The 72,089-nt window shown below is 37.1% G+C and overlaps 5 protein-coding genes and 1 long non-coding RNA gene across 7 annotated transcripts in view; 3 read left to right on the top strand and 3 right to left on the bottom strand.

Moving 5' to 3' along the window:
- The window catches only part of b4galt7 (xylosylprotein beta 1,4-galactosyltransferase, polypeptide 7 (galactosyltransferase I)), a 6,230-nt gene extending 6,223 nt beyond the window's left edge, over window positions 1-7 (top strand). For both annotated transcript variants that reach the window (XM_060885729.1, XM_060885728.1), the window contains exon 6: window positions 1-7. This exon is cut by the window's left edge and continues 914 nt beyond it. The gene's annotated coding sequence lies outside the window, so the exon portion shown is untranslated.
- A 4,238-nt stretch (window positions 8-4,245) lies between these two features.
- Window positions 4,246-5,175, top strand: LOC132856014 (homeobox protein EMX1-like). The gene is made up of 2 exons (XM_060885359.1): window positions 4,246-4,564; window positions 4,678-5,175. Exons 1-2 carry the CDS (start codon window positions 4,285-4,287, stop codon window positions 5,004-5,006), a joined length of 609 nt encoding a protein of 202 aa, XP_060741342.1. The 5' UTR covers window positions 4,246-4,284; the 3' UTR covers window positions 5,007-5,175.
- A 3,226-nt stretch (window positions 5,176-8,401) lies between these two features.
- Window positions 8,402-16,850, top strand: LOC132855947 (homeobox protein EMX1-like). The gene is made up of 3 exons (XM_060885239.1): window positions 8,402-9,155; window positions 14,199-14,383; window positions 15,277-16,850. The coding sequence occupies exons 1-3, from the start codon at window positions 8,810-8,812 to the stop codon at window positions 15,442-15,444; spliced, it is 699 nt and encodes a 232-aa protein (XP_060741222.1). The 5' UTR covers window positions 8,402-8,809; the 3' UTR covers window positions 15,445-16,850.
- An 11,383-nt stretch (window positions 16,851-28,233) lies between these two features.
- LOC132855555 (uncharacterized) lies at window positions 28,234-43,484 on the bottom strand. The gene is made up of 4 exons (XR_009649347.1): window positions 43,325-43,484; window positions 29,938-30,143; window positions 29,429-29,561; window positions 28,234-28,497 (listed from the first exon to the last, which is right to left on the bottom strand). It is a non-coding gene; the product is annotated as an uncharacterized LOC132855555 (long non-coding RNA).
- A 5,477-nt stretch (window positions 43,485-48,961) lies between these two features.
- Window positions 48,962-62,691, bottom strand: ccdc69 (coiled-coil domain containing 69). The gene is made up of 9 exons (XM_060885790.1): window positions 62,416-62,691; window positions 56,037-56,097; window positions 55,049-55,227; window positions 52,816-52,903; window positions 52,658-52,731; window positions 52,393-52,494; window positions 52,159-52,278; window positions 50,642-50,739; window positions 48,962-50,258 (listed from the first exon to the last, which is right to left on the bottom strand). Exons 1-9 carry the CDS (start codon window positions 62,461-62,463, stop codon window positions 50,084-50,086), a joined length of 945 nt encoding a protein of 314 aa, XP_060741773.1. The 5' UTR covers window positions 62,464-62,691; the 3' UTR covers window positions 48,962-50,083.
- Window positions 62,692-66,902: 4,211 nt separating this feature from the next.
- On the bottom strand, window positions 66,903-71,717 carry gm2a (ganglioside GM2 activator). Its single transcript, XM_060885734.1, has 4 exons — window positions 71,431-71,717; window positions 71,205-71,357; window positions 68,302-68,484; window positions 66,903-67,689 (listed from the first exon to the last, which is right to left on the bottom strand). The coding sequence occupies exons 1-4, from the start codon at window positions 71,530-71,532 to the stop codon at window positions 67,534-67,536; spliced, it is 594 nt and encodes a 197-aa protein (XP_060741717.1). The 5' UTR covers window positions 71,533-71,717; the 3' UTR covers window positions 66,903-67,533.
- Between the last annotated feature and the right edge of the window lie 372 nt (window positions 71,718-72,089).

The following is a 72,089-nucleotide window of genomic DNA, read 5'->3' as shown; positions in this document are numbered from 1 at the left end:
TACTTAATATGTTTATGTATGTCTTACTATTTCACCAACCCCCAACCAACATTGGTTCTCTTGCCAATTCATACGCCAGCTCTTCCCTATAATCTTACAGCTACCAAAAGGGGATGTGATGGCTGACAAGTGCTTCTGCCATGAGGTGCTCCACATCTTTTCAAGCTGCTGTACCTGGGGAATTTTCCCCAATTTCTCCTGTTGTTTTTGGCATTTCACTCTGACGTATTCATTCAAATTGACTTGCAACAGGAAATAAGCTTTAAATTGTACAAGTTTACATGAGATTTGAGCTCAACCTTGCAGCCAGAGTAAATTTAGCTGATTGTTGGCTTTTTTTTCTTCTTCTTTCAACTGACTCCGTGTCCTACTGAACAATTGTTGGTTAACGCAAAGATACCAAATCAAGGCACTGCGTATGCAGTTTGAAGCCATATGTGCTAGTTGGCAACTCCTAATTAGACTTGCCTTAAGTGTGACAAAGGGAACCTCTTTTTTAAAGCTGATATCATGAATACTGCCAACAGTCCCATTTGACATGAATTCTAATGTATAAAAGTGACAGCAAACTAACAGTATTTGTGCACAGTTCTCAAGATGAGATGAATCTGTTTGCCATGAAAATATCCAGGAACACGCCTCAACTTGTCTTAATGCTCCTGTAAAATTATTCTGGAAATGCATAGCTGTTTTGTGTGGCTAGTATTTGTGTCTGACTTCCAACTCCATATGGGGTATGAGTTTCTTCTGTTCAAAGACCAATTGCATTAAATCATGCTAATGATATGGTTAGAAAATGATAATTGCAGCGAATATTTCTGTTATTGGTAACCTGTTTCAAGAACACTTATAGACTTGTGACAAATGAACAGTGTCTTACTAATGTGTTCGGTCACCAGAACAATTTATGCATTTTATGGCATTTGAGAGATGCCCTTATCCAGAGCGACATACAAAGGTGCTTTGAAGTCTAAATCAATCAATACATCAACAATGGTTCACCAGGTTACAGACTTAGGATACCATCAGCCTAAAACTCTGTTGGGAGCACTTATTTTTAATACATATTCAAATAGGAAAAATAATTTTAGTGCTAGTTTAAGTGTTTCATGAAGAGGTAGATATTCACCTGTCATTTCAAGCCAGTGACTCAGCTGTTCGGACCTCTAGGGGAAGTTCGTTCCACCACCTCGGTGCCAGAACACAGAAGAGTCTTGATGTATACCTACCTCTTACCCTGAGAGATGTTGGGACCAGTCAAGCAGTGCTAATATGTCTGAGGGAACGAGGCGTAGTGTGAGTAGTAATAAGCGCTTTGAGGTACGAGGGAGCTGGTCCATGTTTTTCTTTGTAGGCAAGGATCAATGTTTTGGATCTGATGTGTGCAGCTACCAGAAGCCAGTGGAGAGAGTGCAGCAGTGGGGTGGGATGTGAGGACTTAGGCAGGTTGAAAACAAGTTGTGCAGCTACATTTTGGATAATTTGCAAAGGGTGAAATGACAAGAAACTGAACAAACACCTGAGCAGCCTGTGTGGATTAAATGGCAGAATGCTTCTGATGTTGTAGAGAAGAAACCGACATGAGCGTATGACACTAGCAACATGTGAGGAAAAGGACAGTTGATTGTCCATGGTTACCCCAAGGTTGCGAGGAGTGGTCAAAGGGGAGATCCTTTGTCCTGCATTGACTACATTTCCGGGAAAAAACACTTGCTTTTGTGTTATTTATTACATAATAAAATAATACACAAGCACCAAGGTCACTGATAGTATGCTTTGGCTAAAATTTACAATCCTATTTGCTATCTAAATGCAGATCTAAACGAAGGTCACTTCTTTCACTTTTCTTAGTGATGATTAGCACCACTACTAGCTGGATAATTAGTACCATGGCTGAAGTTGCTGTCCTATTTCCAAGCCATTTAGATCTTTTCCTCTTTTTATCTGGATCCAAAATTAAGATACCCCTAACCCTAACTCCATGGTCTATGGTTTGGTCCGGAGATCAGGTCTGTTAGGGGTTTCTGTGCATGTCCTCTCTCTGATTGTGTTGGTTACCTTCAGGCTTTGGATCATTAAAGTTCTAAAAACATGCTGATGGGTGAATTGTTTATGCTTAATTGTCACAGGTATGGATCTTCCAGAACCGGATACCCTAAATTGCCCCTAGTAAATATGTGTGTGTGTGTGTGTGTGTGTGTGTGTGTGTGTGTGTGTGTGTGTTTGTGTGTGTGTGTTCTGGGTGTACATCTTAATTGTATTTCTAACTCATGATCTACAACAATCCTTATCAGGATAAAGCTGGTATTTCAGATGAATGTGGGTAGACCTGCACTTGTTATGCTTCTATCATTTCTTTAGGGTTTTTCAATTTAAAGTTTTTAGGATGTTTTAATGATTCATTTTGACTCATCTGAGTGAGGCAAAATCAGGTTTTACTGTTCGGTGTTCGATTCTCTTTCGAGTTTGTTTTAATAACTCACTCTCTTGGTGAAGTTATTTCCTCACATGGGTTCTCTTACCACTGCTATGCTGATGATACACAACTTATCTTCTCTTTCCCACCCGCAGATGCCACAGCTTCTGACCGGATCTCTGCATGTCTGGCAGAAATTTCATCATGGATGACTGCTCATCAGTTAAAGCTTAATCCTAGCAAAACTGAGCTGCTCTTCATCCCAGGTGATTCATCCCCAGGTCATGATCTTGCTATATCCTTACACAACGATCTGATCTCCCCGTCAGCCACAGCTCGCAACCTTGGGGTAACCATGGACAATCAACTGTCCTTTTCCTCTCATGTTGCTAATGTGACTCGCTCATGTCGGTTTCTTCTCTACAACATTAGAAGGATTCGACCATTTCTGTCCACACAGGCTGCTCAGGTACTTGTTCAGTCTCTTGTCATTTCTAGACTGGATTACTGCAATGCACTGCTGGCAGGTCTACATATGAACGCAATCCGTCCTCTGCAAATGATCCAAAATGCAGCTGCCCGGCTTGTTTTCAACCTGCCAAAGTTCTCTCATACCACCCCGCTGCTGCGATCCCTCCACTGGCTTCCGGTAGCTGCACGCATCAGATTCAAAACACTGATGCTGGCCTACAAAGCCAAAAATGGACCAGCTCCCTCTTACCTCAAAGCCCTCATCACTCCTCGCACTGCACCCCGCACCCTCCGATCTACCAGCACTGCTCGACTGGTTCCACCATCTCTCAGGGTAAGAGGCAAGTATACTACAAGACTCTTCTCTGTACTGGCACCAAGGTGGTGGAACGAACTTCCCCTAGAGGTCCGGACAGCTGAGTCACTGGCTATTTTCAAGCGGCGGTTGAAGACCTACTTATTCAGGAAACACTTCAACTAGCACTTCTTTCATTATCTTTTGCATTTTTAAAAAAAAAAAAAAAAAAAAAACACACCTTTGACACTTTCATTGTAACTTTGAATAAATGTTTTAAACTCATGGTATCTTAAGTATGTAACTTAGTGATCCAGCATTAATGTATTCAATGTTAGAGATTTAAGCACTTATGTACGTCGCTCTGGATAAGGGCGTCTGCCAAATGCTGTAAATGTAAATGTAAATAACTCAATTTTAACTGATGTGTAGCATGATGCTAATTATAACATCCTTTGGTATTTTTGTAGGCTAGACTATTTAAAATGTATAAACACACATCATGTCATTTAAAAAAAGGAATTTAAGATAATATAAAGTAATATAAATCATTGCAGTGGACACAGAAATGTACCTTTTTTAATGACTGAAATATAACTGTTTGTAAGCTTGTAGGTTGTTTTGTGCAAATGGTTCGTTAATGTTACTTTGATTGGCTAATCAACAAAACAACAATTTAAAACCTTTTACCATTTAATACCACAATACCATTTAATAATCTTTTAAGTACCATTAACCTTCACGACTTTTCACACCAATAGTGAGAATACTTTTCACACCAGTGGTGAGAATCTTTAAATATCGAGGTGGATTAAGTGATTAATGTAAGGTGTTAAACTCGTCATGCTGTGGCGAGTGAGTGTATTGTAACGCGTGTAGCTACATGCGTTAACAATTCGCTTTAAATCTACGAGAAATTATTAAAACACAGCTTGTAATTGGTGTTAGCATTTAATCAGCCCTTATGACAAATCACCCGTAATGTAATCCCTTCAAAACCCCGTCTCTGAGAATGGAAACGAAACTCACTGATGCTCCCATTTAAAAGCCCGAGCTTTTCCGCCCTTCCTTCATTCTGCTCAGAAGCTTGTCAAGACGCAACATGGACACGACGTGTTTCAGAGCAACAGCACATTTTCCACCAAGAGCGCAACCGAAGAGCTTCAGCATTGACTGGATCCTTTCTTCTGGACACCGAAAGCCAGCTCTCGATAGGCATATGGCTTTTACACAACCTAAAGTTTTCATGCGCGGAGCTTTTTTCCCAGCGTTAACGAACAGGCCTTTTGTTGCTGCGTTCTCATCCGGGTGCGTCTTCACCCCGGACTTTTACCATCGCCAGAATCCCGCATTCGGATACGCAGAGACGCGGCTCCATGATGGTAAGACTACCGTACCGTATACTACAGGTCTGACCGCGTGCCAGCATATCAGACCTTTTGTTGATTATTCCTGAACTGCCAGCGAGTTAACTTTAATTCACTTCTGTTTTTAGGTCAGCAGTCGGTTGGAGATTTTAGTCTGAAAACCTGTCGGCGGATCCGGACGGTTTTTAGCTCAGAGCAGCTGCAAAAACTGGAGGAGGTTTTCGCTAAGCAGCGATACATGACAGGATCAGAGAAAGTGCTGCTCGCCTCGGCGCTGCGTCTCACTGAAACACAGGTGAAAGTATGGTTTCAGAACCGAAGGACCAAATGGAGGAAGAACAGAGAAGTCGAGGGAGAACGACCAAAGGACCAGTGCAGTGACTTGAAGCATGAAACGTCTATGACAGACGACGGAGATTTCAAATCTGTGGACAGTGACGAATCCTCTGAAACGTGAACAAGTCCAATACACAGACCAATGAATCTTTTCTAATTCTTGTTAAACAAGAACTTAATGCAACATGTCACTGTGTGGCTTAATAGCTATTTGTTTTTTTCTTTTACAAAAAAAAAACCGTTTATAGCATTTTTTTCTTTTCTTGAATACATTTATGTGATGAAATGTAGACTTATTCTGGTGAAAATAAGGGTTTTTCATTGTTTTTATTTTTAAAATGTATTTTATTTGTTACTATGATATTTTGAATGGTACTGAGGCTGTTTTTTGTGTTCCTAAGGCCAAATAAAATTTTATTAAAACATTATTATTATTATTATTATTATTATTATTATTAATGATTTTATTAGTAGTAGAATAACACTGCTGAATTTTAATTGACCAATCCATTCATAATTAAATAACTGAATATTAACGTTTGGATAAAATATAGATTTATATATAGTTTTAGAAATACATGAAAATATAATAGGCGTAATTGGGTTTTCTAATAAAAGAGGCTGTGGTCGGCAAGATGCATGTCTTTATTAAAAAAAAAAAAACAGATGTTACAGTTGCATTAGTGTTATATATCTGTTATATTTGTATCCTAACCACTGCAACCTACACATTGATTAGGCTTACTGGCGATTTCTTGTAGTCTACAGATTTAATAAAACTAGCTGAAGATCTGTCCCGACTCCCACGTCCCTACATTGTTGAACACCAGAGGGCAGTGTGTATAAAAAGAAACAGCTTTCAGGCTCAGCATCCAGATTCCCACAATCAGATCAGATGAACTGTGATGAAGTAATGCGAGTCTTTATATAATGTTTGCAGGCTGCGCCACAACGCTTCATAGGAATGTGGCCTAGAACAAATGACCAACAATTAAGCTTTTGAAATGGACCCGACATTTACTCCACTTATTAGCAAGGTATCATGGAATCAAGCTTGTTTTTTGTTGAATGCATTTTTTAGCAATCGAAACAAAAACAAAATTAACCCCCTAAAATTATAGACCAATAATGATTTATTTCTGTCTTTTATGTTCGCAAATTGTTTTTCTATCAAGTCCAACGAGGACAACATTTCACAGGCTTTCCAATGTTATACTTTAGGCCTGAGAGGCGCGATTTCTGTAAAACATCATTAAAGATTATTCGTTTAAATATGTTAAATATGTTTTTTAAATTAATCTATGGTATGGTGTATTTAATTTTATGCACACTGAATATAATACAAAAAATAAATACATAAAATTATAATAATAATAACAATTATTATTATTATTATTATTATTATTATTATTATTATTATTATTATTATTATTATTATTATTATTGTTATTATTATTGCATTACCAACGTAATAATACTGAATAAAAAATATGTCGTAAATGCAGAATTATTAACATATAACTTCTGTTCATCTAAAGCTCTCTGCTTTGTCAGGAAAAGCTAGACATGGGTTTTAGAAAATCGCCCTTCTTCCTCTTCTTCCTATTTATTCCTCTTCTTCTTCTTCTTCTTCTTCTTCTTCTTCTTCTTCTTCTTCTTCTTATTATTATTATTATTATTATTATTATTATCATCATTTTTATTAATAATAAAATAATATTAATATCAGTAGTAGTGCTATTTACACATAAATGGGATTAACATTCAGAAATGTACAACACAATACAGTTCTATCATCTGCTCTCACGAAACTGTTTTAATTGCCTACTTCAGCAGTCTAGACTCAAATTCACTCTATAGTACTTTGAGAAATTGCTTCAGTCTCAGACTTTTCTACTTTCAGAGTTTTAATGCGTCTGTATTTAAATGTTGTAAAGTTATAAGAATAGATGGCGCTTCATGTCTTCTTAAATCTGCTACCAGTAAAAGAGCCAACATGAGCTTCGGGATTTTCAAAGGAGGCTTAACTTCAGTTAGTAGCAGGCAGGGGAACAATAATCACATTTTCGCCTTCACACCCGGAGAGCTTACAAAAACTCCAACTGTTATAGCCTTTCAGTGGCGCTCAATCTGTAATCAATGGCCAGAGGCAAAATTAATAGATGTTAATGACCATTTGAGTCGGAGGCAAAGGGGGCCAAAATTGGCCAGAGAAAGCTATTAATTATATGCTGCAGGATTGAGCGGGCAGGGAGGAGAGAAGGATTTTCGGAGCCAGCGGAAGGGTCTGTGGCCTGCGTGCTTCACACGGCTTTCCCGAGCAGGGGGCTTTTGTGCACTGCATAAGCCGCGATTGTTCGTCCTGAAAAGGGTGACATCTGTCCGGGGATTCCGGGACTCTGATCTAGCCCATTAGCCTCCATCCTCTCTCAACAACTTCGAACGATTGTAACTGACAAATGAGACAAGGAGAGGCACTTGAGACACGCTGAGCTGAGAGATCAATGGAGCGCTCCCATTGATCTGAAACCGCTTCATTAAGACGCGTTCATAAACTCCGTATGCTGAACTTCCTCCTAATTCCGCCCATGCGTTATAACCGGCTAGGGGCGAGTGTACAGGCTCGCATCAAGCAAAGGGTCTATTAAGATTCTCTATATTAAACCACATGGATGATGTAAAGTAAATATCTTTAATAAGTTAATGATTTGAAATGATGCTGAGTTTCACCTAATAAATAAAAGTCTCATTTGCTAAATCAAACACAGCTTTGATTTAGGTTTTTTTTATTAAAAAAATCATGTTCTGTAGGCTATATTAAACTAACACACTGCATATTTTACATCAAACAAACTACAAATAAATGATGAGCCACAATATAAGCGTCTGATATAAAGATTTCCTTTAACAGAAACATTTGGTTCAATGTGGTTTGCTAACTTGCCCTTTGTCCAGTCATTTGTTTTTTATTCAAATATTGAAGTTTTAAATGCATTCTATATTTAAAATGACATTTATTTAACTCAAATGATTCAGATATGATTTCATGTTTGTTTATATCTAAATTTAGATCAAACGGAATTGAGTCAAAGTATCCTTTAATCTGCAAATAACATTGCTTACATGCAATAGCCTATAAAACATAGTAAACATGTTTCATAATGAATGATAACTTTATTATATGGTTAATAAAATAATGAATTGAAACGTAAAACTTTTGGATTTAAATGCTAGACTTAGAGATGTGACAAACCCTGACAGACTCCCCTTCTGAATATATTGCTCATGCATTTTTTTTCTTCAAAAAACAGGTAATTTATTTTGGTTTTATGTAAAAGAACGATGAACGGTGTTTATTAGGCTACTGATATATGAGACGGAACGATTTAACGTGAACAAAATGGCTGTGTGCGTGGTGTTCGCTTATCCGCATGTACGCATGCGCACCACACCTCTGCGCGCAGAGCGGGGAGCAGGTATTGAGGTTATTGAGTGAGTGACAGGCTGGAGCTCAAAGCTGTCTGATCATCGATCATATTAGTGTACTAAGGTGTTTCGCGCTTTTGCAGTTCAATCTAGATTGCAGACGAAGCAAACAGACGGTGTGTGGCCAATACCTGAGCTGACTGTTCTATTGTAAAGCTGAGTTTTGAATGAGCATTTGTTGACACTGTCAGGTCAATATCAGAAAGCTGTCCGGATTTGGAGACAGAGTGCAGCTCTGCGGCGACAAATTCACAGATGAGAGGAATGTTGCGCATATGAAGTTATGGATTTCAAAAAGACTCTGATTACTTCCAGAACCAATTTTTTGGAGATTTGCTAGGGGATTTTTAATTTTTTTTCCCTAAACTTTTTTTTTTCCTTGCGCGCGGGGAATTAGTTTTAACTTGAAACCGTAATTTCAGAACCAATCGTCCAATAATGTTCCAGCACAAAAAGTGTTTCACAATTGAATCTCTGGTCGGAAAAGACTCGAACTCCGCAAGCGCCGGAGATGAACCGATTCGCCCGACTGCTTTGCGGTACACTGAATCTGTGCATCCGGCTCCGTTCGGCAGCTGTTTTCAGAACTCGGCTCGGTCGCTGTACGGGAACGTTAACGCGGACATGATGTTCCCAGATCCGAGCTCCCACTCGGCCAACTCTGCGCTGGCGCTGCGGCACCTGCCCATTCCCACTCAGCCCTTCTTCAGTCCACACCAGCGGGACAGCCTGCACTTCTACCCCTGGGTGCTCAGAAACCGATACCTTGGACACCGCTTTCAAGGTCAGTATTAATCAGGAAAAATAAATAACTGTGCCAATCTGTCATCTATTCGATAGAAGATCCATATCTTAACCATGAGCATCTGTCCTGTGTCAAAAACGAATGAGAATAACGCCTGATTTTTTTTAATCTCCTATTTCTGAACCATTTTGCATCTCTTATCTCCTACAGCTGAATCAGTAACAGGTGTGTTATTTTAGGCTATTGCTATACAGGCCACAAAACCGCACGCAAAATGTTATTCCCAGACCAGTGCCAGTTCATGCGCTCTCTCAAAAAAAATTCTTCTATTTTCCATTTTGCAGAATTAGATATAACATAACATAAATCAACCCAATATATGCATATGTAAATTTTTTTGTACACAAATGTCACTCAGTGATTAGCTGCAGTACTATAAAAGTTTCGACCACGTGTTATCCCACAAGGAGAATAAAACACTCTTCTGTACGTGATTTAATTGTGTGTGTGTGTGTGTGTGTGTGTGTGTGTGCTTGTGAGCGCGCGCGTGCGTGTGAAGGATTGCACACTCAGGAAATGATAAGTGTATGGAGGTGTGTAGGAAAAGCTAAATGAAATTTAAACGAAATGACTTACCAAGTTAGAAAAATAATTATTTAGCACAATAAATAAAATATAATATGCCGCCCTTTTAAATACTATAAACACTGAAGGACGATATAACACTATATCATCTCAGTTTAATTAGAAATTCAATAATGGATGAAAAAAAGTTTTTTAAATAGTATAAATAATTTAGGAACAAAATGCTCGGTATTATAGATCACTAGATAAAAGAAATAAAAAATGTTTACAAAATAAATAAAGGTCATTATTATATACACAACAATTACAATTAAACATAGATTAAGGATATAATTTATTTTCAATTGACCTTAAAATTCTTATATTTATGTGTGAAGATATCTACTTTGCTAGTCACAGCTAGTCAACACTTTGCTAATTTTTTCATTAATTTAATGTTCAGCAGTAATAAACTATGAGCAATTGCATGATGATCAGTACAAACAAGCGCTGTTACTCGTAGACAAAGAAATAATTGATTTTTAAAGGACTGAGGAGATTTGCTTTTCACTGTTATTTACAAATTTTTATAGGACATAAATATTCACTGACATAAGACTTGTCATATGAAAAACAGCAATTTTCCTTATCATGTTTGTTAGAGGACTTATCAATGTCTGGTCTATTCCTCTTCCTCTACTTGTCAATGTCTGGTCTATTCCTAGATGATAGTGATAAGATCACTAATTCAACCATTTAAAAAAAGGCAAAATATAGGTTAACTATTATTGTAGAAGAAAAGAATATTATAGAGAGAAGCAAATACGTTATACAAATAAGACGTTATTAAGTAAAATAATCAATTTTACTGTTGAAATGATCACAACCTTATTGTAATGTATGATAAATAATTCAGTGTGAGAAGTTGAGTGTAGTATTTTTGCATAAAAATTCTGCTATTAAAATGATCCTCTAAAACATGAGATCGTATCTATAATTTCAGCAGAGACTGCACAGAGTAATCAGATCTCATTATTTGTATTCAGATCATTTTGCTTTGTTTTTTTATTTAACGTTTAGTGAATAAAACTGATGGGTGGTCTTGCTTACAAGTCAATTTGTTAAAGCAACAGGCTCGTTGCTTCTGACATAGCTGTCCTTGCTGCAAGGCGAAGTAAGAAAGCTCAGACACATCAGGTGTGCTGGGTGACGCACTAAGCTCAGCTAAAGGCCCTGGGGGCATAGGACTCAGGTAATTGGTGGAAGTCTGAGGTTGTTATCGCTGTTACTCAGATCCGGGGACTCAGATAGAGTCTCTTTGTTTATGGACAGGGATGATCCATTCACTGATGGTGTCCAATAACCTAGAAAACCACTGTTTGGACAAGGCTAAATATAGCCAAGGGGATCGAGTGGGAAAGGATTACCTATCATGAGTGTCACTTTTTTGTCAGCACTAATGTGTATATAGGATTTTAACTTAGTCACTTCCTGAACGAGCAAAACTTCACGTATATGTCCTTAGATCTCTCATGCAGCACAGTGTAAACAGGATCCTCGTCCAGCCTGCTGTTGTACATATGCAAGTTTTTGTGTTATGGGTGCATCGAGCAGACTGTTGTGTTGTTTTAGACTAGAGTAACAGACCACTCTTTTTGCAATTATTGTATATCTTGGGACTTCTTGTAGTATCATATTACCTTAGAATACAAGGGGAGTTGATGCTGCATGAAAATATTACTTCCGTTGATTTCTTTAGAGAAAGCATTACTCAACAGTAATCTGTCTTCATACACAAAAATTTTTTATATTTTATTGTTTTTTTATGGTATTTTTGGTATTTATTTATTTTATAATCTTTATCTTTATTTTATTATCTTATATAAAAAAATAAATAAAAATATAATAATTCACAGCTTATTCCATTGAATTTAGTTCTTTTACGGTGAACAGTAAGATTTAATTTTATCAGCTTTAAAAGTATTATAAAAAAGGCAGCATGAATTAACTTTTTTTGGTATTACTATTAGATTTTGTCAAATCTGAAAATGTAGATCTTAGTGCTTATATACTATGAGGCACTTGCTTACATAAATTTTTTTTATTTATTTGTTTGTTTTATTTGTTTGTTTGTTTGTTTATAATCACTATTATTACAATTCATCCATTTTTATTATAGTATGCAATCAGGCTGTATTTATATTTGATTCATATTTAAACTGTGGAGGGATGGCGGAATTGGCGGCTGTTGCACTGTGGTTGCAGACCAAATGATCCAGTGTGTCTTTATTTCCCACTGTATGCCACCCTTCTCCCTGCCTTTAATGAGAGCAGTACTGACAAGACCAAGCTTGTTTGTGCCAAGGGAATGCTAGTAAAACTGATCTGGGTGCCATCTGGTTCCCTTTTCCTCATGGCGGGGGCATCCTTGCCATGGATAGGCCAGGGACTGTTTGAGCCCAAACCCCCGGAGGGGCTGCCGGCTCTTCAGGAGGCCTGAATCTCCATCACTACCCGCCACTATGTTCCACCAGCTCTCTCAAAGGAGAGCGCAAGGTGATACCACACATGGAGATGATGCCAGTATGAATAATATACAGAACAAGCATAGCCAAATTATATCTAAGTTCTGAATTCAGTGCTTAGGGTATGGCTTTAATAGCAATAGTTGTACATTTTTGTCTTTATTTCTGCCCATACTGCCTGTCAGAGCACATTGACTATAGTTTCAGGGTGACTTTTCAACACTTTCTGATCTCATAGGGCTGTTTACATTTTCCCCTCTGCAAGTCTACTTGCATTTTAGCTCTGATGTACAAAGGGCTTTTCAGCACCGCTGCTGAAAACAACCATCAATGACAGTTCAGTGGCAGATAATACGCACCCATCAGTAAACAACTTAGAGTACATACCTTATTAGTAGCTGTGCAAACCTCTGTTATTAAGAGTATTCTCCATGAGACTCATTTTTCCTTCACTCTGTAAACAAACTAGCAAATCTGTGTATGGGGCCAAACCAGCTCTTTATTTTCATGCTCCTCTCGTACAGAGTCGCTGAGAATATATCATTAGGTAATCTGAGGGGGTCTTTGAAATGAAATTGTTTCCCTGTGATGGCTTAATGCTTGACTGAAAGAATCAAGTCAGATGCATTGTCCTCAGATTCTGATAAAATCCTTGTCTGAGCAGCTTTATGGTAATCCACTTTACTTCCACTGTGGATGGCATTAGGGCTCTTTTGTAGTGCAAATTGGTACATCTTTATAGTTTTCCTGATGACCGAAGTGAAGAATTTGTTCTATTTTACTTGTGTGCATATGCACAATTAAATAGTGCTTAAAGTTTAATCATAGTTAAATTAGCCTACTTTAATTATATCAACTTAGATCAAATGTCTGGGTATCTTAAATTTGTTGTACTTACTCCAAAAAAAAGTGGACATGTGTAACTTTGAAAGTGGACATGTGTGGACAAAGTGAAGGCATTATGAGATTTAAATACACACTAACCTTATTTGTATACCTAGCTAATTTCCAACAATGTGGTTGAAGTTACAACATCTATTCAGAAGATGTGTATGCTGATTATGAACTGTTGATGCACACCTGCACTCTGATACATTTTGGTTAGTTTTTTATTAACAATAGCTCATCATTTCCCACCTCAGTGGCCTGCACTGTCCATAGCTTCAACCGCTCCGATGGGACAAACTTTGTTTGTGCGTGCCGGCGGTTGCGATTATGCTGAATATTCTTTTCAAGGCTGACACATCCCATCTCTGAGTTATAGATCCATTTGTTTATGAAAAATGCTTCGCCTCTTCTGTGTGTTTTTTAATAAACGGCATATGGACTTGGGCTGCCAGATGTAGCCTGCGGTGGGATGAAGGTCACACACCCCATGGAACTGATAATGACCGCATTTTCCTATAGCCTTATGTTGAAAGAAATGAGACAAAATGTGGGGGTTTTACATTTGCTTAACTGCCTATCAAAATTCATATCAATTGTTTTTGTATCTTTTCATGCTAAGATATTTACTTAGGATGTGACATTGAGACGTTACAGCCAAGCATTTGTATGAAAATCAGGGTGACGGTGCTTGATGGACAAATACATCTGAATGGCGGTCCTTTCAGTAAAATGAACTCATTTGAGCATGTTTTACCTGAGTGAATATGCTTAGCGCTAACTACCGATATTAGCAGTACTGAAATTCACATTATTTTTCATTTTCATTTTTATTAAAGGCTGGAAATATTATTATATGAGAATAAAAAATGTATTATATATTCTAATTAATTTACATTGTATATTGTAAAAACATCTTAATTCTTACTGATAATTTAATCTTTTATATTTTTAAAATAAAAAAATATGACCATGCATGCTAACAGAAATCAGATTAATAGATGACAATATAATCTGACTATTAACAAATCGTTAAATTATATGAGGTCCCTTTACCTCTTTGTAAAACATCCCTCATCCTGTACACCTCTCTTGCTCTCTTGCGCAGGTGAGGACAGCAGCCCAGAAAACCTGCTGCTGCATGGACCATTCTCACGTAAGCCCAAGCGCATCCGCACAGCCTTCTCCCCCTCACAGCTGCTGCGACTGGAGCGCGCTTTTGAGAAGAACCACTACGTAGTGGGTGCGGAGCGTAAGCAGTTGGCCAATGGCCTCTGCCTTACTGAGACCCAGGTAAGAGAGATAAAACAAGACAGACAGCTCCTAAACACACACACACAAATACACAAACACACACCGAAAAGAACATGTACACATTCCATATGACTAAGCCAACAGGATGTGGAAACACATGCATTTTCATCCACGTACTTTCTTCAGGTCTACATCGTGTCATCACAGGACAGAAGTCAGTCGTCCTTCATTTCTCTGGGTTGGGCCTAAAGAATGCCAAGACATGTAGTCAGCATGCATTTACAGTTGGATTTCACAATCAGAGTTACACACACATGCTTGTTGACGCAAGTGCTGCTGCTGAGCCGCAGCAACTCAGTACTTTCAGTTGAGTCAGATTGGCTTAAGGCTATTTTAACATGTAATGCATTTTTAAATGAGGAGCAACTAACTTCTTTTCTTTATTTCCTTTGAATGTGTTACAACTTCTATGTAAACACAGATAAAGGAATTTGTTTTACTTAACAGACTGGCATAACGTAAATGTAAAGGATCTCTGTGTCAGCAGGATCAGACATGACCAAATGAACACATGCAATCAGAAAACCTCTTTACATGTGTTGTGGCATCTCTAAGGTTAGGAATCAACAGAAGGAATGTTATTGTCAGTGAATAATATAACAAGATTAGGCTGGTGTGTAAAACATATAAAAGCATGTACATCCTTTACAACTCTCCAGACAATTACACATTATGTCACTACTGAAGAAAGGACTCACTTGTGTGTATACTGATCGTTTAAGATGGTTCTTTAATCCAAAAAACTCAAAGCCGTCACCACATAAATAAATAACCTAACATAACCAATGACCCAGAATAATGTTAATAAGAAATGTTCTCTTTATAGTGATGATTTGATGGCATGAAATAAAATCTCTATCTGTCTTTTGAAGGTAAAGGTATGGTTTCAGAACCGGAGAACCAAACACAAGAGGCAGAAACTGGAAGAGGAATCACCCGATCTGCAGCAGAAGAGAAAGGGCAACCAGCACGTGAATCGCTGGAGAGTAGCTACTCAGCAGGGCAGCGCGGACGATATTGACGTCATTTCCGAGGACTAATGTCATGAAAGCATGTACAATAACTCTCTGCAGCTCAGTCATAGTTAGTGGGAAAAAGCAGACAAGAAATAATAAACGAACTACGCTAATACCATTCGAGTTCCAGACCATGTCAGAATCGACTTGGCTGTTAAAACTAAGGAAAGGAAATCTGTGCTGTCAGCTGAAAATGATGTGTGAGCGGACACAGCGAGGATGCCTCAGCTTGAACTGCTCCAAAAGATTTGAATCCAAGACTTTTCGTATGCAATACAAACAGACCTCTACAGTTTGGGACTCCAATCACAGAGCATCAAAGAGCGTCTTATTTTTCACTCCTCCGCTACCGTCCACTTGAACATTTCCATCTCAATGTATGTTTGCTCTGATTAAGACAACATTCTGATGGATGATTTGTTTGTTTTGTACTGTTTAATTGTCAAACTGCTCAACCACGTAGTTTAATTCTCTACCGAAGTCAAACTCTCAGCCTTAGATGTACATTGAGATATTTTGTGGATTTCTGTGTTATGCAATGTTTAAAAAAAATGTCTTTTACCCTCAGTAATGAGCAGCAGGTTTTTAATGAACATATGGCATTGACACAGATCTGACAGATTTCAGTCTCCTGTTATTTGCAGTTGAACACTTAACAAAATATTTTATTTGTTCAGAATGAGCAAACTTTTCTATGCATTTTGAGTGCCAAGTTTCACTGACATCAGGGTTTAAGCAAGAAACCTAATTTGTTGTTAAATGTCTTACTATGTAAAACAGTTTTTTTCCCTTTCACTTTTATGACTCAAATTTAAAAGGGAAAAATCAACAGAAAGAATATAATTAACTAATTAAAAAATGATGAAATCATTTCATGATGAAAAAGAGAACATTTGTAATGTATCGTTAAAGGTCCAGAAACAGTTTGTAGCACTTCATGACCGAATTTTGGTTTAATGAGGACAAGAGATTGCACTGTAGCCCTACCAGTTCATTTCTATCTGTTGTCTTGAAATTCTTGTTTTGTATTTGTTTCCTGTTTCCTGCAGATTATTAGATAATAAAAAAAAAATCATTGATCCAACTAAAGGATTATTCATCACTTTTCCATACCTGGTAAATAAGTAAACTGTTAAAATTGTTTATAGTATAGGTTTTTGTAATCATCAAAAAATATTTTTTTGATTTTTCTGTTTTTGTTGCTCATTAAATATAAAAACACTTGTTTGCCTTAATTAATTAATTAAATTTATCTACTTGGTTAGTGTAGAAACAGCATAGTTGAACAAATCCAACCCAAACAATCACAAACCTATTTATATATAGAAGAATGTATATATTGATAAGTGCCAATATGCAAATGATTTTTTTCTTTTGTTTTTATATTGACTTAGCCATGTTGAAACTGTAGTGATTTCCTTGCCTGCCCATTAAAGCTGTCCTCATTAAATCTTTCCTCCAAGTAGGGCCTAATTATTTTCATCTGTTGTGTGATTCTCACCTCCAATCCATCTTTTCCACGTCTGAGTGTGTTTGCAAGGTTGGAAAACAGATGAGATCCAGCTCTCATGAGTTAAAGGCTCTGGGCTTCAAATTCTACCAGCTGAAAGATTAATCCATGTCATGCATTGTGATTTACACCTGTTAATTCTTCTGGCCCGGAGCAACCAAGACATGTGAGATCGCCATTTTTCTCACCACCTCTTCACAATAGACAGTCTCATTATCGTTGTATATGCATATAAACTGTGAAAGACAATGTATGAACGAATTATTCATATTCTTCATAATTGGTGGCAATATATCACCATTTAGATCCAAAGCATGAACAATGAACAGACCTGAAAGCAACATGCTTCAAATTAATTCAGGTTAAATATGAGTAATGTCAACAGAGAGAAAAAGCAAATAGGCAGAATAGACTATTGTTTGATGTGAAATAAAGCTATTACTGAATTTTGTGAACTTTCACACTCTCCACGAAAAAACATATGACTGTGGCTATCACAAGTTCCAACCACAACACCCACTAAATGTGTGCTTCTATTTTCAGTCGCTGCCTTAGAATAAATCTTGTGCTCTCTAAGTTCATTATAAAGAAGTGTTCAGTAATGGAGTATAGCCATGTAGTCTAGCTATTTCCCACTTCTACCTGCCTCCTTTCGTTGCCATGGAAACAGCGAGGTGTAAACAAAGGAACAGATGGTATCAAATCTTGGAGGTGTAGAGACAAGTCTGTGTTCTTTCGCCAGCTCCATTAAGTCAAGTAGTTCCGCTAAAGCACACTAATTTGATTCGTTGCTGCAGAGTTGATTTGTGCTCTGCGATTCATTAGCAAACAATAACTGCTATTGTCAAGGGTTTTTTTTAGCTGTGTGGTATCAAGGAATTACTTATTTATGGCTTCATAAACATTCTCATACGTATGTTCCTACATCGTCTCATGACAAGATGTGTGAAAGCTTTGTACTGGGGGTCCAAAACAATTGATGATTCAATCTAGTTATTACAAATGGCTCTATCAGTGATAGACAAGGCCTGTTGTAAATGCTTGTTTTGTTGAGGATTGTTACAGTTTTTGGGAATAGATGGCGTTTAATTTGAATTTATGTTTTGGGAAACCAAACATAAGGTGCAATCCACATACATAATAAGGGAACGAAAGAAAAAACACCCCCAAGAAATCCTTTAATCTGCAATGATTTTGCACTCACATTTAACCCCTTTAAGTCAACATTTAATCATATTTGTTAGTAAATGCTATGAAATATTTAATACATTGACTAAAACCTATAGGATAGGTATGCAGTTACAAGAGTGAAGAAGGTAAATCTGGACCTGGAGACACATCCTAAGAGTAAAAGGGCATAAATAGTGATGTCTCACTGCCTATTTATCACATTAAATATTAAGCTTCATTTTTGGTTTTGCTTAATATACTCAAACTAATTCCACAACTTCAAAATAGGCTATACTTACTGCTAAATAAATGTTTTAATGAGACTCATTCTTATAATTACCCAAATAACTGAACCAATTATTGAACGACAAGCTGCAACCAGCCGACTTTTATATAACCTATAACTGTTGCCAGTAAATGTAGGGAGTGAAGCATTTCCACATTCATTTATCAAGTACAAGTCATCTGATGACATTTAGATTAGAATCTGATTAGAAAATATGAAGCATTGTTTAATGATTGAGGCTACAATGTGTTGTTGAAGTTGATGAATTTTACTATCTATATACATATAAAAAATTATATATAGAAGATATATTAACTCCCAAAACCTAAAACATTTATTTCTACAATAATAGACAGTATGTTATATTTAAAATCAGTGCTATTGAGTTCTTAAACCTATTTGGTCAGAAGGTGTTGATTAATTTTCTATAAAAATAGCTCTGACAGTAGTTCTGGCTACAAGCTTGACCCTAGGAAATGAATAAAAGATAATTAATTGTTGTTATAGTGAATCTGTTTGTGGGGAGTCTCCTATATCAGTGATTTGTAAAAGTTAGAAGTAAATGAACTGCTTTACCTCTTATACTGATATGTGAAAGTCAACAGGAAGGAAGGCTTTGCAGTTGCTTGGTAACGTAACATGTTAGATTAACTTTTATTTATTATTTAAGTGACACTAACTTTAGTGGCTATTTCCATATATTAAATGTACATAGCAGTGGATAAAATGATTGCATGTCATTATTTAATAAATAAAACTGCTGTATTAGAATGGGAGTAAAACATTTTTGACATGTCCACCCCACCACTGATTATTTACTAATAACAGTATGGTGTATTTATTCCCTATTTAGCAGAGAGTAAAACTAGTTTTGATTAAATATGAAATACTTTTAACTTTTACCACAATCATCATGTTCATGCTGTGTGTTGGCAAAATGGCAGTTGAAAAAGAAAATGTTTGAATCACTGCCTGCGTCCATATTTTTGGTCTGTAATGTATCTGACAGCAAAAGTAGGTCATTTTGTTTATAACTGACAATTATAATCATAAAACCTGAGCACATTTCTGTTAATATGAAGGCTGCTGCTGACAGAAATATTAAAGCATTTCCCAGAGATGTGTGTGAAGGAATTGGTGGTGTCTGGACCTGAGGAAGGGAAAGTCCATTCTGGCTCAGTTTTACATGCTTCTGCAACCCTTCTTCACAAAACCTGCCTCTTTGTTTATTAGACAATATCTTCCTCACAGACATGATTATAGTCTTATAAACTGCAGTGGCTTTTTCAAAACAGGTGCTTAAAAGTTATAAACATGTTATAAACATCACACAAAACAAGGAAATAATCATTGTTATAATGGAAAAAAATCTTATAGCTTCCATAATCATCTTAGAATGTCATCTCCTGAGTCACCAGGGCCTTGCAAAATAGTCTTCTTTCTCTCTGTCTTTTTTTAATTGTCTGTGTTGATTTGCAGCATGAAATTGCCGTACGTCTGATGATACCATGACAAGAGGCACTGTGATTTACAACACAAATGATATGATAATTACAGGCTGGCAAGTTTCAGGAGCTAGTTAGCCAGTTTTATGGACTGGAAGAGCTTGTTTCCTCTGCTGCCACCTGTTTGGTCTGTACGGATTGGCTGTAGGCTACTTGAGAAAAGGAAAGCAGCCACCCAATTATAGGGTGCTGCCAGTCAAGTCTAGATGTGTAATTGATTGGTTTTTCTGAATCAGCTTCAAGGTTCTAATTAATGCACTATGAGACTTACCAATTAAGAGTAATGTCTGTGAAATCCAACAAAAAGAGCACATTCTTCAGTTCCTTGGTTACACTGACTTTTTTTTTTTTCAAAGCCTTGTCTCATTTGTCAAAAATGTATTGCATCAGACATTGGCAAATCAATGTGCGTACCCAAAATAAACAGAGCGCTTTCTGTGTTTAGATAGCAATTATTCTGACTGTCTGAAACAATCCACTTCTGCTTTTTCACAAAACATCTTTCTGTCTATATCATGTGTTTGTAAAACACACACGGTGGTCATAACTGCTGCTGTGATAAAACCAATTAACAGTGTGCAGCAGTTGGACAACTCAGCATATTGGGAGTGCTCATGCTAGGGGCCAGCTGCAGCTGCATCATGACACTTGCTTGAATAAACACATCTGGCAGTTCACAACGCTTGCTTACATGATATCACCACCTATGGGCCTGAATACATTTACTGACCCTACAAAGGAAACAAAAAAGCTTGCAATCACATTCCCTTTACCACATTGTTCTGAGTGATGTATGTGTGCATATGTTTCCGACATGCGCATGTAATGGGGAACTATAATGATACTGTGTCATTTTTCTGTATTAATTCTAGAGACACATTTATGAATCCGCATCAACATAAAATGCAAAAACGGGCCTTTATCATCTAATAGTCAACATATATTCATGCTATTCTGTTTATGTCAGAAACACTTCTTAAGCTGACTTGTAACTCATTAAGCCCTCTTGTAGCCAAAACCACTTTGTGCATGCTCGGCGAGTATAAAAATACCACAGATATTACAGTATCATATCACGCCAGTGATTAATAAACACTGATGAGAACGCTTTCTTTGCCTGCCAACGCCTCTTCTCCAGGCTCGGCTATAAAACTGACGCGCGTCCCCATCGGCAATTGCCAGACAGTGCGAATCAACACTCGACAGCAGGCTTTCTCCAACGTGATCACACATCCGCTGTTTGTGTGCTGGTGCTTTACTATTTAAAGGGACACAGGCTGGTTTTGGGACAGGTCTAAACTAATTTATGGTTCCATTCTGATCTCATAAAATAGTAGGAAATGGAATAACTATAACTATAAACTGACCCTGAGCCTCAGGAGGCAAAACAGCAGCAGGAAACTGATTACCATGACATTGTGAAGTGGGACTTAAAATAAAAACTATAAAATTTCATAATGGCCAGTTCATTTCTGCTCTAAAGTAATCTTATACTGAGTCCTAACTAAATCAATTACATATGAAACACTTATTGCTGTATGTCTGCTCATGACATTTGCCAATCTCTCTCAAATAGTCTGTACTTTTCATGCTGCTTATTGGGTCTACAAATGACAATTTAACTTAGTCATCCTCTCATCTGACTGCAGCTATTCACTTGAATTTCCCATTCCTACATACCCTGAGATATTCCAGTAACTATCATGACTACTGAGTCATACGTGTAGCATAAAGGCTTTAGCTACATGAGTAATGATTTATATTTGTAACATGTGCATTAAGATGTAAAATAGGATTTGTGGTTAAGATGTTACCAGGTTACAAATATGTCATTTTAAATGTTGTATAAATAATGTATAAAGACATTTTAAGTGTTGGTGAAGTTTCCCATCTACACTATGCCTTGAACTCTAAATATTAAAATGCTTCAAAATTTGTATTTTGTTTGCAGTGATAATAACAGACAAGGTCACTTTGACTTTCAACACTGTTATGCAATTGCCAAACTGAAATTAAATGATGAACAATAATTACCGAATTAGTCTTGTTAAATCATGTGATAAACAATCAACCACTAAGGAAAACGCTTAAATGTTAAAATAACTCACTTTAACTGATGTTAATGTCTCTTTTTTTTCACTAATATCTCCATTATGGTTCTCTCTAATGAGTGTGTGTGCCCTGCGATGGGTTGGCACTCCGTCCAGGGTGTATCCTGCCTTGATGCCCGATGACGCCTGAGATAGGCACAGGCTCCCTGTGACCCGAGGTAGTTCGGATAAGCGGTAGAAAATGAATGAATGAATGAATGAATGGTTCTCTCTGTCATTGTACTGATTTGAAAGAAGTGATTACTATTTTTTTTTCCTCTACCAAGCTCTGCATTTATTCATTAATCATGGTAAAAAAAGATTTACATACTTTTTAATAGAGACATGCTAATATAGATCGCTATTATGTTGAAATACTTTGTGAGTCACTGAGCTTCTTTTTCAATGGGATATGAATTGCACACCACAAAACACGTGAGCCTTTTTTTCACAAGAGAAAGCTTGGACAATATGTGGTTTATTTTATGAGGGACTTTATTCTTAAGTCTATATTGGGTTTTATAAACTGTCGGATAAGTGTGGTTACAGTTAGGTTTCTATTGACTACCGTGGCTTCTCTTTATGAGGCCTTAATATATTTTAGTCTGTGTGAAATTTAGAGAATTATGTTTTGGTTTCCTGTTCAACACCATTTAGTTGTTTAGCTTTGTTTATCATATGTTTACTTTACCTCAATGTTAGCTTCTCATTAGATGAATCTGAATATTTGATTAACACTAACCTTCTTCAGATCAGCCCTACAGTGAAAAATGCAGATCACTCAGTTATAGAAATGATTCATTAGGTTGTTGTTGTGTGTGTGTGTGTGTGTGTGTGTGTGTGTGTGTGTGTGTGTGTGTGTGTGTGTGTGTGTGTGTTTTTCTTACTATGGCATAATAGTGAATAAGAAGAGGCAGAATACATGAAAGATGAAATGCGGGGTTGAGGAGATTAAGACAAGACACGTCAAATTCTAACCTCACTCCATTGGAATTGGAATACACATCATAACATTATTATTATTATTATTATTATTATTATTATTATTATTATTATACCTCTGACCAAATTATTGGGCAATTGTAAGCACTATAAAATTAATGATTGGCTGCTCATGAAGATTTGTAATGACCGTATGATCATTTGCATAATACATGTTTGCTTTTGTAGTAACAGTGAGTACTGGCAGGTATTGATAGGTCTTGTCAACAGCCTAGAATAACTCACCTCACTGCTTACCTGCATTATGCAATTAGGCAAAATTAAACAAGAACTTTTGACAGAGCATGTTAGATATACACTGCAACAATGGAGAAATAAAACATGATGGAGTATATAATAATATATAATAAAATAATAATTGTGATAAAATATTCTGTAGGAGCACATCCTATATCTTGCCATATACTGTACATCACAGCAATTGGACAATGATGACAAAAAACATAATATATATATATATATATATATATATATATATATATATATATATATATATATATATTTATTAATTAAAGTATTGTTCTGCATGAAAAGTTAGCTCCTGTTATCACTTGAATATGCTATAAACCTCATTGACTTCACTGAAATAATTTAAAAAAGATTTCCAACATGGCTTCCTCCCATGTAAAAACATGAACTTTACACTTTACAAAGCACAGACAGCAGAGACTCCTTCCAAAATGTTAAATTATTCTATAAATCTTAAATCTCCTAACAGACAGCTTCAACCTATCAATGATTTTATATATATGTATGTACATATATACATACATATATATATGTTTTCAATTCATTTATTAGACGTAAGTGTCTGCTATATAATCCCCATAATCGAGTTACTATAGAAACACATTTAAATAAAGTTGACACTATCGTCAGAGCTGCTGTTATAGAAAACTAATCAACATCTCTTGACGCATCAGATTCAAAAAATCACTGTGTAATAAAATTACAGAAAATAAAGAGTTACTATTAAAGAATAGACTGTATAAATCATTTGAGCATAAAATAAGTCAAAGCTAAAGGTATTAAGCAAGATACAAAACTTGTCTCTTCATAATACAGCAGACATATTGAAATATCATATCAACCTACTTGTGTGAAGCATAACATAATAAAATCACACACTTCTAGGCACTGTGAACTATATATACATTTTTAGAAAATGGCAAATTATTTGAATTATGTGGCCTGGAGCTGCAGAACAAAGAGTTTGTATGTCATTGACTCTCATTACAACTACAATAGAAACCCGAATAATCACAAATATGCTGTTTGTTGAGTTTTATGTCACATTTTAAGTGAAATATGATATAATTGGTCTGACGTGATATTTACACAGTTGTATGTATAGGTATTAGTTTTCCATTTAGAAATTAAGCATGCTGATAGCACAAGCAGTCACTTACGCTATGCAAATGTATTGCTCACTCTGAGTTTTTTGCATATTGTTAATTCTGTCAAAGGTATACCTTTGGTTGCCTATAAAAGTCTAAATATTTTTTGGAATTTTATTGCATGTGGAGTATGATATAAATTTATAACCTGTTTTGAGTTTGCCTTTGGAAGTGTGACTACTGGACTGCTGCACTACTAAGCAAGGAGAATCTCTGTCATCAGCCTGTCAGACACACACCACACAGGATGTTAACGTGGCTTTTGGCTTCAGGCAAACTTTTTCTAGAATGACAAATATGGGCTAAGTACATGCCTCTGGATTGCCAGGTAAAGTAGGCCTAGTAAATGTGTGGTTCCTAATAGACAGAGAGGATATAGCCTAGGACACTCAAAACGAAAAGTGTTTGAAGACAAGAAAGACGTTTGCCCCCAAGTGGGTATTCAAAGAGCTGAACTGCGAGTTATCGTGTGAGACACTTTTTTAGTATTTAACACTTACTTTACAAAGCTCCTTAATTGCTGCTCTAAGGAGCGTATTATAATAATATGCACTATAATATCAGGCCTAAGGTTAAGAACACATTCCACTGTGTTTCTGAGCCTATCTTGGTTTTCCCCTTTTCTTATCTGCGCCTCCTTGATTGTTGCTGTAAAATTCCAAATCACATGCTGTAATAAGGTCCTGTTAGTGTTCTTTCTCAGGTGGCTAAGCGAGCAGGCAAACTTGAAACAACCAAGAAGGAAAGCAAACTCAAACACACACACACACACACACACACACACACACACACACACACACACACACACACACACAGGCTAAACACATGTGCAAAGTGAGACAAAGGAAGAAAGGAATTTAGGTAATGCAAAACAGGATTTCCTGCATAGAGAAGGCACTATTTCAGTACTGTAGTTATTAATCTCAAGAGTAAACAAATCTGTCTAATATTTTAATAGTGCATTGATTAGAAGATGATTAACAAACTTAAGTAACAGCCTCAAAGAGGGCTTCATAAGCTGGTAACAATTGTCAGTGAAGAGAAACAAAGTGGTATAATTTCGAACCTGTGCAGAGATGCAATCGTTTCTACTGTTGTTAATTAATTTTCCCCTAAACAGCATTGTTTTATTCAAATGAGGCGGTTTCTTCATTAGCACACCTGTGCTCTGCTGTCTCATTAAAATTGGAATCCTGTAAATTTTTACATCCGCAGACAGTGGCTCTGTAACCAAATATTGAGCAAGGTAGCACTCTGTTAATTAATGTTATAACAAGTCTGGGAGTCATCGAGGGCTAATTTGCATAACCTGTGCAAAAACACAAAACACAGATGAGTGTTCATCATCTCCTCAAGGCAGGTCTCTACATAGAGAATGCTGTGTTGTGCTGCTTTAACCCACCAGTGCTCTAAAAGAATTAAATGCATCCAGCAAAGGAACTTCGTGAATACTTGAAACAATAGCTGATTAAGATGTAATTGCTGTATTTGCCCTCTGCAATCAAATTAACATCTTGAAGGGTTTATTATTTTTGCCATCATTTTGCATGCTATTCAAAAAGACCAACTGACTACAATTTATTTAATTAATCTGATGATTCATGCACTGAATCAATAAAGTAAACTACTATCAGACCTGAGGGATGCCATCATGGAGCAGTGGGCATTAAGAGAGTACCAAAACAATCACCATGTTTCATTTAAATAGGGACAGGGCACCGTCAGTAACATTAGCATTCAATACACTGTAAAGCAGCTCATGGTCACCCCCAGATACATATCATAATTAAGCTTGACAACAACAAACACTAATGTTGACACCAGCAGGTTCATGCCCTCGCAGAGAGTCTCCAAAACCTAACACGTCCCATCCTTCAACCCCATAGAGTGCGATATGACATATTTCATCAAGCACAAAAGCTGTCTCTTTATATTAAGCTTAACAGTATTCCCTTTGTGGTGAATATTTTCTAAATTAGCTATTTGGACATGGCTTATTTAGATGCTATTTGTTTAAAATGGATTGTGGGTATAGGCCAAGGTTTATTCCTTCCCCTAAATTGACTCTTGTGCAAAAACTACTGGGTCTCATCTGCACTCATGCATGTTAAATAGGAGGTGGGTCCCACATCCTGCAAATTAGCAGGCCAATTTCCATCCAAAAGTTTATACAGCAGCAGGCTGAGCGGAACACAGAGGCCTAAAGTGTATGGTCATACCTGCTGTGCCTGCGCCAGAAGCTCCTCTCCCAATTCAAAACAGCAGCCTGAGTTATTATAGCTAGGGATTACCCAAATCTTTTTACCATGCTCTGTTAAGTTTGGCCCATTGCACTTCAGCTAGGGGTGGGTTCTGAGCACACTTGTTTATTTAATGCACACATTTGGCTGGTTGTAGTTTCAAGATTGTTTTCACACTGCAAACTGGAGCATGACAGGTGAGAATTTCACTAGCAAAGTAATCAAATGCCCAGTGAATTTCTGATGGTGTTCGATTAGGAAAGAGAAAACGAACAGACGTCAACTCAGTCATGGCGATTTAGAGTTCAAAGGATTTATTGGGTTAATCACGAATGACTCATTAAATGTTTTTCGCTAATGAGAAAAAAATAAGCTTGTGAGGCTCTTTGCCCAATAGGTTGCATTTCAAAGAACCTTGGCACAAAACTGCCAGCATGTGATAGAGTAAAATAAATGCATTTAAAGTTGTAATCATAAACATATGCACCACAGTCTGTTGTGTTATTTTGAAGCACACTAATCATCAGGAAAAGCAAATTTAGTTGTCCTGCCTGTTAAAATTCTGGAAAGACTTCACAGTTAATAATTCATAAGCACTTGCTAATCTCACTGTAGGAGTCTAATTAACGCATCATTAAAAGCATAATTCTGATAATTATAATTTCTCACGTTTTAAATGGGAGTGCCACGGAGCTGTGCAGAGAGAGGAAGGGTGTCTGTGCAGCCAATTTACCGAATGAACCAGATTTGACAAACAGGAATTGGGGGCTGTAGGAAAGATGATTGGTAAAATAACAGCTCACTTTGAGGGTAACACCCTTTGAAAATGCATTTATTTCTTTTTGTGATAACAGATACAAATCAGTCATTGATTTATGGAGGTCTGTAGGTTAAACCCTAATTTGTAACCTGATCATTTGATGTTAATCAGGAAGAGTAAAACACTGTGATATAGATTAGCCACCTAAAATGAGAATCAAATCCCAGCTGTGCCATGTGCTGTGCACAGATGGACGTCTATGGGGAATGGTATTGGCTATGTTCCCACTGTAGACCGACTGAAATCCAGTGGTCATATTCTCTCTCTTGGGAAGAGGTGGACTAATTTGTTAAGTATGGCAAACAGATAAGTAATTGTACCTATGTGTGTTGGGAACGTGGCCTTTGTCTTTAGGACTGGTGATACAGTCATGCGTTAAGGAGGGTGTGGGGGGTGCACTGGGTTGACAAAATTAAAAACGCACTTTTAAAACCATTCAGTTTAAATGCAGGTGATGAGTTTCTGATCAAAATTTGAGAACAGACATCTTCTATCTAACTTTTTTATTACGTGATTTTAACGATTTGATAATAACAATCCTCAGTAATGTAACATTAAAGCAAGCACAACTCAACATAATATTTCTGAAAAAACGTTTACATATATTTTTCTATATACATACACATATAAAAAGGGCAAATTTGACTCCAGTCAGTGTGATTACTAATCAAGTCTTTTCTACAGCTTTATACTATAAAATGATTTCAGTCTGAATAAGACTTAGTTACAATTATGCAAGTGTCCACGGAAGCAAGGGTAAAGTAGATATCATCAGATATACAGTAACCTGGTCTCAACATAATAAACATACTACAATCATCTCTTGCTAATTTGTAGATATTAGATTTATTTACAGGGTAATTCACATGTAATTGACAGCCTTTCAGTGTCTTCACTTATTTCATGACAAGGTTAGTTGGTGAACCCAGATGTTTCCATCATGGCAGCCGTCCAAATCAATTATTCCACTCTCAGCACAAATTCAATTCTCCGGCTCTCATCAGAGGTGTGAATAGGTAAACATCACTCTCTTCTGCTTTTCCCTCAAGATGGAGCACTGCATAAAATGAGACACAAAAGTGATGAGTGAGATGAGAGTGTTTGATTGGGATTGTGGTGTTGCTGGCCTCCCAAATGGCAAAATAAGGTTAAATACAGTGCAGATTTCCCTGGTGGAGCGCCAAGTGTTCACAAACACATCACAGATGCGCACCCCTGTTGACTCTTTCTGTAAGTGAACAGTTATGCTGTTGTGCTGCTGTTTGTTGGTTTAGTTTGGGTAGAAATAGAAGGACTTGAATATGTTTGTCCCTAGCACCTGGGGTGGGGTTCAGTACTGACAGGGATGCTTGTGATGTAGACCTAGAAGACTCTTTTGGAATAAAGACCCATTGTTTTTGCTTTCACACCTGGTTGTGTTCGGGAGGTGAGAGCTTTGTCACCTCAGGTGTGGAGAGGATGTCGACTTTCTTCGTATGTGTGCATGTGTGTGTGTGTGTGTGTGTTTGTGTATGACTTTCTTTCTCCTTTTAAGTTGACTCTAGCCACAAAAGACAAACTTCTAAATACAAAGAAAACTACTAACTACTATTTAAAATAAAGACTAAATTCCACTGCAGTTTTTTTTTGTGAAACACACTCCATGTCTTTAATAATGTATTTCTTTATATGGTGTGCTGTCTTGTTTTTTTTTTTTTTTCATTTTGTTATGTACTTTTGCACCTAAGTGTAAATAACAATACTTTCAAAACTGATATTTCTCTTAGCCATCATTAACTAGATAACAATCCCTTTCCCAGTTTAACTATAGCAGTAATAATCAATCATTTGCCCATAAAAGATCCTGATTTAACTGTCCTCAGCAGCTGACCCCACTTCCTCCACTACCACCCACAACACTCTGTCCACCAAGCATGAAGAGGACATTTAACACTGGCTAAAAGGATGCTTTCAGTGCCAGAGCGGTCTGAAGCAGTAAGGCTGAGTACCAGGGCTGCTGCTGACGCAGTGTAGGCTGGCTAAAGGCTCATCGCTGGCCGCCACTACAGATGGCAGGCGTTCACTCAGCCCTGGATCCGCAGTACAAGATGGCTGGATTGGCTCACATCTCCCAACCACCGTCTGCACACATTAAAGATAGCCAGCCACTCAGGACATCTAGGCATGCACAAAAAAAAACTGAACCATCTTAAAGACTCTCGATTACATATTTAACAGATTTACCAAACACAGCTTATGTCCAATCTTGAGTTAAATTGCACTTTTGATGGACAGTCTCCATTGACAATCATTTCAAAATTTAGGATGAGGTTTAAACTGGGTCTGGAAAGTCTCATCTTTGCAATAGAACTTAAATGTTCACTGTTCATGATTCTCCTCCTTCTACATTATCAACATGGTTGTCTTTTGTCAGTCATGGTTGAACTCTTAATATCAGTGGCCCAGATTCTGTGAGTGACAGGCAGAGCTGATGTCAGTGTGGGAGAGAGACTCTGACCTGAACAGAAGGAGGCTGGGGCTCGCAGCACTCCCAGCTGAGGTGCCTGCTGGTGCAGATGGACCGGGGCTGGGACTTGGGCTCCGTGTGGGAGAGAGATGAGCTGGGATCTGTACTGAGCTGGAGGGCCACTTCAATCCTTCAATCCTCCCTCGCCTCTTCAGATTCTTCTGGGGCTCAGAGTGAAGCACAAACCAACAAACCACCTACAATAAAAAACAAAACAAAAAAACATTAAAACATAAAGAATATGAAATGTGAAGGTGGGTGGTTTCATAAGTAAGATGAAAAGCGCTTATATAGACATACAGTATCTTTAAACATTTAGATAAGCATACATTGCTGGAACAGTTGTCTTAAAGTCACACAAAACACAAGAAGCAGGGTGGAGTACAACCCAAACAAGGTGCAATATATAGATTCTATGCCAGCAGAGGGAGCAAAAATGCACACCATGTACACTATAGACTCATCTTTAATATGAGGCCCACAAATGTTTTACATGTACATTTATTTACTCAAATGCTTGTATTCTTGCGTTGCACAGAATACAGCCTGTGTGTTTGTGCATAACAATCAGGGTCAAGACTTTAGAGATGTCCTGTGACTTTGGGCAGTGAGAAGGTCACCACTGCAGTGAAAAAGTGTTGTACACGACTTAGGTATAATAAATGAAATTGTCCAGTATAATACTGGAAGGCTCATCTAGAGGGTAATGTGTAAAAGTTGGTCAGTATTAGATATATTTCTATACTCTATCTGCTAGTTTGGCATTTTTTTTTCATTTGCTTGTTGTCTATTTACAGATATTTATTTATTTACTAAATATTTATTTATATCTGTGTGACTTGAGAGTAATCTTATTTTGACTCACATAATGTATTCTCAGCAGAATATAGATCATCTATATGATTTTGTCTATGATTTGTAAGGAAATGGTTGTTTTATACTATGGTAAAAATGACATTAACAAATGTGTTAATATAGTGCAAAAAATGATGATGCACAAATTTCATACAGAAAGAAAAGCAAAATGAGTGTTTAGCTGTGAGTGTGAATTGCCTTTCCATTTATATAACTTATTTAACTAATTTATTAAAAAGTAAAATAGTCTTATTTTAGTTCACATAATGTACTTGGAAAGGAATATAGATTTACATCTATATGATTTATATACAAATTGTAAGAAAATGGTTTAACCAAGTTAAAATGACAGAAAAATATATATTAGATGTATAGATAAATTATTGTATGTAGATAAATATTTTTAATTTTAATACAATCTATAATCTATTATCTATATCTATTATCATGCTTGTTAACCTGATGATGTGTTTATTAAAGATAAGTCAAATTGATGGGAATGTTTAATAATTCACAAGGGAAACACTGTGGAAAAATGTGTCCTGCAATGTTTTTCATCAAACTGAATTATTCCTATGACACAGTGATCTTTAAGAATTCTGTGATATCTCAGAGATTAATGATAATTCTCTGACATCACATTGTATTGTATTATTCAGTTACTTAAAAAAGATTTTTGAGTTGTAAATGACACAGTGATGCTTCTGTCATCATCATAAATGTTACAATAATACTTTAATATTTATATGTGCCACAGTCCTGAATTGATAAGATCTTCTTGAGCTTTGAGCATAAAAAGGAAAGCTAACAAAACTACTCTAGAAAAGCTTGAGATGAAATAAAACTTACCTTTCAAGCTGCTCATGACTAACATTAGCAGTAGATATTGTAACAATAGCTAATATATATTTTTTATGTTATATGGTAAAATAATACGACATTAAATACAAATATTTATACTGAAAGATAATATCCATACACTGTACCCCATCATTATTAAAACAAATATTTTAATATTAGTGATTTTCATAAGACTAGCTTTAGATGGTTACACAGTGAGGTAAATATTTTTACCTTTGATGAATTCATTTGGATTTGTACATTTGTCACAGTGCTAATTGCTGTAAGTTCCCTCTCTCACAGTGATCTATATCGGCCTGCTGGGTGCTTTTGTGGCCCTTGTATCTTGGAGAAAAGTCCTGACACGAGAACGTTGTTGTGGTGGATGATGCACAAATTTCAGACAGAAAGAAAAGCAAAATGAGCGTTTAGCTGTGAGTGTGAATTGCCTTTCGCACCAGACAGATTTTCTGATCCCATTATGGCTCCAGCTAGCGTTTTTAGTGCAAATTTCTCAGCGCTTGTGTAGATTGCACATGCTCCCGGTGCCTAATGAGGGAGCATTAGCCAAGGGAGAAGCAGTAATTAGACCAAGCGTCAGAGAGGAGGACAGATGGCATGCAAAGACAAGTCTTTTTCCTTCAGACTTATTGTCCCACTCCTTCAAGGGATGTCAAGACATACAGCTTTTATTCCAGCTCATCATACTTTTTATACACTAATTACAAAACAGTTTACTTTGTGAGGCTAAATGGGTTTGAAGTATTGCCTTAAATACAAATGGTTTGATATTAAGGAGTGACGAATGTATCATTAAATTGTTTCTGATCTCAGGTTAAGCAAGGCCAGATGCACACACTCACCTCAACAGTGCCATTAAATTAAAAGTGTGTTGTTTGATTTGAGAGGATTCCTTGAAGATCCTGGTTAAGGCTAGATTTTGGGTTGTAGTATCCAGCAATCTGAATATAGTAACTTCACTTAAAAAAATATAGCCACTGAAGTGTTTCCAAACATAGCTAATCTTTCTAATTTATAGTTCTCAGCTGAAGATATTGGCGAGAGCCTCCTGATTATGAAAAATAATTCATGCCTCTGTATTCACACAAAATGTGATAGTTAAGTTTTGACTGTACATAATTAGCTTGGGACTATGTCATAATGTAATGTGTTTTATTAGTGTATTGTTTATGGTAATTTATTGTTCATGTAGTCAAATATTGCAATGTGTTCTGCATTTGTCGGTGGCACATTTGAGTCTCTAATTAGGCTGTACAGAGTCGCGATGAAAATTATGGGAACTCGATGACAGCCCCATCAACATCTTGCTGTGGTTTCAGGCTAAGTTGCAGCATGTAAATGAGCCTCATATGACAAACACTAAAGTGATGTGCCCTATGTGTGTGTGTTTAGGGATTGGAACATGCATACACACACAACGTAATTACATGTAAGTGCAATGTACGTACCTACAAATATCCGAAGATGTGAAAATGCAACTGCTGATGGATTTCAGTTGGTGTCATGTTTGAAAGACCTATATCTTTTAACCGACAGCCAACATCACATTTCTCCACACAGCTGCACACCTGGTCTCTCTCTCTCTCTCTCTCTCTCTCTCTCTGATATTGCTGTGAACTCAAATTTGGAATGAAAAGGTGTTGCATGGGCACAGCAAAAACGAGGCACATTAAACATTGAGGCCCAATCTTGCACTGGAGTTGGGGCTCAGGGGATTCTTTGTGATTTTTCCATAGCTTCATAACACACCTCCTTCATTTCGCTCACTGGATAAACTGCCTGGATCATCACAATGGGTGCTTAAAGGGTCCTTGTTTCTCAAAGCAGGTTGGACAGCCTTGGCTTTTGTGGTGTTTTAATGTCACATTCCTGCCTAGCATTTTGTTTATTTTTTTTTCTTTATGCTGGTGCTGCCCCAGCCCTGTCTGCCTGTCTCACACACACCTGCAGTGCCCGAGGGGGAAGGCCATGGCCCAGACCTTGCACCCCCACATTCTGCTTCTCCTAACATGGAGGAAGTGAACACTTAGACTTGAACAGCTTAGCTGAAAGTCACAAAGTGTTGAGTTATTAGCCAACCAAAACAAAACTCTGTCACCTGGAGGAGGTGTATCTGCCTCCATCCAGGAAGGATTTGTGCATAGAGATTTTCCAATGCAGTCTACAAACAAGAATTGAAAGAAGGGAACATAGTTTTGACTCTTTGCCAAAGTGTTTGGTTCACACATTATGTTTCTGCATAAACAATTTTGAGGCTTAAGCAACCAATCCCACAAACACACCTCAGAGTGTACAATAACAAGAAGCTACACAATGTATTATAACCAAAAGCATGTTTTTGTGTGCTATGAGGTGCTTTATGTAAAAGTGTGTCTATGTATATGGGTGATCAGTAGCACCTGGGACAGCAGGGACCTTGGGGTGAGTACCAGCTTCCAGAGTGCTGTGTGGCAGCGCCTGCCTGGCTTTGGCACCTCAGCTGTCAGCCCATGCTGTTGATGACGCCAAGGTGCGGGGCGAGAGAGCCGATAATGAAGGTACCCATCTTGTTTTCACGACAGATTGTTTGCTCTGGGCCTTCCGAGGTGGCGGTGAGCTCCACGCAACTCCACGCCCCCTTCTGCCTTAGGGCTTGGCACCTCTGCCAGGAACAGGAAGGTATTTTTACCCTGCACGTATCCATCAAAGCTTCTGTCGAGATCCACCATGTTGAGTGCAAATGATAATATTTTGCCTGACGACTGACTCTATTTGGTGTGTTTGTGCGGTTGTGTTTTTTTCTTCCTCTCCACTTTAAATCATAAACAGTAAACAAGATAAAGTGAATAACAAACACGTTAACTTTCACCTGCTCTTTAATTCTTTACTTCTGGAAAAAAAATCCTTTTGTATGCAAATCACCCAAGGACATTTTAAAGGACAGATTTTATTTCCTGATTTTAAATTTTAGATTTAAGAAGTCATTATGCAATTCTGAAAAAAAAAAAAAGAACTCCACAGTGTTTTTCTGTCCTTCTCAAGAGCGGCAGAACTTGAGAGCCTGAATAGCCGAGACTGGTTCTCAGTAAGCCAAGACTACAAAAGGTTGCTTTGTGAAATCTGTCACAGACTGGCCCCTAATGAGTGTTCGGCAGCGATGAGAGACACCCACTTCCAGCTCACTAATTGCTTTATTAATGGCCTACCCGTTTTTGATATCGCCATCCGCTTAAGCACTAGTTGTCCTCCACACTTTCTGGCTCTACAAATCAAAGATACCTGACCCTATAGCCCTGTATTACAGGCTGGGAGCCTCGTAGGAGGCTGGGATGAAGGCAAGCAATGAGAGAGAGAGGGAAAAAAACTTTTGAGGCTTTCAACCCACTGATGAAGAGGATCATTTGAAGAAAACCATATGCACAGGCATCTGCTTCTCCTGACTCTTAGCTTACTGACAACTATCTCTAGAGTCTCTCGAAGTACACCAAACACTGTTTTTAAAAGGAAGGGCCATCTGTCTTCCACTCTTCCCTTGCGAGGGCTTTTCTTGGCATGCTGAGATGCCTTACCTCTTCCGCCGACACTCTGAAAGAAGTGTGTCTCCCTAGATAAGTCAGTGGCAAGCATTCATCCAACTCCCAAAAGAAGAGAGAGAGATGGGCTGTGTAATCATCGGAGGTTCTTATGTGTGTGAATCTGTTACAAGTGCTAAGAAGAGAAGAGCGGATCTCACACTACATGTCACACAAAGTGAACTGCCAACATATGACATAAAGTAAATATTTTCTTAGCCATAAATCCTGCGACCAATTAACTTCCAATCTGTTTTAACTTTGAAGCAAAAGTTCTAATGCAACCTTTTCAAAAAGATTTACACTTTTTCGTTCCCCAAACTGTTAGAAAACAGAGTATCACATGATGCTCTAGAAATTGAAATTGTAATTAATCAAATGTAATTCAACGTATTGGAAAAGACAATCATAATAGTTACATTATAATGCTTACATCATTTATAAGAAGCTTTGTATAATCATATAAATTGCTAGAAAATGTACTGGATATGAGCTATGCTGCTGGCCTGTTCTAATAGGCTGAATGTAACTGTATGCCAGCTCTACATTATTATAGATCCTTTTCAGGCTACTGTATTCCTTAACCATGATCGCCCAAGTAAAAGAGAAATGGCATTGATGCTGGAATGCATACACAGAGTGAAGAGGAAGTCATCAGCATGTGCTGGACTAATTACTGCTACTAATACAGTGAGGCCCTGCACCGCTATTCATAATGAGGCAGTTGTTTTGGGAACCTGGTCAGACAGAGATGCCTGCAGGTGTCCATTGTGCTTGCTCCACATGAGGGGTTTAGGAGTGGGAGGAGTGGCGGCTAGTTTGAAAACGGCAGCTCGAAAAGAACCGGCCTTGGATTAGCATGTTCCCAGCAGTATGGGGCTATTCTGAGGGTAACGTCATTAGATGGCATTAAAGCGATTCACTTTTTCCCCATTCTTCTGGAGATGTTCCACAGTGAGCCCAGGATTAGGGGGTAAAAAGCATCTTTAATTGACAGGAATGCATCATCTTTGATTTCCCCCTTAAAAATAATGTCCTCACTTGCTTTGAAATTGGATTGCACCCGATTAGTGATAGGTCATATTGTATAGGATCTAACTGTTAATGCATTTTCAAAGAAAGAAGAGGAAAACTTTTATGTGTTTCAGCTTGTTATAGTTACAGTGCTGAAATCAATATAAAATCTCTTAAACCTCCAAGTGTGCTTGGCAACAAGCGTGTTTGAATAACCAGACCAACGTCACTTTTGCAATTTTAAAGCATTAAAAAAAAAGATAGGCTCTAGTGCCTAATTGTGCATAATTACAAGTATATTGCCAGACTGAACATTAAAGTCCTTAAATTAAGACCTTAAAATCAGGCCTATTTTTGTCACAGCTCTTACTCGCCAGTTCCCTCCCTCATTTAACTTCTGCTATTCTCTGTGTAGCAGGAACCTGGAGCCCCAGCACTAATGCAGCCTTCCATCCCTCTAGAACCGTGGTGTAATTAAAGCATGATTAAGAGGCAGGACCTGATGAATGTGTTTCTAAATGCCCCATGCTGTGCCGTTGTCAAGCCCAGCGTGGTGGTTTTAATTGATTCGGGCTAATCAGCAAGTGGAATTAAAACAGTCACAGTTGTTTGGGAGAACAAGAGTGCAGAACTGGGCACCGGGACGGGACCAGGCAGCATAAGGCTTGAGCCTCGCTGGATCAGTTATCAGCCTTGCATAATTTGCATCATGAAGACTCACCATGTGTCCAGCAGGTTGGTAAGACAAACGCTAGCTGCTATTGTTCATTATTCCAGAGGAAATGCTTGATTTCTGGTTTCTGTTACTGCCATTTTATAATTCTTTTGCCATAAGCAGTGTGCATTTGCACCTGCTTCCTGAGCTGAAATATGACTAATGAAGCAGAAACATGATGAAATTAAATGATGCATATAAGTGCCAGTCTATGGCTATGAATCACACTGCAAAACAGTTTTATATTGACACATTATGCGTAATAAGTAGGAACAATTCTGCAGAGTTTTGGGGGCATATCTTCAGGCAGAAAACATTGAATCTATAGCTCAAATCTGACCGGTCAGGAGAGTCATTTGTTGTCACTTACCCTCCTGTTGAGGCTCCAAAATGGATGGCAGGGGGTCTTGCTGCTTAGGCCTCAGAGCCATGGAAGTCCTGTTTAGGTTTGTGACAGCAGTCTTCGGGAGCTGGACAGAAGCCAGATGACAATGGGATGGGCAAACGACATCAAAGTGCAACAGCCCACATAAGCTGTGGTTACTTAATGTAGGTGCGGTCATGCAGGGGTGCTGTTGTTGGAAAGCCTCGGTTTGTTGCAGTACCAAACACGTATTCGGTAGTTTCTGGTGTGGACGTTAGGACTTTTTTTCTCGATGTTGATGGAATAAAAGGATGGAGTTTGATTCCATGTAAGACTATAAATAAGTTCATAAATAGCCAAGCAGGGACATCTTGACTGAAAACAAAAACATTCAGCACTATTTCCATTCAACCTGTTGCTGTTGGAATCCCTTGGTAAAATCTATTAGGAGATTTATCTATTTACTAAAAGAAAAAAATGTTAGAACCCCCTATGATGTACACTGCATTAAGGTACAACAAAGACAGATGTTTTGGCTATGGACATTCTCATCTGTCATAGATAATACCAGCCTAATGAGGAAAATCAAGCTGGCTGTGCAGATGGTAGTCATGAGGCAGCTGTAACATACATTTGGACAGATGACATCTGCCTTTATGCTCTCCATTAGTATAATCACACAATTAAGCACCAGGAAACCGTTGTGGAGAAGCCCTGTGGTATTTGTACGTCAACAGATGAGTTGCGTGTAATAGCCTTAAAAAATAAAAAAATGAGTACAATCTAGGAACTGATAGACTGAGTATAAACTGTAGAAATAACTGATTGTTTGTTGTGTTTAATTAAACCAGGTTTTGTAAAATGCTAAATATTTTGCATCATTAAACATGTTCAGCCATTTAGACATCTCCCAAAAGCATGTTGAGTTACCAAGAGGAACAGGGCCTCTAACTGAATCATATCAAACAGGTATTCACCTATAAAAAGTTCCTTTAGAAGAAACAAAATATTGTCGACATTTTTAATTGTAACTTGACAACCTGAAGATGTATAAGGATAATTGTGGTTGAGAAATACAAATCACATTTATTTAGAAAAAGAACTGTGAATAAGTATTTCTGGAGTCAGTGATAGATTTTACACAACTGTACCTTGACAGACAGATGGACACACACACACACACACACATGCACACACGCACACAGACACACACACCTCTCCAGTAGGTCTGTTGTGCACAGTAACAGGCACACCTGGAGATGCTCTAGCGTTCCTTCTGTGAAGCCGGTATTATGCTAATTGTGACCCATGGGCACTGTGTGAAAGCTTGGTATAATTATCCGTGTAATTGTCTCGTATTTTGTAAAGTGCCAGATCGTTTAATTCCGGATTAACATTTCTCACCTCCAACAGCCGAAGGCTTTGCCTTAGCTCACCGCTGCTCCCCCGTGGGGAACTTGACATTATTCATATGCCACATTCTCTCTCTCACTCTGTCACCTCATCTATTTTTTGTTCTCTAAGAAAGGGGGTGAAACGCAAACCTTCCACCAGTCCTGCAGCTCAGAGATTGCTCTCCACATTCCCCGCCATCACACACCACAGTGTGCAACTCATGGGTTCACTGTGTTTGTAGAGGGGATGACAGACCGGCTTTCATTTATGTCAGTGTCAGTTTTCACATGCTTGATGCCTTAATCCCCTCTGTGTTTGCCCAGGACTGCTTGGGATGATTTCCTCAGCGTGCATTGAATGGGCCTGCGATCTGTAGCACATCCAGCTCGGTAACCACAAATTAACACTTTATGAAGCCTTTCTACTCATCACAGCTAGCTGTCTGTTACTAAGGTCAGATGAGGCTCTGATAGTAGCTCTGACAAATAACTAAAGCATGCTGCATGGTTATAGACTGTACATGCAATGGGCTTAAATATACCTCTAACATATGTGGATTACTAAAATTTCTCACTTGTTCCATACCCAGGATAGTAATACATGATTAATTTTTTGTTTTAGACATTAGTTATGTTTATTACATAACACTTATCGTGTACTAACTGCAAGTTGCTTGCCAACAGTATAAAGGCCCTAAAGGGCAACACTCCCTAAGCTTGTTTCCATTAATTCCATCATGTACTCCTGGGAATAAATAAGCATGCTTTGTTCAAAGACACAGCACATTCACTATATAGTGGAGTTCATACTGAAGTCAGAAAAAAAAATGGCACAAAATGTCCTGCACAATAATAAGCCTGTGCCAGATAAGGAAACAATCAAACCCAAACAAACATATATATAGTGTAGTGCAACATTATATGAACAATATAGTTGTTTAAAAAATGTTTTACTGGTTTGGAGTGTTTTACTTAACAGTATTGCATGTGTGAAACCTTTATAATCTTTACTGATACCAGTCATGTACATTAAAAATAACATATAACTCTTAATTTAATACATTTTATTTGATTAATTATTTGATTAATAAATGCGCAAATCTGGTGTACATAAATAGAGCTACAATAGTAAATACAGTTTTTAATGAAGAAGCAGTCAATTTTGTATTTCTGCACGTTTCTCATTAAAACCTTTTATTCTATAACAACAAACCTTTACTGTCTGCAAAGTTATATAATAACGTCACATTCAGACTCAGCGTTTTACTTTATGGTGATTGTATAATATGTTTAATTAAGATACATAGCTAACCTGTGTGTATTTTTCTGAATGTATATCCAATAAGGGAATGTCACTATCGTAGATTTGAGTTTCAGATGCCTGGAGAATGATATATTATTATTTACTACTTTATTTAGTAGATAAAAATATGAATAACTCAAACAATCATTTATCCTTAATTTCAGCAGAGATCAGTTTTAAATTTGGAGATCATATTAACTGTATTTTGACTCCTACACCATCCTGATAATGATAAGTGTGTATCCAAGTACAAAGGTAGTGCTGCTGAATGTTTAAAATGTTTAGCCAGTAGTGTTTAAATTATTTTGGGCTAATGCCAATTGCAAGATCATGACTATGTGGTGGAATGTGAACATACCTTTGCAAAGCAATGACAATTGTGTGTAGTGATAAATTACAAATCACTCAAATGAATTTATTATGTGCATATTAACAGATAAGTTGTGGATAATGAGGAAGGTGTGACTTTATTATTATTATTATTGGATACAGATCATATATTGAAGTAGGACCTCATTGAGCCCAAATCATCCATGCCACATTAGTATGTGTACATAACTTAAACAAGAAGAGCAGTGCAGGGAAACAGCGATTAAGCTAGCAGCAAGACAAAGGGAGACACAGGTGTTTCAGGTGACACTAATCTTACAGATGCTAAACCCTCCTGTCATTGAAGATCTTTTTTATTTCAACACATCCCAGTAAATAGTCTATGCACTGCTGATGTGAAGGTAAATAATACGAGTTTGAACGTGGTTTGACTGATCGGCATGCCACCTGAGGCGTTTGAAGAACAACTGAATTTACAGCACTCTTTCAGTGAGTCAGATCTCCCTGGCACATGGACGCTTCACGTTTCCCAGAACTCTATTGCAGCATTCCTCTATCAGTCATCTGGTGCTGCAATTTAGTGATTTAAGATCTCAACTGACATTTGATCTAGTCATTTCCGGGCCTGACAAACAGAAATGCTGTGTGTCCTTCAAATATTTGACATGATGACAAGCGTTGGCTGCCAAATTACAGACTGTAATATTTTTTAAATACAAAATGACTAATGGACGAATATCTTAAGTACACTTCAGACCTTGACAGGGCAACAGAGTTAATTTGAAGAGCAATATAACTAACATACTACCTTCAGAGGGTTGTTTGTACGTTGGCACAAAGTTTGCATTAATGTGCTTTTGTAATGACTGTAATTACAAGCACACAGGAACAAGCTTAACAGCAAGTCATTAATACCATATGGCAATCTCAGTTCATTAAATGATTCTTGAGTTGTGACATGTCAGAAGTTTGACAAAAAACATAATGGTTGATTTAAATCAACGGAAAAATGTGCTAGATTAAACAGTGAGCAATTAGAACTTGGGAACTGCATATGGTTCGTTTGTTTCTATAAAGTCAGTGTATCATTAATGTAAGAACTTCATCATTTATCAGAGTAATGGCATGACATACTTTTTTGTTTGTGTAAGAAACAGTTTACTGCTGAGGTAATAAACAAATATACCATTGTGATTTATTCAGTACTTTATTTTAACTTTTAACAGTTATAAACTTCTGCAGGTAGGAAAGTAGAACATTTTTGAGGAGCCTTTAAAAGCACCATAATTCGGTGGCAGATTGATTGTTTAAGGACTTTAGTTTACACTGGAATTAAGCCAACACCAAAGCTGCCAAATCAGCTATTATCTTTACATGGACTGTTTTTGTTTCTAACGTGCAGATAGCCCATACACTATACTTGGTTTTCAAAGCAGGTATGTTACAGGCCTCCTGGTGCAGACATTAACTGGTTCTCATATAAAACAACCTGTCAACCTAGACACAATAATAGTCGTGACAACACATTACACAAATGTTGAAACACCAGAAGTCCAACCACCTGTTTCTCTCCAGACTTAAAGCTCATTAAGCATTTGTGTTTGGAGTCATTATCTAGGCTAAATGTCAGTGATCATGATGAGGCAATTTCCACTTGTATTCTACATGTGACTAATAGAACAATTATAGTCATGTCAAAACCAGTTAGTGACTTGGACTAGCCTAGCTTTTGACATAAAATTACTAGAACAATACTTTATCTAATACTTTAATATTTTTTTTATTGTACTTTTACATACTTCGAAGTTCTATAATTATATTCTATATTCTTATTCTCTTCCATCACTGCAATTATTATTACAGATTGTTTCTTTACATCTGTATTTTTTATGTCACACTGTAAAGCATACAGCAGCCTATAAGATATATGAAAGTTGCTTGATGAAATTTATATATTCAGCCATCAAATTTTGGTAAGACTATGCCCATTGTAGCCTGAAATTCCTGTTCTTGGTGAGGTATGTGACCCAATGTGATCTGTCTTTGTAGGCCATCTGCCTCAAGTTTTGAAGTGCTGTGCAAGCCGAGATGCTTTTCTGCTCTTCACAGATGTACTGATTTGTTGTTTGAGTGAACGCAGCCTTCTTCTCTATTCAAACCAGTCTGACCTTTCTCCTTTGAGCTCTCACATCAAACATGGCATGTTTTTGCTGCTGGATGTTTTCTTTTTTTTTGCACCATACTTTGTAAAGTCTACAAAGTTTTACATTGAAAATCCCAGATGATCAGATTTTGAAACACTCAAATTTTCAAAATATTCAGCAGCCATGCTGCAGTTGATTCGATCACATTTTTCTCCAGTCTAATGTTTGAAGATGTATTCCTGAAACACTTATAGTTTGGCTTCATGAATGAGCAGGGGTACAAGTGTTCCTAATAAAGTGGGCTGGTGAGTGAATGTACTGTATATATAGTGGAAATAATCCCCAGAATTAGCACTAACAAATGTTATTGTCTATTATTTATATATTTCTTCCTTTGGGGTACATCAGTGCTGTATAGGTCTGAAGCCGAGGTGGGCAAACATCAGAGAAACATTATCTGATCCAGACCAACTTAGGAAGACACCTGTGGAATTCAGAATGATAAACCGCCACTTAAGACCCATAAAAAAGAAGATTTAGTACCATACCATGTCAATCCTGACAGCTGGAAGCATCGCTACTGGGTCCTTAGCCTTATAAAATACGAGTTACAAGGTAATGATGGTCACTCCTTAACTGTTTTCTACAACTATTTATGTAGAACAGATAGTAAGTTGCAGTAAAAACAGATCAACAGATGAAAATTCTCAGTGGACGTTGATCCCCTAGTGAGCCAAACAGTTATACTCATTCACACAGATTTGAGGGAATGGATGATACAAGTTGCCAGTTGTCACTGTGAGGCAGGGACATAAAGCTGTGTTGTCGAGTGCGGGATTTCAGTTACCTGCAGGTCCAGGTTGAAAGCCAGCTTATTTGACACCTAATGTGTTGACAGGTGTCAAGGCAGGGTGCCTCTCCTTTTGTCTAGAGCAGAGAAGTTGGAAGGAGGGGGAAGCTGCCCAGCCCCTGGGGTCTTCCTGTGGTGGCGTATGTTTCCAGTGAAGTCCCTCAAGGTAAGGAGCCCTTAAATAGATGCTTTAACTAGCCCAAACGACTCCCTGGTGTGCACAATTAAGTGTCTTAAACACCTTTGTGCACCTCTGTGTTTGTTTTCCTCTTTTGATATTGACGTGTTGTTTGTTTTTGGTCATACCTCCAATTTGATGTTTGTGCTTTGTGTCAATAAAATTAACAAAATGAAAAAAGAAATTAAATTACAGTAAACAAGAAACACAAATTTGCAACCTATTTTTGAAACCCATTTTTAGCAAATGTGTGATCAAATAAAATTTTTATCTGAATCATACTTTAATCAGAATTTTAATTAACATATTTTTACAAGAGCATACATACACATTTGGATACTTTAACTGCTGAAATAAATCCCTGTGCTCAGCAGGAAGAGGAGTTAAAGAAAGTGCTAACAGTTTGATGGATTTTGGCAGGAAGCTTTTGCTAAGGGTTTTTTTGGGGGGGCACACATGATCTTTATCGATAGCTGATTTCTAATGTGTTGTATTTCAGGGAGATGACATGAGTTGACAGGCTGAGAGAAACTGGCGAGTGGAAAGGAGAGGAGAGCTGGGCTGCAAGTGGAATTTGCTAATGTTTGGCACAATGGTGGAGTTGAGTCGTAACTCATTAACTGTCTTTTCTCACAAGGCCGCAGCATCATGAGCCACTCCAAGCCCAGTCCATGTGTGCCAAATTCACAGTAACATTCAGGATAAGAAAACATACTTGTATACATATACAGTACTGTACATATGAATGACAATGTGGAGCTCCTAGATCTTTTCAGTGTCATTCCTGGTTACATTAAACGCTGTAACCTGGTGTGTTCAGTGATAGACTCTGTATAGAGCTTAGGATGAAGATCCCATGTGGTAGTTTTATAAGTCACACAGAGTTCCTGATCCGTGTAATTAGTTTTCCTGTGGAGGATTTCAACACAGTATGCATAGACTCACACTCACCAGGGAAGGGATTTTAAAGCACCCCAGTGCCCTCGTACCCTGAAGGCTAAAACAGAGGTCTGAAGCTTTTAATATTTCATGAATATAAGTTGTTTAGTGAACACAAACAAGGTTATAATCTCAGAAACAAAAATGAAACAAGAACAATGGAATTCGCCTGAACATCAAATTTAGCTTTTGTTATAGCTTGCCAAAAGTGTTTCTGGAAGACTTTTCTAATAAGAGTGTATGTTGTTTTAGGACAAATTGCTGCAGGCAATACACCATTAACTAATGTCTTTCCTCCGCATGTTTTCACCTGTACAGAAACTATGCAAAAAATCCCATAGCTCACCATATCCCCCAGGCAACCGGAGGCATATCAAGCATATGGAGGAGTGTGAGGAGAGCTTACAGCACCTCCATCAACTGGAGTGAAATGATTCACTCACTACCAAATATACCATACCATTCCATCATAAACATATTTATGGCATCAACTGACAAATTTCTCACTGGTGACAAACAAATGACAGACATGTTGACACAATGAAAGGCATAAAAAAAATTCTCCACCTCAGCTGCAGTGTATTCATTTGAAAGCTTGGATATGACAGTACTTTGCTGTAGGTTTCCTCAGCTGAGACCAACAGAGATGAATAATTGTAGTCACCAATTTTGCTACAATGGCGTCTCAGCATGTTCCCAGCTTTTGATTTATTGATTGTTTAGTTAAGCACTGCTATTATTACTGACAAATTTGACAGCGTGGCTCTTGCATAGACGTTTACAGTGTTATCTGTTTGAAAGCAAGGACAGGAACTGGTCCAACTTGTAACATATGTTCAACTGTAACACAGAGACCCCTTGTGGTTTCTTATGGCAGTTCCTGAAAATGGCATATGATCCTGGGGTATATGACTACAGTAGAGAGATATGATATAGCAGTTGCAGTTTTCAAGCATATAGTTTTTCACTATTCAAACAATATTAGCAATTAGTGAAGAAGCATCCAGCTGGCTTGTGTATGAGCTGAAGTTATGTGTATGTGTGAGTCAGGCCATCTGTAGTTGCAGTTATTGGGATGATTTAGGCCTACATTTGGCTCCAGCCTATACTTGATGACCAGGTACTGTTAAAAAAAAAAAAGCAAACAGTAAATAAGAACCAACCCTATGGTTAGTCTTAGTACTATAAATGAACCAACTTAATCTTTTACAACAAGCTAAGTTGGATTGTTACTAAAATTGAAGAGTTTAAAACTTACCATAAATACTTTACTCTATCTGTGAATGGGATTTTGGTAGAGCATGTAGAAAAAAAATATCGCAGATAAAAACAGAGGGCCATGCTGTTTAAATGAAATTATGATAAGACACTGAGCTCAACATGGTGGGTAAATAAGGGGCTGGGGGTAGTTAACCACACCTTTTAATCAAAGCTGTTTTCCCCAGGGTGCAATTTTCACCTTTTTTGTTCTAAGCCTAAGTGGCATTGAACACCTCTCAAGTCCCAAATAGCACATGGCATTAGGTTGGGTTTCTGAATAGATTCATTAAAAATCCCTGAAAATCGCTTTGACAATGAAATAGAATTTGAAATAAATAAGAAGCGCCTTTCACACATAACGCATGCAGAATGGGAACAGATGTAATGGCAACACGTTATTTTCCAGCGCCTTTAATGAATATGACTTCGATTACAGAGCAGAGCACAGATAGAAAACTGCAGCGTTCACATGGATAATAATGCACTGAGGGACTGAGAGAAATTCAGGTGTGTACAGAAAACCCTGCTCATTCCCATCTGAAAGAGCTGTTCCCTTTCTCTCCAAACCAACACAGTACAACCATTAGCAGATGTTAGAGAAGCATTTTTAACCTATTAGTAAGATATGAATTCACAAGACTTTATTTATTTATTTATTTATTTATTTATTTATTTATTATAAAGTAACACGACTGTTTATTTATTTATTATAAAGTAACAAGACTGTTTATTTCTTTATTTTTTATTTCTTTATTTCTTTATTATAAAGTCACAAGACTTCTTATTTATTCATTGTTTTGTTATTTTGTATTTCTGGATGTTCCCTAAGGGGTTTATTAAAGCTATAATCATAGTTTTGTAAATATAGACTTATTCAGTATTTGCTCTAGGAAACGGTCAATATTAAATTGTCAGCCGACAACATAAACAGTCCTAAATTCAACAACAAAGCATAGTATTCAGATTTTGTTAAGCTGTATGTAAAAAAGAGAACAATCTCTTCATTCAGTTGGTTGTCCAACTGTAAGTCCTTTACAAAACTGCTGAATCGTCTTATCCTGGTTGGATAAACAGATGTCCATGTATACAAAATAATAGGTCTATACACAAATTAATTGACAAACGATCATTCAAACAAGCAAGCTGAGCACATCATTTAGACAAAACGATGCACCTGAGCACTAAAATTTTCCACTTTAAAACATTGAACAAAGCGATTTTATGTATGCAAAGACAAGTTCAGGTGAAAAGGTTTGTGTTAGAAGAAACATTTGCTTTATTAGGTGCATTATAACCTAAAAAAATCTCAAACTAAAAAATCTACGGTTAGGACACAAGACTACTAAAGTCTACATTAAACACGAAGACAACTAGACAGCGTTCATTATAATTATAATTATAATTATTATTATTTTATTATTACTACTACTATTATTATTATTATTATTTTAATCATTACAATTATACTATTATTATTATTATTATTATTATTATTATTAGTAGTAGTAGTAGTAGTATTTTTTATTAGTCACTATGATAATTATTATATTATGATGTATCATATTATCACATTATTGTTATTGCACTCCATCCCCTTTCTTTCTTTCTTTCTTTCTTTCTTTTTTCTCCTATATTATTTTTTAGATTTTGGGAGGAATGTTTTTTTAAACAGACAAATAAATAAACATAACATGAAACAGTTTTGGCTAAAGAATTTGTTAGTTAATTAATTAGTAGCTAGCTAGATACCGTATATTTAAAGAACTGTCTGTGCACAAATGGCACATCCACATCAAAAACCTGGCCAACCAACACCGTCGCACTGAATTACTCCAAGAACTTGCTTAACAATTTCAAACCCAGTTACACCAAGAGCCATAATCCATTTTTATTTTTCTTAATATTTTTAAGAAATGTCATCCATCCATCCATCCATCCATCCATCCAGTTAAGTTTGACTATGGTATTACAATTTTTCTGTATATTAATATAAATATATTAAGCCAATAACAAGTACCAAAAGTAGAAAAACATTTTAAGTCTATATAATTTAAAGCAAAATCTCTGCTATGTGCGTTAAAGATGTTTTAAAGGAAAAAATAAATAAACGAAAACACAACCGCTTAATTGTTTGAAGAACTGAGAGAGACCTCCTGGAAAGATTTCAAAGAAGCAGGGGCACTTAATTCATCCACCTTTTCTTGTTGGAAGACTATTGGCATGAAATGTTAAGTGCAGGTGGGTCAGCACCTCTATTTGCACGAAAGGGGCTGTAACAGGACGCTGTGTTGACTACAGGTCTGCGAGCGTGTTGAGCTGCTTTCGTATCCCTTTCAAGTGCTTCCTCTCGGGCCACGAAGATCCTCCCAGGTGGCTGCTAAATGCTCTGGGAACCGTGTGACATCACTGCAGGGGACTGACCTGCACTTATCCCACTGCCTGGCCAGGTATTGTTCCAACATGTCAAACAGCCATAGAGCAAGTGATCCTCTTACATCCGCTCAGCCGTTCCACAAGGGCGCAGATTGAGGGAAGTGTTCCCCACCCCACAAAGTGAGCAGAGAAACTGATGAGGAAAAGAGGCCACAACAGGGCACACATCACCAATCAGGATGTCAATCACGTATCTCTGCTGCTGTTATTTGGCAAGAACAGAACCCCACTAACCATTCTCTCTGCATGGGCCACAGTGAAAGTGCGCGTCTGGGTAACTTGACTCAGCGCTAAAAGGGTCACTTGTTAACCATCAACATGAGATCATGGCACCTCGAGGGTGAGAGACCATGTAGCCAAAATAAAGACTTTCATTCCCCCTGGGAGTGAGTATAGTACCCTTACATTAAAAAAAAGGTACACTTTTGAAGAGTGGAATTATTAAGAATTTTACATGCAAGTGGTGTCTGATTCTATGCCGTCTACAATGTGGCATAAACACAGAACATTATAAACATTAAAGTGAAATCTTAGCGTTCAATCCTATAGTTAGTAGGTTTTTATAATGTTAAAATGCTACTATATGTCACTTCAGTCTGTCAAGTAGAGAAAATTAATCAAGTTTTGCTTTGTGGCCGTTTCATCATGACCGTTCTGCCCCCTACTGGCCACATTTCAATTCAGTGGTAGTGCATTTCTCAAAACGTAAATCTTTTCCATCTATTCTACACAAATTCTCTCAGTCCTTCTAACAATTCTGGAAGAACAAATCAGTCCACTCAAAGGCACCCAGTTACATGTACCCATGTGCATGAACAAACCAAAACATTTCACCTCAGATGCAGCTTTTATTTAATTTGAGTCTTTCTTTGTGAAGCCCTAAGAGGCACTTCTTCAGAGGTAAACACACAGTGGAGTATGAAAATGGGCCACAAAGAAGAAAACCTGGATGGACAATAAATGCCTTCATTCTCAGCAACATCTGAACACACATACAGCAGTGGTCTTTTAGCATCTGCCCAACACTGCTCTACATTTTTTTCTCCTAGCAGACAATGCTGTACACACAACAGTCACTCATATTTCAATTAACAAAAGGTTAATGCTCTCAAAATGTATACTAATGATCTTGTCTAAGTCTAAGCATGCAAACAAACAGGTCTTACATGTCCCAACAACAAAAGCCCTTCCTTATACAAATACATACATACATACATACATACATACATGAATGAATACTGTTGTAAAAGTGCCAGTGCATCTGAAAAGCTATTGCTTTAAAATACACTTACAAGTGCTTTGGCTTTTCTAAGGCAAAGAAAAAAAAAGGGAAAAAGGACAAAAAAAAAGAAAAAAAGAAAAAAATCAGAAAGCATCATCTGATGTCAGTTTCCTGGAATAACTGGAACATTATGCTAAATATACCCATAACAATTTTCCAGTAACATATTACAATGCATTAGTTCTCACTCCAGTGCCTCTGAACACAACTCATCCAACTAATTAAACCCTTCATGGGCTGGATCAGGTGTGTGAGGAAAACGAAATACCTCATTAAATTCCTCATCAAACTGCAGACATACATCATAATACACGCATACAGTATAAATGTTGATTGATCCAATGTAATTCTAAAATGAACCATATTACAGGTACTAAGATTTTAAAAAATATAATAAAAACCAAACTAAAAAATAAAAATAAAAAAAAAACAAACCTGTCATTATTTCCCAACTCTGACACAGTGGTTGAGTATATGCAAAACTCATGTAATAGGTCACTTGTTTCAGCATAGCATAAAAACCAGTTTCCTTAAAACAGTTATTTCGAAAGAAACTAGCAGCAGGCTAAAACTGAAAAGCATGGACTGCTTAACTCTGGTGTGTAAAAACACAAGGCTGTGGTGAGTGGAGTCCAGTGTGTGAGATGGTGGAGCTGAGGCCAGGTCAGCTTTGTGATACTTTAGCAGGTACTATGGCAGATATGTGAAAAGATGAGCAGGAGTCCCGTCTGTGGAGGAGTTTAAAGAGCAACTCCTCTTTTTCCTGACTGAGTTTCTGGCTCTGCAATGTTTGCTTCTCCAGCGCCTCCTGCAGCTTATTCTGCTCCTTGGTCAGTTGGCTGAAAGAAGGAAAATACAAGAGTCAGGAAAAAATATAAAAGTGCAAAGGTTATGGGGAAGTACAAGATAATATTCTTGCATTCTCAATATTAACAAATAAGCATACCATCAATATTTTATGAAAATAAAGAAAATATGACATTAAAGTTACTACACAATAATTTCTCTTACAATTTCTCTTTAATTTTCTCTAGCAGTAAATCATAGAAAAACTGTCCTTCAAGTCATGACATTATTCAGTAAGGAGGAATGTTTGGCTATATTTTGAGAACTTCCACGTGTTATTGCATTTGTTGGAATTCTCAAACGTGGGCAATCAAAAATGAGGTTAAAGTGCTTTAACAAATAGCTCATTGGAGTTTAAATGCTTAAACCTGCTTACTGTATTAATGTTTGATAATTGTCTGTCCGAACTCTGAGGTCCTCATTCTGCTGTAGAACCTGCAAAACCTGATCTTCCAAAGCCAGATTCCTTTCAACCTGAGAAAACAGCATGGACACAATCTGTGGGTATTTGTTGAACTTCATGGAGATAAAGAGGTAGATTTGAAATCCGTAACTAGATCATGACTATGCAATAATTAGACCACACTAGTCCCCCCCACAAACAGGGGGATGTCACTCTAAATTGCATGTAGGTGTGCGTGAATGTGCATGGTACCTTGCCATGAACTGGAGTACCATCTACGGTTAATTTTTGTAAACCTCATTGTTTCTGAGCTTACTGATCATAATGCAGAAATACCAAGCATGAGGAAAGAACACAATCCATCACAGACCAGCATACTGAACAGTATCATGTACATATATATGTAGATGGAATCATCCTATATTGTTTAAGTAGAAGACCATCCTCAGCACAGCATTAAATTTGGCATGACAGTGACATGGAATTTCATGTTGCAGAAACTGCCTACTGAAGACAGGTCAGCTAAACAGTCCTTAGTTTTCAGTGGTTCTATGGAGATAATGTTTCAGAAATGAATAAAACAGAGGGAAGGTACCAGGACAACAGAATAGCTACAGACAGAAATTCAATATATTTATAAACGGCACCTATACGGTTTGTGTATCTGACAAAATAGCAAGAGTGTAAACATGATGTCAGGGTGCCACTGAATCCAAGATAATATAATTGAGTGTTTCAACAGTTGGAATTGTGTTTTTTAGCTAAAAAAAAAAAAAGTTCTCTCTCTTTTTTTTTTTTTTTTTTTTTAATCATTTGCAAGTCAAGAGTTTGGGGGAGTTGTACATAATCAAGAAGCTCTAGCACTGCAATATGGAGTTGTTTGGAAACTCTGCATTTTGGTGAATTGGAATGAGAATCAGCACCTCCAAGTCCGAGGCCATGGTTCTCAGCCGGAAAAGGGTGGCTTGTCCCCTTCGGGTTGGTGGAAAGCTCCTGCCTCAAGTGGAGGAGTTTAAGTATCTTGGGGTCTTGTTCACGAGTGAGGGAAGGATGGAGCGGGAGATCGACAGGCGGATCGGTGTATCTTCTGCAGTGATGCGGTCGATATACCGGTCTGTTGTGGTGAAGAAAGAGCTGAGCCGCAAGGCGAAGCTCTCTATTTACCAGTCGATCTACGTTCCTACCCTTACCTATGGTCATGAGCTTTGGGTCATGACCGAAAGGACAGGATCCCGGATACAGGCGGCCGAAATGAGTTTCCTCCGCAGGGTGGCTGGGCGCTCCCTTAGAGATAGGGTGAGGAGCTCGGTCACTCGGGAGGAGCTCAGAGTAGAGCCGCTGCTCCTCCACATCGAGAGGAGTCAGCTGAGGTGGCTCGGGCATCTGTTCCGGATGCCTCCTGGACGCCTCTTTAAATCCAGCCTGAAAGTGTAAGAGGAAGAGGTCATTTGTTTCCATTCTGACCAAAAATGGTGAGTGGGAGTTTATACCAGGGCCTCCATCTGCTGCAGCTTGCTTCCCTGATCCTGTAAACGCTCGCTCTTCATCTCTATGACAATTAGCAGACTCTCCTGTTCCTGCTCCCAGAATTCACCCGGGCTACCATGAGTCTAACAAAGGAAGGACAAGATACAAAAGCAAATGTTGCATTCTTACTGAACACATTGTACAGTCAATAGGCAATTTATTGAAATTTCTATTCCATTTATTGTTATGAAATGTACTTGTATGTTTCTTTGAAGGTCTCTTTTCAGTGTGGACTCTTTTACTCGCTGCTTTAACTCTGTGAACAACTTTAAGTCTGCCGTCAGTTGCTCAATCTGCTCCTGTTCAGAGTTCACACAGAGTTCAGACCAAAACATCATTCATATCAAAATGGCATGTGCAACACAACACACTAAAACAAGGTTTATAAAATATAACGTATACAATTCATAAAAGAGAAAACTGACAGTCAGAACCGCAGTGTTTTCTTTTCAATTTAAGTACCTTTAGAGCAGTTTCAGCTGCTGTGTGCGTTTCTTGCAGTGCATTCTTCTCTTCATTGTGAAGCTTCTTCAGCTCTGTGGGGAAAACAGGTACCTTATTTTATACGGGTACATGGATAAAAAAAAGTGCATGCTTGCTGATTAGTTACAGGTACATACCTTCCACTTCTTTCTGGTGCTGTTCCTTAGAGCTCTTCAGCTGGTTCTCATGTACAGCACTGAGCTCAGCAGTTGTCTCAGACTTTACCTGTTGGCATGAAAATGTATTAACCATATGATTAAAAAAAAAAAAAAAAATACACAGTGCTTTGAACCCGCACATCTGTCAAGTAGAATCGTTAGAATATTTTTTTTTAGAAGCTAGACAAAGCATACGGTTTTCAGCTGGTGTCTCACTGCTCTTGGGGAGGATGTGGCTTTAGACAGGTGATAAATGTACTCTGCAGCACTTAAAGAAACAGTCTTTAAAAAAATAAAAAAAAAAAAGCCAGGGAGCACTAGGATGATGGATAGCTGAACACACCTCATGCATATCTCTACAGTTCGAGAAAAACATCAGACGATTCCCTGTAGATTTACAGCATGACTACATGAATCATGACTGAATTTTGCAAAGCATACATCAGGCCATCCACCAAATGTAAACAATATAGGTAAAGAATCCAGCTCTGCTGACAAACCCTAAAGTAAATGTCGAGGTTATGTAAGAAATTTACATTTAGTCTTTTAGAGTAAACTCTTATCCAGTTTGTACAAGAGCTAGAGTGGTCTAGGTGGTAGCAACAACTTCAAACCAAAGCACACAGACTTTACAAAAGAGAGCCACTAAAATGACTCAAGATAAATTAAAAAACAGCAAGAAAGATAAAATTAATGCAACTTAATTTTGGGGGAAAAAAATAAAAAATACAAGATGGTCTAAATGTTTTATAAGAAAAAGATCATTAAAACTGTTGCTGAAAAAAAGGCTCTTCTGACTGGAGGTCAAAGAACATTTCACCACAGAGAGACTGAAGCAGCCACATCTTGTACTATAAGCATGTGACAACAGCAGAAATGGACATTCCAAGTATATTCCTGAATATGACGACCTGGTGTCCATGTTCTGTAGTTAGAAGAAGAGATCTGCTGGATTTGCAGGTGCTTGCGTTACTGTGATCAGAGAGGTTTGATTTAATTAACTGGCATCCTATATATTCAGCAGTGATGAGTAAAATTCTGAGACATATACACTCAGCCCAATAATTAATTATATAGGTAGAAGACTGGACGGTGAAATGTCCAGTGAGCGCCTCAGTATTAAGCATGTGTGATGAATGCTTAGCCTCGTAAACAGAAGTTGTCATCCAGGAGGTGATTTTGAATAAGACAGCTGGCAGAAAACTGCACAAAGAACATTGACTCCTGACAGAGATACATTATTAATTAGTCATTTGTAGATGCAAGCACATTTCTCCAGGGTATGAGCAAGCAGAAAGCCAGCTTTGCAAAACCACAGAGCACACAATGAACAGGTCTGGCTTTGTTGGTCAGAAGATGAGGCAATAATCCCAGCTCCAAACAGGAAATAGTGATAAATACACAGAAAATGGGCAATATTCCCAATTACATTTTACCTCTCTATATAATTGAAAGGGCACCTTGTTTATTAGTGACAGTTTTACAGTTTGTAACTGGCTGACATTGTCTGGATTGTTTGCTCTTTTCTGTGTCTGAAAGGCTTGCAGCTTGAAGCAACTCGTCTGTGAAAGACCTGGTTCACATTCAAAGGCAAGTGGTAACTCTGTACTGCAATAGCCTAAACCCTGAGAATAAATAACCATTATTTGTTATAAAACTTTAAATCGCTAGGTTGTGAAGAGCAAAGCTCGTCCTTTCAAAGCTGGAAACTAGCATCAATAACGGCTGGTTACATTATTAGTCATGGTAATGTTTCTGTTCGTCTGCTAAAAGCAACTCAAACCACTCACACAGGCAAAAATTGGCTATGATTAACACACTCTTTGTATCACTTTCAAGTTTTGAGAGAAATGGCACATGGAGCCATGATTCACCTTCCACATTCTTTCATCTCACATTTAGTCATCACTTATTTAATAATTGAGAATTCAGTGCATCACAATAATAAACCCTTGTTATTCCTCACTACAGGTGGATGCTATGAATCATTTAAAAATTCTCTTACAGCTTAGCTTTCTGATGTTGTTTCTCCTTATTTATGTGCTGCCCTAGTTTATAGTAACAATCTATCAGGATACATTTTTTACACACGTTGTTTCTGAAACAGTACTTATGCAGAGCATTTAGGGTCCTCTTCAGAACACAACCAGAGACAGCGCCAGGGATTCAGAAGTTATACAAGTATATACATGAAAACTTTTCATGGAGTTACCATCTCAGTGAGAGTGTGCACTAGCACGCAGAGTTCACCGTGATGATGATCCTTCAGAAGCTGGTCTCGCTCTTCACTTCCTGAAGCTGCAAGGACTTCATCCAAGATTTTCACCTGCCACTCATACTTCTCCAGCTGTGACGCTGGACCTGAGCCGTTCTCATCTGCTGTGCATTGTCCTGGTAAGTAACAACAGTGGAATGAGCCACAACAGGTTGTAACAATCTGCACCACAAAAGGATAAACAGATCTCACATCACATTGCTTGTCTTAATGCATTGCAGCCCATGCTTCATTAGTCCCATAAAGAATTACACAATAATATACAGAGAGTTCTACACAAAGAGAGTTACTTTGTAGTATTAAGGAATAGGAGTTGCTCCAGAACACAAATGAGATACAGCAAGCTGAAACACACTACACACAATTTCGTAACTGTGTAAAGCTCTTAATGGTGAAAAGGATGGCCTGCCCTGTAGAGTCACAAGTTTATGTTCTTCTTTATTTAACCATGTTCCGGTGTTTTTGTCTACCAACACGCTGGAATGTAAAGTAACCATATACAGTAGGAAGCAGTGTGACATGACAGAAATAAGAACTGGAAAAATACCCAACAAACAAGTCAGAGTAGTAAAGAGAATGACTAGAAGATGTATCGGATGTGGACAATTATCACGTGATCATTTGTGGATCATTTACTCACACAGACTCATTCTCAAAGATGGATTAGGTGTGTTATGAGTTTGAACATCTGTAGGGAATCAAGGAGACTGTCCTTACACTAATACCTAGGTCAGGCATTCTCATGTCATAATGTTGAGGTCACTATGGTATTGCTATTTTTCCACTGCAATTTGTCAGTGCTAATAAAATTATTAATATAATCTAAGTGCTTAAAGACAGCAAACATGTTTTTGTCCTAAAACACTCACTTGCAAAGGAGCATCATCATGTTTAAGTGAGATTTCAAGGACAGAAAACCACTCACCACTTCCATCATGAGTGCTGCTGATCTCCTTGAGAGGGTTTTCATTCTTTGTTTGTTTTTTCTTGAGCAAGGAAACAAAAAAGGAAAAAAGAATAAAATGAATTTACAACAATGATGCTTGCTTACAATGGTAGTATTTTTTTTACAACAGGGGTACAGGCTTTAGTGAAAATATAACAAAGAACATGACAATATATGCTATATATTAAAATTAGGGTTGCAAAGGGGCGGAAAGTTTCCAGTAAATTTCCGGTAAATTTCCGGAAACTTTCCATGGGAACTTAATCTGGGGAATTTTGGGAATATTAAAAATTGGAAACTTTAGGGGAATTTATGGAAATTTACGGGAATTTACATGAATTTATGGGAATTATTTAGAAATATAGGGAAATGTATATAAACTATATCATATACAAACATAAACAAACATTTTGTTTGGTCATAAGCAGACGCATGCAAGGTAATACAAATTTTAAAAATGACATCTTGACTGATTTAATTGTAAGTAGAGCTTTAACTGATTCTTTCGTTGAGTAACACAAAAGCATAATAAACATTATTATGCTTGTAATAAACATAATAAACTTAATAATTGTAATAAACATATTTCCCTATGATTGCTGTAAAATGAGAGCATCCCCCACTCATGCCCTTCTAAAAAGTCCCAATCAAAATGTAAAATGAAGCATTTTTTCTCAAGCTTATTAGGTCTCTGCTTCTGTGGTAGTCAATGCCTGGAAAATGGAGGTGAACCCCCCCTTAAGTGATATATGGAGGATTTTTTTATTTCAGGGGGAGTGAGTGTGTGGGGGAGGGTCATCAAATTATCTGTGCATGTGGTAACGCTCCTAATTTACTGCTTATTAAGAGTTAGTAAGGTAGTTATTAAGTTTAGGTATTGGGTACAGTTAAGAATGTGGAATAAGTTAATGCAGAATAAGGCATTAATATGTGCTTAATAAGTACTAATAAATAGCCAATATTCTATTAATATTCATGCTAATAAACAACTAGTTAAATGACCCTAAATTAAAGTGTTACTGTGCATGTTATGGAAGAATGCAAGTACATGCAGGGGGTTTGGCCTCAATGGCCCTCCAGTAAGCAGTGTGCTGTGTGCAAGTGACCGAGGAATGCAGGGTACAAGTCTTAAATTGCATTAAATTTTGTTTTAAACAAAATTATGCTGCAAGATTTTTTTTTAACTACATTTAAGTTCCTTGTTATAGGCAACTCTGCATTGCTTTTAAATTCCCAGTTTATTTCCATATATTCCCATTAATTCCCATATATTCCCGTTAATTCCCAAATATTCCCGTTAATTCCCATGGAAAGCTTCCAGCCTTGAAAATTGCCAGAATTTTGCAACCCTAATTAAAATATACAAATATATATTATTTTTTAAATAAAAACATTTGCAATTCGTGACATTGGGACGGTTTTTATCTATTGCTCAGTTCATTATACATGGCAAACTCTAGCCGCTAGAGTTGGACTAAAAGAGTCTAGCGGGACAAGAGGATTGCATTAAAACCTGAGCACTTCGAAATAAATTCACCAAGAAATTTAGGCATTAATGTTTTAGTCCAATATTTAACCATTCCAAAAAAATAATTAAATGTTTGACAGAACTGAACAATATTCAGAAACCGTTTAGGCAAATACCTAAAATTGAAAATATAATCGTTAAAGCCATAGTTATACAGAATCCAATACAAAGTAGAGACAATTTGATAGTTTTGTTTACATGAATTTAACACAGCACATGAACACCTTCAACCACCAATTCCTTGCAGTACCTTCTCCTACTTTGATAGTCTTCTAATGACTGCTAAATGTACATTACCAAGATTGGTTGTAGGAATATCAATTTTAAATAAACATTTGTCTGGATGTCCATGAAAAATACATTATTCATTAAGATGACCGTCATTCATTATTTCAACATACACCTGCCTTAGGGTGTGTTCATAAATAGCAACTGTCACTTTAAAGATTTATGAAATCTTTTGTCTCCATATTTACAGGCCAAAATATCCAACAGAAACAAGACTTGCTCATGAAGCATTTCTTTCCATAGAGAATCAACATTATCTGAAAGTTTCAGACTAGCTCTGTGTTTTTTCTTTGAAAGAAACCCAAACATAAAAATGAAATCCAACACAGAGTAATCATACAGAGAACTAGATGTGAAAGCAACTTCTCTGGATTTCCTACAAACGAAACCAGAACAAAAATTGTTCTGCAATTCAGGTGGTGACAAAGCATTAATTCATTAACCAGTCCAATGGGCCAGTCAGCAAGTCACAGTCATGTCTTTATTATTTCTATTGATATAATTAAATAAGTTGTGACTGCGTTTTTTTTGCCAACAGGAGAGTTAGTTTTGCATTGCACTTCATTTTACATGGCTTCGTTAGTGCTTCTACGTTTGTTTTCCTTATTTGTCTCTCATCCATGCAAATGAAAGAGTCTGTCTAGTTAAAATAGTTCCAAACTCAGGTTATTGGATAAGAGACAAATAATGCGAGTGAACACAGTCTCAGAGCCTACTTAATCAATTTATCTGCTAGTTCACTAAATAGCCCTGATGAATAATCTGCTCGTCCCAGGCAGGCTGGGCTGTTAACAACTGCAGGGTAGCCAAATTAATTCCACACCTGATCCTAACCTATGAAGCCAGCTATTTTGAAAATCAAATACTAAACAAATGTAGCTTCTCTTTTCAGTTCTACCTCTAAAACCAAGCCCCATTACATGCAAGTATGTTTTCTGGGTGCAAGGTAATGGGGCGGACTTTTACATATTCAAGTACAGTAAACTGAAATGCTTTTCTTGTTAGGAAACTGGGGCCAAGTATACTAATGCCTGACCAAGTAAATTTAATCACACTAGAATCTTTCTAAACCATCTTGGCAAATATTTGTGAACACCTGACCATTACACCCATATGTGCATGCTGAACATCCAGAGGTAGCTCAACTGTTGCTGTTCAATCTTCTGAAGAGGCTATCTACTAGATTTTGGAGCTTGGCTGTGGAGATCTGTCTATTCAGTATCAAGAGAATTAGTGAGGGTGCTGGAATCAAGTCACAAGTCCTCCTAGAGCAACCCTGGTAAACCATTCTTAAGAGATCTCATGTTGTGCACAGGGACACCGACATGCTAGGACAGGTTAGTGTTCCTTAGTTCCAGGGGAGGGAAATTAATGCAACAGGATACAAAAATGTCGTATACAATTTAGTGCTTCCAACATTACAACAACAGTTTGGGGAAGATTCTTATTGGTGGTCTAGTGCCCACAAATGTTTGGCCATTTAGTGCATTTCGTAATTCTGAGAAATTAATGTGTCATCCTTCTAATTTGGCAGTGACATAAATGCAACCCAGGGTTAAGGTAAACAGAGTGAGACAGAAAGAAAAGCAGTAACAGGCGGAACCAGATGGATGGAGTGGGTAAAACATTCTCATTTCCAATTAATGCTTACATACTGATTACCCTACAAGTAAGACCGCTAGGCAGTAACTAACAAATGTACAGAAATTGTCAGTTATGTAATTTCATGATATGTATGGTCTGTTTAAGAAGTTCCTAATATTAACATGCTCTCATTTTCTGCACCCTTTCTTGGCTATGGTTTGAGATCATGTGTTCTCTACTGCCAGAAAAAGTCTGTTGCTTATAAAACAGGAACACGGACTGACTTACTGAACAGATGTGTTAAACAAAATAGTTTCTGACTATTTTCCCTAAACTAGTTTACATGTATGAAGGGATAACCAAACATGTAATGACCACTTGAAATGATCAGTTTTAATGTAGTCAGACAATGCATTTTTAAATCTATTTCTTTTACCAATGATCTGCTATTTTCACATGCCTCATACATGCAACTCATTCACTTCTTCGTGGGAAAATAAAAATAAACTGCAAATATATCAGTACATTTATATCATTAGTGCTCATTCATTACAGAGTGCCAAGATTTCTTACAGTAACATCTCTATATTTAACATTTCAACTAGACTTCATCTGGGCATATTTTCTGCTTGCACCCATAATCTAGTTGCACAGTTCAGTGTTTGCGGTCAATGGGCTAAATCAAAAAGTGTTCTAAAAATATTATGAGGGAATATTTATTTGAAGCAGATCTTTGATTATAATATTCTGGATTTGTCATAAACCCAGCCTGTTGCAGCTCACAGATCTCTGCCTTGGTAATGCGCCCAACAATTACAATCCTGCTAATTTATTAAGCTGTGTATGAACAATGGGACCAAGAGCTTCTACTGAGTAGATAAGTTACTGTCTGCTTCCAGAAGGTTTGCAAAACGTTTAGCAAATATTCAAAAGTTAATAGGACTTCAGAATGGATTGTTTACATGGAAAACGACTTCTACTGCATCTTGCCTTCTTAGATCTATTAAAAAATTTGAGTGGAAATAGACATGTTATGGGACAATGTGGAATTTCTGACATTATAACAGGTAATAAACACACCACAGAGAAATACTCAAGTGAACAAGTCTCTCCCAATGATGATATTCATCTTACTACCATGCAATACTAAAAAAATTCTTCACACACTGAAATACAGCTAGTCATTTATAAAGCCAAAGGGAAAACTCCCCCAGTCTTCTACAAAAATGTGTGGCTCAACTGTGAATGTTTAAGAATTCTCAAGGCCATTGCTGTCTGGGGGTGATTTAAGGTTTTGAAGCTTTTGTGGCAAAGCTAAAATACAAATGGATCCGAGATGTCCATGCAAAGTGCAAGATATCTCACATATGGACAACTTTACACAGGTCAGCGAGGAAAATTTCAAAATTTTTACACCCTACTGCTTTTAAACTTAAACATGGCTGCATCAGAATTCCTGCTTTGCAGATTACAGACAAGTTCATGTGGATTTCAAACTCAGATCTGGTGCATACATTAAGTAATCACCTAATGATGAAAATACAAGTCTGAACCCTTAACAAATCTGTCAGCAGATTCAAGTGTTCCATAAAGCCGGCCATCAGAAACAACTGAAGCATGTAAAAACTAAAACCACAACCCTGATTATGTCATTACATCCTGAAAACTACACTGCTTTCTACATTACACAGTTTACAGAATATACTAAAGAACCTGATGCACAGGATTTTTACTGCTTTGTACCACTTCAAAACAACAGAGCATGAGACATTTGTTAACCGGCTTTAGTGGGCTGTTATAAAGTTTGATGAACCCTTGGCTTTATTACTTACTGTCCGGTGTTGTTTTTGGGGTGTTCTGAATAAAGCCACCAGTAGTCTTCTCAAGTGCTCCCTTACTTAGGTCACGGAGACTTTCACACTTTTCCAGTTGTCGACGTCAACCACACAAAAGGCTTGTAAAAATTTCAAAGCATGGCCTGTTTGGCAAGTTTGCTTAGTGGTCAACTAAGCCTTAATCTTGGATTTCTAGACAGATTAAGCTACATTCATGACAAAAACACGTTTAGGGCTTCATAGGAAGTTCTATTTATTTTAATCAAATCTGTCCTTAAACACTAAGAGGAATCTGTATGTCAACCAAACACCACAATACACATGACTGCTTTTCCAGGCTTGGATTAAAAGTAGTCCAATAAGTGTCAGGCAAATGATTAAGCTGTTAAATGACGGGGAAAACGAAGAACCTTAACACACAGAAAAGCAACGATGATGAACTCAGATCAGGTTGAAGCTTGTACAGGTTTTAGAGCAGATCTTACACAAATACAGCCTCAATCTCAGGTATCATAAACATCAATCAAACCCTTCCTCTGAACCTTAGATGAAGGATGGCAAGGATGACTAAATGTCTCGAAACATTTCATAACATTCAGGTTTCTGCTGAATGTAGATGGTTGTTAGAGCAACACATTCATTTTCTGCTCAAAAGAAAACACATTAATTGGAATTAATCCCATGGAATTAGTGGGATTAGTACTTATGTACTAGAAGGACTATTAGTACTAAGTGGAAGGTTTTTAAATAGACTTGAACAAGCAAGTTTATGATGATATACAGGTTTGAGAGGAAGTGATTTATCCCTCCATCAAAGCCTAATATCTTTACTTAAGGAAGTTAAAAGACCAAACAAAAACACACGGTCTAACCCAGTGTCTGTAACGTTACACACAGCGTGTTACTAATCTACGATAAACACGTCGAGGCAATATGAACTCGAAACCGAAAATTTCTACACACAATTCTATAAACCTGACATCTTTTCTTCTGAGAAAGGAAGTCAGTCAGCAGCTTAAAGAGCAACAACTCATTTCCTTCCAGCTGGAAGCCGCTCACACTCAAGTGTTTTTCTCCATTTAAACTTTACTCTGAAATAAAACTCAAAGCTTTTTAAACCTACCTTTTTACGGCGGACGTGGACACACACTTTGCTGTTGTGACAGCCCATGACTTTCTTGTCGCCTCTGTGTGTTTTGTGTGAGGCGAAAGAGACAGAAAAGCTAACCGGCTAAACGACGCGTTCAAAATAGTGCAACTTGCACGAGCTCACCTCTCTCACCAGTGCACGCGCTGGGCGGCCACGCGCTACACTTTAATAACCAGCGTTAACCTAATAAAACACCAACATGACCCGACGTAACCTAACAAATTACTGTACGGCTACTCGAACAAAACAACAAACTTAGCAAGATGCAGAAAGTTTTTTGCTTTAAAAAAATTTTTTAAAAACATTGAAAGCGCTTGTGAAGTTTGAATTTTACCGTAATTACCGGTGTAGGTGGTCACCACAAAATTTTCAAATGTAGCATAAAAAGCACACTGAACTATTATCTTTGAATACCACATTTAAGAACTTACAAAAGCAGAGCATTGTGAATATAAATCATAATCATATTATTATTATTATTATTATTCAGATATTTTATTGTTTTTTTTTCCCACCAGAACTAATTTCAAAACGTCATAACATAAATTGCATTGAATTTAATTGTTAAGATTTAATAGCATAGAATTATAGCATAAAGAATATAAAAGCATCCTATAAAATTACAAATTAAAGACCACACTTTGATCAGTTTTAATGTATTGATCATATTTAATAACATTTATACAAGGAAATCTTTGTGTATGCACTTAAAGTGCATGCACATATATATTGAAGAATTAAAAAAAAAGATTTATTAAGGATTAATGTTATTAAATGTGATCAATACATTAAAACTGATCATATTTTAAACTGCATAAATGACAGTCCTCTTAATGAGTTTTAATGGTACCATCTGGATCACACTAGACTGAATAGGTTACAGTATGATAGGTCACAGTACTCTGCCTGATCATACCAAGATCTATTTCAGGCCTCTTGGCCTGCTTATTTGGTTTATATTAAGCATCAGTGTGATAGCCTACCTCTGGCCTGGGCCATCTAGGGAATCTGAAACACTTTCATTTTTGTCAAAATGTAATCTATTTATAGTGGACGGCTCTAATCTGACATAAAAAAGCAGTTGTTGCTGTGTGTGAGTAGAGGAACTTTCCAAGCCCTAGCAGCTGTTGAGTCTCAGTTAGCAGCAGACCCTGCATCCATTGGACGAAATAACGAAGTGACAAGCTATAAGATACTGTAAATCGTGGTTTACACTGTGGTGTGCAGGAACAATGGCACTGCAATGACAAACAGTTTGTTTTCACACTAGGATAAGATAGATACATGCTGATTACTTATGAGGTCCGTGACTGTTAACATGAAAATAAATGTCTGTGTAGAGACAAAATCTGAGACATTATGATCATTATAATCATCAGATCTCAACCCATTCTCTCTAGAATCCAGAGATTTTTTTTACTTGTCTATTAGACAGCACAGTCCACCAACATCACAATTTTCAAATTGAATGGTGATCATCCCTCTGTAAAGTTCCAGAGACTTGCAGAAACTATGCCAAGGACCACTGACTCTCTTCTGCAGCTCGAGATAACATTCTTTCCACTGCCTCCCAGGCAATGTGCTCTCTCTCTCTCTCTGAATAACAAATTATTGATTTATTAAAAAATGAATTAAGTCAGTTTACAGTTTAATAATGGTTTACATATATGCTCTATTATTCATTCATTCATTCATTCATTTTCTACCGCTTATCCGAACTACCTCGGGTCACGGGGAGCCTGTGCCTATCTCAGGCGTCATCGGGCATCAAGGCAGGATACACCCTGGACGGAGTGCCAACACATCACAGGGCACACACACACACTCTCTATGCTCTTTTAATCAAACAGAATTCCGATATATAACTGTTATATAATAATTTGTCCTTGTGCAATGGAAGTCCATGAAAGTTCTGATATTTTTGATGCCAGCAGACATTTCATCACATTTTGATGCCTCTGCATGGACTGAATTATGTGAATCTTTTCAGCATTCCACATGATGGACTCAAGCAAAAATCCCACCAAGTCTTTTGTTTTGCTATAAGAAAATGTTTGGAATCTGGCTGGTCTCTGAAACATGCTCTCCTTGAAACTGACTGGTGTGATTCAGCTTAAGGATGGACATTATGTAATCTATATTCTTTCTAATTTTGCCCTCTGCTTCCTACAAACTGGCAGAAAAAACATGAGACAGAAATGTTGAAATGCATTATGTAGGAAGAGCTTTGTTCTGTCTTTTATGTCAGTTATTTAATAAATGTGTGCTTTTTGTTGATGGTGGAGGATTGCTATGACCAGAGATCCACCTGGCCATCTGGAATAATGCTGGTGATGAATGACTTTGGAATGTTTTCTGCAGAATCAGGAATTTCAGGAATTATTATAACAAGTAAAGAGGCCATTCTCAGGTTTTACGATGTAGCCTACAGACTGCATTATATAGACTTCAGCTCTCTGTACATTATTATTACAGATGGATGAAAAACCTTTTATTCAGAGAAGAGTTTCACTTAAAAAAAAAATTCGCAACTTGTTAAAGCAATGTAATTTACACCACACACCTTAGGCAATGCCTTAAAGGGATGGTTCAGCTAAACATCAAAATGTCTACAGTTTCTCCTTTGTGCCTCTGTAGTCAATCATCCAGTATGTTAGGTGTCTTAAATTCCCTTTAGCCTAATATTGTTAACACAGCACGGAAATCCACCATGTTCAGCAGGAACTGCAAGCCCAAATTAGTGCACAATTTACTCAAACCTTGTAATGCTGCCTATTTGTTTTCCGTCACAGTGTGTTACACTGTTAACAGATACAAGGACATTACATAATTAAAAACTATGTTATTACCCATCTTTAAGCTGGAAACATTTTCTACAGCATATAAGAAGCCCTAATTATGGCAGTGTAAGTGTAAGCTATTCATAATATATGTTCAGTTAGATTATGCTTAGAAATTTAAAATAGCATTTTATGCTATATATAAAATATATAACTAAAATGCTGTTTGCTGTGAAGTTCTGTATATTTATGTATAAGTGATATCTTAATACATTAGGGTTTGATTTTGAAATTTTGAAATCTTAAAGCATTTAAATATTTTTTGTGATCTGAGTGTTAGTGAATACTGAAACAGTGCCTTGTTAATAAATAGCAAATAAAAATACATTGTGTACTGATGTAGAAATGTTATTATGAAATATATAATACAGTATTCTGTATGGGGGGAACGGTGGCTTAGTGGTTAGCACGTTCGCCTCACACCTCCAGGGTTGGGGGTTCGATTCCCGCCTCCGCCTTGTGTGTGTGGAGTTTGCATGTTCTCCCCGTGCCTCGGGGGTTTCCTCCAGGTACTCCGGTTTCCTCCCCCGGTCCAAAGACATGCATGGTAGGTTGATTGGCATCTCTGGAAAATTGTCCGTAGTGTGTGATTGCGTGAGTGTGTGTGTGCCCTGCGATGGGTTGGCACTCCGTCCAGGGTGTATCCTGCCTTGATGCCCGCCTGACGCCTGAGATAGGCACAGGCTCCCCGTGACCCGAGGTAGTTCGGATAAGCGGTAGAAAATGAGTGAGTGAGAGTGAGTATTCTGTATGCTTACATGCTGAAAGGCTTTGAATGCAAATATAAGTGTTTTTGTCGCCATCAAGTGTTCAATGTATGAAATTCCACTATCAGTGTAGCTGTTTATAACGAAATGCTTCTCACTTTCTTCATTTTTAGTAATGCCTTCAGGAAAAACTGACAGAATTGTTGTGAATAACTAACTAAAATGACTAAAATCTTATTTATTATTGTAAAACATAGTTCATCAGTCACCGCATGAAATCATTCTTAACCCTTTGTTGGTGAAATTTAGCCAAGGAGCTGCTAAAGAGGTAAACGTTATAATCCAGTGGGGCACAAGGCAGGGGACTCTCTGGACAAGGTGCCAGTCTACTGCAGGGTATAAGCACACAAATTCTCAAATGCATTCACACACTACGGGCAATTTAGAGACAGGAAAATAGATCTGGGCAGGAAAATAGAGCTGGACAGGAAAATAGAGCTGCAGGAAAACCCAGGAAGCACATGGAGAATATGAGAACTCCATCTACTCAAATCCTGAAGGTGTGAGGTCCTTAGAGTTAAAATCCACAGTTTAAAATAATTATATTTTCAACCAAAGTAATTATATTTATTATTGAGTTCTTATTGTAGTTTTTTTTGACTGGTTATTTGAATTTAATGGGTCACAAGTAGCCCCAAAGTAGAAATAAATTTAATTTGATACTTGTGATCTGCAAGTGGAAATTTCAGGAATGCAATAAAACACCCCACATCTCCAATAACTAGTCAAAATATTATAAACGTGTTGAAATAATGTACCCAATACAGATTATGTAAAGATTATGTCCAGAATATAAATTCCAAATATTTTAAGCGACCTGACCAAAATGATGTGAAACAAAAGAAAAAAAACATTTTTAAGTGTAACATTTTAATGAAGCTCTGTCACAATCTCTGTTTATTGATCATTCTTTTAATTCCAAATTTGTTCCACCTAAAGTATTTTGAGGCAAAAGCGTTCAGAGTTGAACAACAGATAATATTAGGATGGTCCTCATCACGAGATTTACATCATGCAAGGAAAAACCTTCTGGCAACTGGTCGCTGTTTTTTCCCCCCATGGTTACACTAAACATTAAATATATACAATATAAACAAGTTGTTTTAATTAGAAATAATTAAAAACAAATGAGATGAAAGACATGATACATTAACAAATACTAAAAATGATTGTACATTTAAATTCAATCATAAATCATTTTAAACTACTAAATCATTTTTAGAGTACCGGTCAGGATATTTTGAATGGTCCATTATGTTTGTAATGAATCATAAATGCAGAATCATTATAGATTAAAAACCGGCTCAGAATTGCACAGATAGGACTAAGTTAAATGTGATAATTTTACTGATGGTAATTAAAAATGATAGAATTTCTATATTAGCAAGTTCCCAAATTCAGCAGGTTTATCAATTGCACCACTGACAAACAGAATGCATGCTGTGTGTAATAAAGTGTCTCTCAACACAATTTTGTTCTACAAGTTAACCTGAGTGTAGAGTGAGAGTAACTTTAAGGCATCCGAGCTCTTTCCCTGAACTTCCAATCACCCCCTGGACACGGTACTGGCCATTGGTCATCCAGAATGGCAGGTCCACTCTTGGCAGGGAGAAAGTAGACTGAGGTAGAAGGTAGTCACCCTTAAAAAAAGAAGAAAAAGAAAAAACAAACAAACAAACAAAAAACCCAGAAAGCTCAGTATTGGAGTTAAAAACATATCAAAAGGAAGATGATTAAAAATAACATACATTATACTACTAACCACCTAACCTATAGATTTTACAAAACCATTACAAAATTTCGAAAAGATATCTTATTTGTACTCTTATACATCATATTTCCTGTAAAAATTACTTTCATTAAATGTAATGGTAAATGTTGTCTTATTTTGCTAGCTAATTCTGATGTCTCCCTTTGATCAAGTTGTGTGGGACAGTTACTGTACATGCTGTAGAAAAACGGACATAAGCCTAAGCAACTGGGTTTTAATCAGATAATGGCTTTAAAAAGTGTCACTGTTGAAATAAAATCTAGTGCAATTTCTCTTTTCACCTTTGGGATTATTTTCAATGCAAAAGAGTTCAGAAAAGCCTGTAGGTTTAAACACTATAAACAGTAGACTATGTGCTTTCTCATACCTACCACAATGGAGTAAAAAGTTCTGTTTATAGCTGAAAATGGACATGTGAATTTCCTTAATTTTAGTTCATTGGAAGTGTGTGTGTGATCTGTAAGGATATGTCGACACTCACTGCTTTGAAGGGGCAGTGGCAGGGAAGGCCGTATGTGCGCAGAGGCTCAGGGCAGTCCTGACCTGGAGGAATGAGCTGGTCCAGTACATCACAGATATCCTGATAGTGGCAGCTCCCTAGCTCGTCCACACACGGGACTTTGACCCAGAAACCAGCCACCTCTTTCTCCAGAGTGACATTTAGCTGCGATTAGAGACACAGGGTCGTGTGTTGGCAAAATCACACAGTCTCACTCAGGAATCAGTCAGATGAATTTGCAGTTTGACCTCACATTGACTCATATCCAGTTGATGACATATAATCAGGCTGTGCTATCAGTTCTCTGGACCCATGTGATAAGTCACAAGTGAGAATAAACAAACACAGGGCACTAAGAACAAGAAAGAAGATACAATCTATTCCCACACTGGCTTTGAGTTAAACAAGGTTAAGAATTTGGTTCAACAGCTTAGTCAGTAAAAAGTCTGTAAAGGTGTTAATGTGACATAAGATCATGTTGCTTTATAACCTTGCAGTTTGACAGACTTCTGCAGGCTAATGGGTGATTAGCTGTACTATAAAGATTAATCCTTTTAACTCAACATACATTTTGTTATTCAGTCTCTACACTAAATTATGCACCACCAGCGTGAGCCATCATCTGATTTGTTCTGAGAAAAAAATACAATACACCACATATCTATTTAAAATGTTCAAAAATAGGCACAGACATTAGAGGATTAAATTACTATATTAATATCATCAAAAAAGCCCAGCAGAGGATGTACTTTCTACGCCAATTAAGGAAGTATGGTCTGCCACAGGAGCTGTTGATGCTGTTCTACACTGCAGTCATTGAATCTGTCCTGTGCACATCCATCACCATCTGGTAATAATATAAAATATTGGTGCCCCTGCACACTCCCCAGAACTTGTACGACACAAGAACCAGAAACCGGGCAGGAAAAATCACCAATGACCCTTCGCACCCTGGATACAACCTTTTTCAGCTCCTCCCTTCTGGCAGGCGCTACAGAACTTTGCTTACTAAAACTGCCACATAGGAACAGTTTCTTTCCCATCACCCTGACCAACAACTCACCATAATTATATGCTCTGCTTCATATCTATAAGTACTGCATTATCAGAACTGTCAGTCATGACATCTTCTGTATACGTTACACACACTACTGCTGCTTTACATTACAAAAAAAAGTACAAAAAGCATAATATTGCACAATATTGTTATTTGCACCATGCACTTCCCACACCTACCCAATACTATTCTGTATTCATCTGCATTGTTTTGTATAGTCTGTATTATCTTGTTTAGTATAGTGTTATTTACTTTTGAGAGTCACAAACAGCTGGAACCAACATCCTTGTGTGTGTCAACACACTTGGCCAATAAACATGATTCTGATATCATCAGAGTTAGGGCTTGTAGCACAAACAAAATGAAATTCTAATTCAGACTTAAACTAACAGCCATATATGACGAGCCTCAAAAAAGAGAAGTGATAATTCTGTTTCTTCCATTTCCTGTATTCATTGTGAGATGAGAAACCATGTGACATTAACTTGGCAGCAACAAGATGTTAGGACATGAAGCATGACGTAAAGAAATAGGTCCACTTATAAGATATATGGGCACTTGACAAATAGAGGTGAAACAGTATTTTTTTTCCTATGTGACAAACAAAATATATATATTTGACAAACAAAATAAATATTTTTCAAACAAATTATATGAAATTACAATGTTCAAAGGCTGAAGTTGGTGTCACTGTTACTGTTTTATAGAATTTCCCCTTCTTTATGCTATTTTCTAAACCTTTTTCACAGCAACAGATGTAAAATGTCCTGCGGTGTGACACCACACTACAATAATGAGAAAATACACAGATATTACTGATTTCAACTGCAAATCACATATGTTAAAGTTTAAGAAGCCTTTTCTAAAAATCATCATTGAAATTCAACATACAGTTTTTTTTTTTTCAAAAAAAAAAACTGTACAGTACAGTATGTTGTTTTCACAACTGTTTTTCAGTTCCACTCCTTACTTGCACCTTCTTTTCTCACTCACTCAAATAGAAATATTTCATAAAATGAGAAAAAGTCTTACTGCACTGTTTATTTTTTTGTGATAGTTAACTTATGCAGTGCTACATCATGATAAAAATCGAATTAACTTAATTAAGGCATTTAGTTGGATTTAAAGTGATGTCACACCACATGACTTCCATGTCACACCACAGGACGGCATTTATGTTACAAAATTTTGCTTGTTGTAAATATTCCTGTATATTGTTTTTGTATGTAAAAACCTTTTTTTATTAAGTTAATATTTGTAAAATAATGCCAAAGCTCTTATGAATTATTCCAAATGTTGCTGGTTTATTTTATGGCTGTTTATATTTCATGTCTCTTTTATGTTACAGTCACACCGCAGGACATTTGGCATAAAAGCCTTTATATAAACAGGAACAAAAAATATTTTTTTATCCAAAAATAAAACTACAACATAAAATACAGTAATTTGCTTCATTTACTTATGATTTTTTGTAAGAAATAACACATTTTAGTGAGTATTTACACTTTGTTACATTAAGATCACATGTTACGTCAACCACCCATATAACAATAATATTACATTTTAGTTATGTAGTGCCTTTCAAAGGCTCAAAGACTACATTACAAATAATTATTGCTAAAAAAAATGGCACAAATGTTTTCTTTTTTTATCAAAAATGCCAAAAAAATTGTCAACACCTCGCACTGGATCTAGATGGCTATAACAAATATTACACAAATATTGCATTCACTGGGATCACATCCTGTAGAAACACCTCAACCTGACCCCTGGTTTCAGTGTCAAACAATTAAACAAACAAATAAAAGCAAGTGTGTATAGTGCTTACAGAGAGAGGAGACACCAGAGCCACAGAAGTTGTCCCAGATGCACTTGATGTCAAATCTCCTGGAATTTTAATGGGATCTGGAAACAACTCAAGACTATTCATAACAGCTGGATCATCAGTCTTTCCGCAGTTCTCCCAGGAAAAGCCTTCAATCTGACAGGCAGAAAACATGTTACATTAATGTTCCCAGTGTTAACATGTTAACATCCAAATGCTCCATTCTCACCTTGGCTAATCTCAGAGGTCTGCTGATCTCCACAGCACATGTTCCTTCCTTAAAAAAAAACCCACCGGTCCATAAAACAATAAACAGAGGAACTGAGATCATTATTTTACTAGTTAAAATGTAGCCTGTATCTATTTAATATGGAGTCTTTTATATAAAATCACAGCTACAACCTTTAACAGGTTTCACACCTAAGAAACACTGAAACTGAATGAAAATCCTATAGTGGGAAAATATATATACTCCAGTTAGCCTTTATCCTCTTCCGCGTTATGATGTGTGGTGTAATGTTAGAGCCCTCTACAGGCGGGTGGAGACGGAACAAATCACCATAGCTGGAGTAAACAGTTGTGTTTATACTGCTTCACCACTAGATGGCGGGCGTGTACTGCTGCTAAGGGTGGAGAATAAACCCATTTCAAAAACTGAACAATGATCCCAAAGTGGAAATAAAGTGTACTCTATGAATTAAAATAGATCTTAGTTAAAAAAAAACCTTTTATTTCACTAGGAAGCCTTTTTACAGAATCTTGGAATATAATTTAAGAAATGTTTATGCAAGAAAATACAATGCAGACTAATAAAACTGTTTTTATTAATAATAATAATACAATAATTAATCTGAATTTTTTTCAATATAAAGTCTATCATAAATCTAA

Source organism: Tachysurus vachellii, chromosome 13 (genome assembly GCF_030014155.1).
Source record: "Tachysurus vachellii isolate PV-2020 chromosome 13, HZAU_Pvac_v1, whole genome shotgun sequence".
NCBI lineage: Eukaryota > Metazoa > Chordata > Actinopteri > Siluriformes > Bagridae > Tachysurus > Tachysurus vachellii.
Note: the sequence above shows the minus strand (reverse complement) of the source record. Positions and strands in the feature narration are given on the sequence as shown.

Bases quoted from the DNA above. Each gene is read 5' to 3' on its own strand.
- LOC132856014 (XM_060885359.1), top strand. From the start codon at position 4,285: ATGGACACGACGTGTTTCAGAGCAACAGCACATTTTCCACCAAGAGCG. The intron at 4,565-4,677 runs GTAAGACTACCG...TTCTGTTTTTAG, and splicing joins AGAGACGCGGCTCCATGATG to GTCAGCAGTCGGTTGGAGAT.
- LOC132855947 (XM_060885239.1), top strand. From the start codon at position 8,810: ATGTTCCAGCACAAAAAGTGTTTCACAATTGAATCTCTGGTCGGAAAA. The intron at 9,156-14,198 runs GTCAGTATTAAT...TCTCTTGCGCAG, and splicing joins CCTTGGACACCGCTTTCAAG to GTGAGGACAGCAGCCCAGAA. The intron at 14,384-15,276 runs GTAAGAGAGATA...TGTCTTTTGAAG, and splicing joins TCTGCCTTACTGAGACCCAG to GTAAAGGTATGGTTTCAGAA.
- ccdc69 (XM_060885790.1), bottom strand. From the start codon at position 62,463: ATGGGCTGTCACAACAGCAAAGTGTGTGTCCACGTCCGCCGTAAAAAG. The intron at 56,098-62,415 runs GTAGGTTTAAAA...TCCTTGCTCAAG, and splicing joins TCCACGTCCGCCGTAAAAAG to AAAAAACAAACAAAGAATGA. The intron at 50,740-52,158 runs GTATAAACTCCC...CTGTTTTCTCAG, and splicing joins TGCAGCAGATGGAGGCCCTG to GTTGAAAGGAATCTGGCTTT.
- gm2a (XM_060885734.1), bottom strand. From the start codon at position 71,532: ATGATCTCAGTTCCTCTGTTTATTGTTTTATGGACCGGTGGGTTTTTT. The intron at 68,485-71,204 runs GTAAGCACTATA...CTCTAATCGCAG, and splicing joins CTCTGGTGTCTCCTCTCTCT to CTAAATGTCACTCTGGAGAA. The intron at 67,690-68,301 runs GTGAGTGTCGAC...TCTTTTTTTAAG, and splicing joins GCCACTGCCCCTTCAAAGCA to GGTGACTACCTTCTACCTCA.